Raw genomic sequence first — 71,036 nt, 5'->3', positions numbered from 1 at the left:
GAGAAGTAGAATATAGACAGCTGGAAGAAGGGTACAAGTGCAAGTGGGGCCAATACTGAAGGGAAGAATGAAAGCAGAGAGACATTTATAACTTCACTGCATCATAAATCTTACAGAATATGGGGGGGTGGGGAACAGTTCTCCTAAAAGATTCATCTTCGCAGTGGAATAAAAAATTGCTGTCTCCCATTTACACTAACTTTTCATGTGTCCACATAATCTGTTCCCCTTTTCATCTCACCAGTTCTTCATTGCTTTCCCATCCCTTTCTTCCTCACACTCGATTCACCCCTATCTAGTACCTAACATCACCTAATCCTAACAGAGACATAAGGGGCACTTCCTCCTCTTGTGAACCTTCTTTAATGTGAAGGAAGCTTCCTGAAGCTGTGACTTCAATGGGAGTATCTTTAAAATCTTTATTTTGGGGAGGAGATGAAGTCATGCTTTTTAGGTGAAGTTCCAACAGCACTGCAAGGAAGAGGGGATACTCACAGATGAAATACTTGTGCTGATAATTGTAAGGCATGAACTTCTTCTTCTTTTTTCCAAGCTGAAAAATGAGAAGACATTGTAATGGGCCAGTTGGAGACCTGAGACCCTTCATAAGGTATTTCTTCTTCCTGTCTAATGAACACATCGAGAACTACCTCTTAATCTCTCTAATTCAACCCCTCTTCTTGAAAAGCAGGTGCTGACATTCCAAAGCAATGGAGAGAAGCAGACTTCATTTCAAGCCTCTGTATCCAGATATCAATGTTATGCCGAGATCAGAACAGAGCCATTTTTTATGAGAGTTCCAAAACGCATGGCAGGATACAAAAATGCTCAAAAATCACAAAAATTCTCACAAGTCATTTGAATTCTGTAGGGGGAGTTTCCAGTGATGGTAATGAAAGTGCAATCTAACCAATTCCACGCATTCACCACAGAGTGCTGAGGCTATCGGTGCTCAGGGAGGAACAGATTATTAACATGAAAACTAAGACAAGAAACTTGATGGCTCCCAAATGCAGGATGTGTTTGCTGTGAAAGCTACATCTGAATTTCTGTATCAGGTGAGATAGGATGCAGGCAGCCCAAATTTTTGAGTAATAGAGGAGATAGTGGCCAGAAATGACACAAGCATTTGGATGCTATCCTAAAATGACTGCAAGAACAAAGTAGTAAATACACTATAAAGACATCTGCCTTTTAGTTTTGTTGAATATTTGCCTTCAAGTACATGAAACTGTGAAGAGATTAAATATTTACAAAAAGAACAAGTTTATTTCCTCACAGTGTATTTTTTCACTATTTGTACAAAAGGGTTCTTAACATCATCTGCAAATTTTGTGCTTATGATTCTTAAAAAGGACAAAATAATAAGGTGGTAAAGCAAACTATTTTCAGAGCTCCCCTATTACTGAGGAAAAAAACTTGAACACCTCAAAGACGTCTTCACTGGATCAAAACTGAAACAAAACAAATGAACTGGACAAAATGAAACCACTGAAATCCATTTTGCCCATCCAGTGTGCCTGACTCTTTTCTGTTAAAAAGCAGCAAGACATGAGAACTAATTTCCTACATTTTCACTGCCATCAAACCCAGTCTGGCACAGCCAGCCCTATCTAGATGCTCATGCTAATATATAGCCATGAGAGAGCTTTTGGAAGACCACTGACAAAAATCCTTCCCAGTTGCAGCTAACAGTTTTCTGTGAATAATTATTTTGTATAAACTCCCTTTACAGGAGTCTTTCCGAGACAGCAAAGCTGGAATTTTCCACATGCCTTGGAAAGCTGTAATTTCTTTGCTTATTACCAGCTAAAGGAGAGTGAGACGTTATTTTAAGAGGCTGGTTATCTAGCAAAGAGGCCATTTCGTCACCCCATGAGTAAACAGAATTGCCAGGGAAAGAAAAGGCAGAAGAGACCTTGCCTATCCTGATGGTATCAGAAATCATAAGGGTGCAGGGAGGGTCTGTTCATGGTTTTTATTTTTATGAAAGCCATAACATTTGTGATTAAGAGAAATTATCTCTTAGGGCTACACATGTGTTTTGTGCATAGCACCTATACTGGCCCTGAAGGATTTAGGCGCCAAACAGCTCCCACAGCCAAAAGGACCCAGAAGGAACATCTGACTCACTATCTACAGGATCACTAAGAACATCTAACACTAATGCAAGTGGACTGACTCATTCTTTGGACTGCCTTCAAGGTGCTTACCCTGCTCTTCTAGCAACACAGAGAACTTAAAACAGTGATTTAAAGACTTTGCTTCTCAGGAGCTGGTGCCTAAGCATCATAATAACCAGTCAGTACATAAGACTCTCAGACCTTGGAACACTTTCGAAATTACCCTGAGTTTATGCAGAAAGGCATAAGCTGGGTTATTATTATATCTCACTCTATAGCTTTTGGTCTTTAAAATCTTTGCTTCTCCAGCCATCCCCATGCTCACCTCCACGGAGAGTTTCTTTCCCAAGCTGAAGAGGAGAGGGTGCATGTTGAGGTCAGGGTCTTTGCGGAAGCAGTTGGGTTTGGCATGGTGCTGGTTGTGCAGGTGATTCCACCAGCTGGCTGGTAACCCCTGCAGGAAAAGTTGAAGACCAGGGATTCAAACTAGAACAATATCAACAATTACATCACTATTTACCCACTTATTATTAATGGCTGCACTACACTTCCCTCACAGGTGATATTGCCTGAATGTAGGGACACTCCCATTCATGGCTTAGTCCAGATTAACTCCAGAGAGTATTCCCACCATGAGGCAATTACCTTCAGAACATTTATCACAAGGATCTGCAGGAGGCGATTCCATTTAGGCTTCCGGAAGACAGAGAAGTGCCCCAGATCATGTTGGAACCAGCCCATCTGGATCTGGAAGACAAAAGGATCACTGAGGAAACAGAATCATAGTGGCATTGCATTAATTTGCCTTGGGAGTCTCCGTAACTTCATAGTAAGAGTGCATCTTCCTTCTGGTTTGGGGAAGAGACACTACCTGCTGTCCTACGTGCTCAATGCTGAGAACTTCCAGGCTACTGTCCACTAAAGCTGCTCAATGCCAGATTCTGATTTTATTGCAGCAGCTAAAGGGAAAGCAGCAAAGCATCATTACAATTCATTTGACTGTTACAACACGGAAGTCTTTTGCTCCCATCGCAAATATAATATAATTTCCAAGTAACCAGCTAGAAAGTGTAAGAATTTCCAAATCCATAGCGTCATTGCGTTTCATATTCCCATGGAAATGCAAGAATGCTCTTTGAGGAATATCTGCCTTAGCAGATATTGGGCAAACAGAACAGATTATTTAAAAAATTAGTTACTTTACACTTCTTCCATGGATGTCTGAACAAACCTAAGGTTTCAGTGCTACTAAGAAAATCTTGCTTTCTTCCTCCCCTCACCCTCCAACTTCTCCCACCTAAGGGCCACAAAGTCCTGTTCCCTCCTTCCCTACACCAACCCTGACATGTATTGTGCCCTTCCACGATTCAGTTTCCTAAACCAGCAGAAAACTATTCAGGGCTAGTGAGTGTAATTGGCTCATAAAGGAGCCAACAAACACCAGAGCCATCAGTCAGTAAACAGAAGGAGCATGGAGCCAAAAGTCGAGCTGAGAATGAAATATTCCCTCTTTTGCTGGGGTAAGTGATTAGATCAGCTCATCCCATCTTGTGAAACTGCCAGCTCCACAACACCCCACCAAACCCCAGTGAGCAGCTTGTCAGCAAAACTAGATTTGCTGGAGGCAGCAAAAATTGTAATGTAGAATATGCTTGTTGTCTTCAGTCAGATCACAGGATCTAAGAAGAGGGAGCAAAGCAATGACTGGGATATGAACATTTCGTTAATCCTCTCCATCTGGAAGAACCAAACATGTCTGCAGTGTTGAACAGCTGTCAGCAGTTTACCTGAGCAATGGTGAAGAACGCAATGCCAACCAGGAAGGGCACTAAGGATATCCCAAAGTACCAGACCACGAGCCAGGATGCAGCATCCAGTACCAGCAAGTGAAGGAAAATCAGGAAGAAAAAGAGGTAATTTGGCCTCAGAAGTCCCATCTTCTCAATAGTGCAGCGCAGCTCACGAAAATCCTCTAAAAGTGATTTCTGTTGGTAAAGTAAGTATTAATGCACTATGTACTTTGAAAATGTTAACATAGCAGACCCAGGAATCCCAAAGTAGCCATGGAAGCCAGAGGATATATTCTATCAGACGGGTCTCTGTGCAAAAATGTGCATGAGATCAACAGATCTTGGGTTTGCTTTCACACTGGAAAATAAGTTGTTGACAGGCTCTGTTACTGAGACATCACAGTGGGAAGAACTGAGCAGAATTTGGGACTCTGGGGCTCATTCCTCACACCCAGGGGTGGATTTAGCGATTCTGGGACAGTGCATGTTTCCATGCATGACTACTGCCAGCTGCCTCCCCACCACCCAGCCTATAGCACAGTGTCAGGCATGCTGCTTCAGAAATTATTTCTGCTAGCTCTTTTATTTTCCTTCTCCTCCCATACTGAACCCCAAGCCATTCCCAAAGCTGGATTCTAGGACACTCACTTTTTTATTAGACTCAAAGCTGGGTTGATCCGGTGCCAACTCCCCAATCAGCAGAGATTTCAAGTATTTTTTCACCAGAGACTTATCATTGTGAAATGCTACAAAGGCATCCTAAGAAACACAGAAAGGAAGGGGGTAAGAAAGGGTATGTGACTAAACACCAAACGCTGAGCCTCTCCTTCTCCCAGGTCTTTGTTATAATACGTAATCCAGTTTCCTTTGTCCATTTTTGTCCCTTTGGCTGCTGCTGTAGTTCTTTACCATCAACTGGAGCTTGGCCCAAGGAAGCTGGAGAAGTTTCAAGAAACTAGATTTCATAAAAGTACTGGGGCGAGGCTGGTAATAAACATGAAAGTGTTTGATGAAAAACTCTTTGCGGAGGGAAACATGCTCTTTCATCTGCTTGTTTCAGCACAGTCCTTCCCTAGAAGGCTCCAGCCAGCAGCCCTGCCCTATGGATGGAACCCAGGAGCAGGAAAACATGTCAATGAATGAGGTGTGTCTTTGCCAGGCGTAGCATGATGTTAAATCCTGTCTTTATTACACTAGGGCCATAGGAAATACATGCTGAAGCTCCATACACATAGCATGGCTAACTGGGTATCTCTTACAGTTCCCTGTAGGTTTTCAAACTGATTGATGGTTTGGGGAACTGGGTAACACTAGTGACACAAATGGGTCTGTCCAAGAACCATTTGAAATACCAGTTTCAAAATCAAATATAAACTACGGAAAAAAGGATGTAATTCCAGATAAACCAAAACTCTTCTTTAGCTCATGTCCTCAGTGAATTTTCCAGAAGAAAGGTAAAGAGGCTGACTGTACACTTTTGTCTTCCAGAAAGAGCAGATATAACAAAATCCTCGGTGTCTAAGCAGCCAGGTACTTGCTGATTTTGACTCTGAAAATCAATGTGGGTGATCATGACACAAAAAAATTCTGCGTGTGTCTGGTCAGGATTAAGTCCCTGGAAGAGGACAGAGGACTTCCCTTGTGCAGTCTGACATTCCTCTGGAGTCTCTTGTTCAGAGACAGTCTGCCTCTGAGTACTTCAGTCTAGAAGTCAGAGCAAGGTGACTTTTTGGACAGATGAGCTTTCTACAGATATCTAGTGGCCCTTTGTCACAGTGACAAGTGAGTAACTCTGTCCAGACCCAGAGGACTGGGGAAACCTTTCCATTATGATTCTGTGCCCCTCATCCTACATTTTTTTATACATTTTTATGTAGCTCCTTCTTGCCAGGAATTCTAAAACTGAGTCAAGCTGTAAGTATCTATACTGCAGCTTAGAAACAGGAGCCAGAATCCTTTCAAGCAGAATGTCCTAACCACAATATCAGTACGACAGCTTCTTACCACAGGAACACAAGCCTTTCAGTCCTGCAACGTGTCCTTTCTCCTCCCTGCTCTTAGGCTGTGATTACCATCTTATGAGAGATTATCTTTAAGGACTAGCATTTGCAACACATGTAACCCCCAACATTTGACATTAACGTAATGTTCTGCAATGTATGTTGTCTATATTTACAAAGTAATCCACACAGAGGAAGAAAATTCTCACTCTATATATATAATTATGAGCTCTAGAGGAAGGTAATTCTCACCATATATACACAGTTATGATTTCTAGAGTAGTCAAGAATACTTGGAAAAAAATCTTGGATCCAGGCTTTAGGCAAAGTCATGCACCAGACAATCTTTTGAGACACCTCCCAGTCCTGCTTTTCTGTAAAAGTATTTCTCAGAATATATGAACACAGCTGCATTTTAAAAGCAAAAAGAATGATAAAGATTGGCAGAATAAAAATCGAGAGCAAGACAGAAGAATGTCATTACGATGCAACATCAATCCACAGTGTACCCACAATCTTTACTGCAGGTAGTTCTGGTCCTTCTGTCTTCTAAGGGATGTAGTACAACTATACGTAGCAAAAAAGAAAAGATGAATAGAGTTCTGGAACAGCTTTCATACATGAAGACTGCCTTGGAAAAGAGGTAACAAGTTAAAAAGTTTTAAAAGCCCATAAGTAGCATTGAGAAAATGATGGAAAATTTATTCACTATCTTTATAACACAATAATGAAATTAGCAGGAAGTAGGTTTAAAATGTACAAAAGTAATAACGAGGAAAAACAGATTTTAATATTATTGTAATAATAAATACAAGTAAGATCTAAGGTCATTCTTTAAACTCATTCATACCAGACAAATTCACTGCGGTTAAAGCCCTTGTGTGTCTATAACGCATAATAATCTAAATGCGAGTCCTTACACTGGTGGCTGCAGAAGCTGGGAGGACATAGCTTGGGGACAAATCATTCCATGCATTCTGTATTCCTTGACTCCTTTTGTAAAAGTCCAGCAATAGAAACTGCAGGAGATGGTCACAGGGATCTCTGGGCTCGCTTGGCATGGCTGGTCTTAACGTTCTTAAGAGTGGCAGCCTCAAGGTTTGTCTCTACTGATGCAGTAAGGTCATTACAGCATGGCACAAAACATCATCTGAAAGGGTTGTGTTGATTTAAAATTGGCACACTCATCTCCAAGTAAAAACGCAGTTTTCATTTAAAAAAAAAAAAATACTTTTAGCGTGCCCAAATCCTCTTTAGAGAAGACTACAGGGAATTAGCACGCACAGAAGGTTTACTGGAACAGAATTACGGGGAAGATAGCAGGTTGGTGAGAGAGCTGGCAGTGGTTGCTGCGCAGGATTGGTGTCCCTTCTTCAGTTAGCTCTTGGTGCGGCACTGTTTGCAATCTCGCCTCATGTCATGCAGGTACTGCATAATGGACACACAACCCTCTCTTTAAAACAGGGCTGTACCTGCCAGTCAGTGAGCTAAAGAAGAAAACCAACAAGACTCAGAAGCCCCCTTTTTCTTCATCTGAGAACACTAGGTACTTTTCTGCCTCAGTTTCAAGCAGGGTGAAAGGAATGAAATGTGAAAAATAACTGATCTGATCCACTTTGGGCCATGAGTTAGGAAGTGCTATCCCATTTTACGAACTTAAACCTGAGGAATAAGGCAGGCTAAGCAACTTCCCTGAGGTCAGAAAGTCTTGTCGTGACAAGAATTAAATCTGGGTCTCACACATCACAAGTTTATGCCATAATCCTGGTCATGTTTCTAATGCGCATATTTCTGACCATTCAGAAATTCAGTATCTACTTTCAGCAAATAGTCTGTGAAATCTGCTTAGAATTTATTATTTCTGTCAACAAGCAACAAATTATTTTAGAGAAATCGTCTAAATCAAAGAATTTTGCAGGAATCTCTGGAAAATCTATTTTCAGATCGTGATTATTTGTAGAATTTTTCCTAATCTTCTGCAGCCAAATGTCATTCTGCTGCTTTCTCAGTCATTTTTTCTGTATTTTATTTCTCCCCGCCCCCCTTTGAAATAGCCTCTTTGCTCAAGACTCTCTTCTCCTCCACTTACCTGTACAAAATAGTGTCACATCCTTGAGTACCCCCTTCTCTTGCTTCACTGCCCTCAAAATTGCTTTATGTTTGGATATTACCTCCTCCTTATCTATCTACCCGTGCTCTAGCTTTGATTATCATTTGCTTATCACTGGTCACATCCGTGTGACCCTGAAAGAGCAGCCTTTAACGTAAAAATTCACCCTGAGCATAATGCTTCCTACCCTCTTGTCTTTCTCACTGCTACAACAGAGACACTTTTCAGGCATCTGGAAGACAGCTTGCCTGATCATACCTAGTGGCGAGACAACCTGCACGGATACCGCTTTGTTTACAGTAGGGTGTAGTAAACCTAGACAGAGCTTTACAATTTGCATAGCAGGTAACTCTGACCTTGAAGGTAAACACAAGGGCATTTTTACAGATGGCACAGACATGTCCATTGCATTATTTGACCCAGCACAGTGCCAACTACCACGAGCACTCTCCACTGGAGTCCTACCATGTCATCCTGCCCTGACAATAGGACCACCTTCCTCCACAATCCTCCTAGATCTTACCGTAGCATCTTGCCCAGCATAGTGGCTAAGAACTCGGCTGCCTCCAGGGTGTTGTTTGGAAAACTTGCTGACATCATAAACCTTCCTGTCGATCACCAGCCATTGCTCCCGACCTTGACCACGGCCATTGTGGATTCTGATCTCTTCCCAAGTGAAAAGCTGTAGGAAGGCTGAAACAGGTCGCGTCTCCTTCTCGGTGGAGCCAGTCTGTGGAGCCATCTGTACTGGCAGATGCGCAGTCAGCACTGAGATTCACTAGTCTAAGCTTTGCAGCAGTGTGTCCAGGCAGAGGGTGGACTATCTCAGCCTGCCCGTTATAAAGTCCCACTCAAAGCCACTCCCTGTGCTTCTAGGGTTGGTTGGCTCCCCTTGCCCAAACACACCCTTCCATAGCTCCCTCCTCTTCCACATTCACACCAGACACTTTGACACACCCTTGAATAAAAGCCCTGTTCCTTCTTGTCTTTTCTGAGTTGCCTTTGGAAGGTCTGATTATGCATGAGAACTGTAGGCTACTTCACTGAACACAAACATGCACAAATAGAAAGACTTAGGAAGATTATCTGTTATTCAGTTACATGGGATGGCAAAATGACAGAAAGAACTGTTAAGTGAGGACCTTCATAGAGCATTAGGAACTGGATAAGGTAAGCTGTTAACTTGCTTCCATACTGCTGAGTCAATATGGGGGTTAGCCAGAGGAGAAATCTGAGGAAGGCTGTGGACAGCTCTTCTGCAGCAAATATTCAGTGACCTTCTTAGAAAACTGAAGCACTGTCAGCATCCTGTCATCCTTTAATCAGTCACTAGTGTCAGGAAATCCTGCATTTACCATAGAGTGGAGCTTCACAAAGTCATACAGCGCCAAAATGTAAAGCTGTAAAGGAGCTTGTGTGGACAGCCAAAAGCTGCTATTAAATATATTTGCTAACATCTCTGATTCAACTGAAATTCCTGCCTTCAAGGCAGAGAGCCAACTTTTACAGTAGCGTAGTGGAAACAGCAGAATGCTCCAAGGTCTGCAATCTCTCCACAAGATATCTCTTAACGGTCTCATCACTACCCAAAACCAAGGTTGTCCTTGGTCTTTGGAATTTTCCTTGTTGACCCTGGCACGCTGAATTCATGTGTCTTCCTTAACTAAAAGCATTGTTGATAAAAATACCACCAGATCAGAGTAAAGAAAGAACACATTAAGAAAACATTAACTCCTGTCAATTTAGCTTGCACACTGACAATACTTTGCATACAGTTGTTTTCAGAGTTTCCTGTGTATACTCCAGTCATTCAATCATCTCATTGTCCAAGTCATTCATTCATAAGTCAACAACAGACGTTAAAAGATTCTGCGGTTGAGAATAATAATAACAACAGCAACTGTTAACACCAAGTTTAGCCGTAGATTAGGAGTTTCTAAAACTATGTTTAACGGCACTGTTTACATAATTAACCTTATGTAAATATTAGTCTTGTAGAGCCAAAGTCTAAATATCTCTGATGTTCAGAGAGGATCTGCTATGCAGTTAAGAGGTAAGAGTTCTCAGTTGTAATAAATAGCAAAGAGAAGGCAATGCCATGTTTCCTATGAAGTCACATCAGTTTTGCAGGTGACCCAGAAAAAAGTAAGCCCGCACATATGAAATATTGCCCTACTTGAGATTTAGGATTCTCTTAATCTTGATTTTTTTTTTTAATCCAAAATTTCTAGCCTTAGGAGCTTTTGAGGAAGGTACAAGCAGTAGGCAGATATAGTATAGTCTGTCCTCATTAGGTTTCCATCCTATCCCTTCATAATGCAATACTGAGTTAAATTCCAAATCGAGAGTTTTCCACCTTACCCCAAACTTTTTATTTATGTTTATAAATGTGTTATGTTTATAAGCACAAATACTGTCTACAACGATGCTCAGTCCCTGCCTGAAACCTAACAAGTTCTAGGTCTCAACTATCTCTTGTGACAATGACTTTCAGACAATTCACATATTATGATTCAACGAAAAGCGGTTGTTGTGATGAGCTCCCCATTCTGAGAAGGACTGAAAAAACTCAGCTGAAGTTGCAGATTTCAGGAAGGACGGAAAGATAAGAAAGCCAAATGATGTTCTTGACCAAGGTCCCTCAGCAGGGTGAGATGAAATTGTGGCTGCATTCCCTGTCTCCCAAGCAGATGGCATGCAGGAAGCCTAGGCAAGAGCTGATCTGATATGCCTCTGCACCAGGAGAAAGGCACCATTTAAATTACACAGAATAACTTTATTTTGAAGAGTTTGTCCTTAAGGGACTCTGGGATGGAGGTTACAAGGGTATTTGCGATATAAGTGACCATGAAGCTTCTCAGCTTACAATTATCTTTTTAGCAAACTCTGTTCAAGTCTCAGACTGCAAACACGGTGGCAAATGTGAAGTCTTGGGTTTTGTCTTCCTTCTGTTTCCTAGTGAATTAACAGTAGCTCAAAACCAGCTGGATAGAGACAGCTGAAATCTCACACAGCAGACACCTGCCTTGCCCTCAGCCCTGCATGGAGCGGGCAGTCTTTCTCGCTGACACAGAACTGTAAGTTATGCAATTCTAATTCTTTGAATCGTGTGGCATCTTGCAAATTAATCAGTCAAGCCCAAAACAACTGTTTAAAGTTCCTGACATGTGGCAATGGCTGAACCACCCTAGGTGAAAGAGATATGTGTCTATCACTATTCATTAGAAGGCAGTGATAAAAGAATGGGAGGAATAACGTCTACTGTGCTGTCATGTTGCATTTTGTAACCCTTTACCTTGCTCTAAATAAGTCAAGAGTGTTCACGCTAATGATGTGTTCATGTTCTAGTATGGAATATGTGGAGAGTCTTACATAAATCGTATTCAGTACTTGAGGTGGTGGTAATAAAATATGCAATAGTCGTTGCAAATTTCTGCATATGTGGGTTTTTTTATATACATGCAAAAAATTTCAAGTGACTTCATAGGTGGCTGAAAGTACAAAAAAGCCCTTCCCATTGCCTTGCTTTCAGACTTGGAAATGTAGCAGCTGCCTGAAAAGAAATAGATAAAAATGTGGGTTTGGATTCTGGTCTACACGGAGCTGGAGAATACAGAGCCAGGAACATATTGCAGTGAACAAATACAGGATGTCTCTGCCTATACACACGGCCAGTCGTCGTGACTTTCCCTGTTAGCACACACCGCGGGTGCCAGTATCCACCAAACCACTGGTGTTACTTAGGCGAATTAAGTTTGGGAACTCCAAGATAATCTAAGTCCTCCATATTAACAGTGTGCATAGTATTTCATGTCTGAATTTATTTAGCATCAGATCCCATCCAGAGGGTCCTGTAATGCCTACCGATACTGCATTACATTAAAGAGCCTCAAACAAGTCCTTTCCCAATCTGAAGGCAGAAGCTGGCTCTGTTTGTATTATCCAGGTCACCAAACAAACTTCAGAGTTGCACGGAAAAGCCCAGATAGAGAGTGAAAGCCACAATAGCCATGCTCACCCAGAGAAACTATTGAGAAATTAGTTGAAGATAATTTACACCATACTCAGTGTTCTGCAACAACTACCCACACACCTGCCAAAATCTTATGTCATATGTATCTGGGAGCTATACGTGCACAGAGATATTCTACACTGCTGCTTTTGTGACTAAGAACCTCCTTGCACAGGCACTTGACATAGTTTTCCAGACTTCCAGAAAGCCAGAACGTGGCTGCTGAACTGGCGGTTATTGCATCAACATTTTTATCCAGTATTACATAAATGTTTGCCATTTACACTTAATCCACTGGAGATAAACTGGCACAGAGTGGCTCAGAAAAGAATCTAGTACTAAGACACATGGAAGCATCTCGTTTCTAAGAAAATCTCTTGTTCCAGAGAAGTCCTCTAAGTCCTGAGTAATTTTGTCATACAGAATGCCACCTATGGTTCTTTTGACCACCTTTTCTACGAAAACAAAATTTTGCATGGAGCCTGTCACACGTGCTGTGAGAATCCCTACCAAGTGAGGTTCCTGGGCAAGACTGGATAAAGAACGTCTACTTTACGAGCTCTACAGGCTCTCCCAGGAGAACTTAGATATAAGACAGCCAGCCAGCTGTGGGATGTACATGTCTGTCTTCACTATGAGAGTGGTGAGGCACTGGAACAGGTTGCCCAGAGAAGCTGTGGATGCCTCATCCCTGGGCGTGTTCAAGGCCAGGTTGGATGGGGCTTTGAGCAACCTGGTCCAGTGGAAGGTGTCCCTGACCATGGCAGGGGGTTGGAACTAGTTGACCTTTAAGGTCCTTTCCAATCCAAACCATTCTATGTCTCCAGGGTTAGATGTCAACAGCACAGAGAGTTTGAGAAGTGTGACCTTGGAGGTAAGCATCTGCAATTACAGTTGCACTTATCTACAAAGGCAGACCTGAGTCTGTCTGCCCTGCCCTGGCTGGTCTGAAGCCATGCTGGAACAGCACCTTGCCTTTGCGGAGGGCTCATGGATGCTCTGCCCTAAAGTGGCTCTGACCTCTGCCAGGGAGCTGACCTGCACCCATCTGCTCCCACTCCTGTAGGCAGAGCCTGTGTTCCTTCACGGATTTCATGCACCCTCATTCAAGACTCTTCTGTGACTAGGACATCTCTCTTTCCAAACACAGCAAGGAAACAGAAATGGTTAAAAATTTTTTATCTCCAGCACAAAACTTAATTGGGAATCCATAATTGAGGACCGAGGCTACATTCTGAAACATCTCCTGGATCTTTCCAAAAGACAGGAACTTTGCAGACTGAAAAATTTTGTTCTGAAGAAATGTTTTGGAGGAAAAAAAATCCAGTAATTACTTGCTTGATAAGAACACTAAAAGATGCCATGTCAGTCAGGAGGAGAAAAGGACCAGGTTTTCCTTTTTTTAGTATATTCTGAATTAATGACACACCACCTTGCATCTCAGATGGGGCTACTTTTCAGGAACATCATGTACTTTCAGAAATGGGAAGAGAAACCAAAAGCAAGACCAAGCTTTTTTTTTTTCTTTGTAAGGCACAGAGCCAAGTTTGCAATGGAGGCCCTCTTCCCTTCACTGCCTTGGGGGGTTTAGGTTGCTCGGATATTCAAAGTTTTGATTAACTTTGTTTCATTCCCTAATCCAGATATCAGTAGTAAGCTAACACATGGGGTTTTTTCCTCTGTGAAAGCAATCTTTATAACCTTTGCAAAAGAGAAGAAAACACCTGTGAAATACTACCATTTGGATGGTGGCAAACTTTGCTTTCACTCCTAGCTTTGGATTGCATTTTATGGGTAAACAATAAAAAAACAAGACAGATGCCATGTTAATTATAATGAAGTGTAAAATTAAGTTCTGTAAAAAGCACTGTGAACCTTCTCATCTAAAACTCCCCATGGAACAAGAAGTTGGATTAAGACACTGGACTATATTATAGAAATTTTTTGTACGTCTGAGTAAGTTACTGAAACCCCTATACAGAAGAAGCTGCAATGCTGCACAGTGAAGCTGTAAAACTTGACACGATTTGCTATTGCAATTCTGATGACACCTTCTCATACACACATCATCTGTAATTACACACCCCAAATTCTTTTTAAACAGGGCCGATATTAATCTCTTCAGCAATCACCATGTACTTTTCTGTTTTGTGTATCTCATTTAACCTGCAATTCCTATGAAATATACCCTTCACATCCTCCAACATCATGGAATTCAGAACCCCAGGGGCTCTGCAATTCCTATGAAATATACCCTTCACATCCTCCATCATCACGGAATTCAGAACCCCAGGGGCTCTTCTGTGGCTTTAAGATCTAAATTCAGCTGATCTAAAGTTGTAAATTCTAAATTTAACAGCTGTTAAAAAGCCCCTCTCTCAAGCACACGGGTAGCATTATATACTGCTACAAAGAAGAAATAAGAAATAGCATGATTCAAGCTAAAATTGTTAAATGCCTGGAACAAACCCACTTTGTTTTCCTACTGTCATGTATTTGGGGTTGGTTTTTTCAGACTAGTCAGCATTTTTAGAGCATTTTCTGTGCTCAGTGCAGAGCACCCACTGGTTACAGACACGCTTCTGAATGCTCTGGCTATCTGAAATCGTGCATCCACAAAAGAAAAACTCTACAAAAGGTGATTATGCTTGAAAGTTTTTTTAATAGATGACTTGTGCAACACCAATTAGGAACAATGTGGCATAAGCAAGGATTAAAACACCCACGGTGGTTCCACAGCCTACACACAGAGCCCCTTCTTCCTTCTGTCCTTCCTGCAGGTCTTGGGCCACCTTCCAACTTCTGCAACATATGAGGCAGGGATCCTGCAACAACTTGCCTCCTGCACTATTCAACCATAACTCAATTGTCTGGCCTTCACCACCTGCCTCCTACACCGCCCTTCCTCAGAGACATATTGCAGTGTATATTCTTAGCAGGGCAGCACATGCATTTTGACTCAAATATGTGCATCAACCTTAAACTTCTACATCCTACCCCTTCCACAAGGAGGCCAGTCATATTTTTCATTTATATGGCTGAAGAAGCTTTTGCTACTTGCTTTAATTTTTTTTTGCAAAGTTTAATTTTTCTTGACACTTTAGCAATTCCTACTTGCAATTCCACGACTTTTTCCCTATTCTTTGCATTCCCAATCTGCCTCACAGATAGTTCCTTATCAATCCAAAATGCTCTCCTCCATTTGTTTCTCCCCTCTTTGCTAGGGACGTAAGTCCCATAAAGTTTTTATACTCTAAGACTCCTCTATACTCAGGTCAGAGCTCCTTTTTCTAGCTGACTGTAAATGATTAGTTTATTTCATTTTTCAAACTTAACCAAAAAAACAAAAAAAGAAAAACAGAAAGGAAACAACCCAAGGGCTAATGTTCTAATTATCAGTAGTTGTGCAAGCCTCCAAAAAGCATGTATTCTATAACCCCTGGAAAAGTTCTGACATGTTATAAACCAGCTAAATTAGCTTAAATCAGTAAACAAACAAATTGGTGCCAGCACAATAGTACAATAATGCAGTGCTCTTAAATAAAAGCAGCAAAGGCTCAAGTCCAGTGTAGCTAAGCTGGGGCACGTAGCTCTGATGTAGGTGCACATAACCTAACTGCCAGTTCTTTTACCTCTGGTGGCAGATCATAACTTTTAGCCACAAGCTACTCTACCACTTCAGACAAAAACGGATTGAATTCTGGACCCATTTCTAAGTATTCTTTGGTACATGGCAAACTTGCAAGGGCAGAGGTCTAGCATGTTCAGGACCCAGGGACCCTAGACTGCAGCAATACAAACCACTTGGTATTTTTCTGTTGCATTTGTTTCGCTTTGAAATTTTTTCGTAAGAACTATGATTGTCTAATGAGGGAAATTGGCTGCACCTTTCTGAAAACAAGGGAAGCATGCAGAACTGCTTTCAGATGCAGGTGAGCAGTGTGTTTATATGCCTGACAGGGCTGACGTAGCTCAGCACAGGTCAAGAGTTGCCTGCAAGGAGACTCCAGCTGGAGTTTGGTTCCAAGAACAACTTGTTAAAAGTACAAAAATATTTAAGAGAAGGAATTGCCAATGCAGAGTGCTTTCATCTGACCCCTGCATGGCCTCACAGGTCTTCAACAGCAAGCTAGTCTTGATAGTGGCTCATTTCAAGGGACAGAGGATACTCCAGATCTGTATGTGAATGTCTGGTTGATAAAGGAAAATGGTCAAACAGCAGAAAAATATTAAAGCATCAGGCAAATACCCACAATCCTTGTAAGCAACCTTGTAACTCTCCAGTTTGGAATTAATGCATGGAAGTTACACCCCATTCCTGTCCTATTTCTAGAGTTCCTTGTGTTTGTTCCTGAGTTCTTCTTGACTATAGCTTTTCTCTGTTGAGAGAGTTTTTAGGCGATGTCAAATTGATTATCGTTCTGGACGTGTCTCCAACAACTATAGTGAAATTCTGTTTGAATTTTGAAAACCATATGGCATCCTAGCTCTGTGAGAGACTTCCTCCTAGAATGAGTATCAGGAGCTTTCATATCTGGCAATCAAACGTATTATTGGGCAGGCACTGTCTAGGCAATCTAGTGACTGTGCTTCAGACCATCAGGTACTCCCTTCTGCAGGAGCAGGGTCTGTCCAATGTCAATCTATTTCCACTTTCTCTATCCAGGTTTCCCATAAAGTATATAGTGTCCTGGGGTAGCATGCCACATTCAGTAAACATAACTGCGCATACCTCGTCATCCCTGGAGGAACTAAGGCTTCATCGCTCCCCTAAAATTTGGGGGGGCATGGAGTAGGTGTATGGCTTTTAAAATTCATATATGGGACATGCAGGTCTGTCTTACAACAAGAAGTTCAGCTGCTATCTATTTTAATCAAGAAGGCATTATGTTAGATCCCATTTTAACTCTGAGACTAGAACATCCATCTGTCAGGTAGTCAACTTCCAAGTACAGTTAATTCTACAGCAAATGGTCTGAGCCAGCATGAGTCTTATTCATGCTTCAAAAGCATGAGTAAGAGTTTTAGCCCCCACCCCCCCACCCCCCCCAAGTTAGCCTTTGAGGACTGAGGCATTGCCAAGGCAATCCTGCTTTCCTCCCATATTACAGGAAGTCCCAACTCCTTCTACTCCTGGGCCAGACATCATCCTGGTTCTCTCTGACAAGTTCTTCATTGACAGGTACAACAGGCTGGAGTACACCATGGCTTCACTTCCTCCAGTACAAGAATCTTGAACAAACTAAGACAGAAGAGAATCCCGATGAGTCCTATTGCTCTGATATGACTTTGGCAATTTTGCATATTCTCTCTTCTTTATTTTCAGGAAAAAAATTTCCACATGTTCTGCCTCTAGTCTTGCATCTGATGACACAAAGTTTAGGAAGCTATCCTAGACTACCCCTGCTTTGACATGTTCTGCCTCACAGCAGTTACGGGTGGCGACTACCTTTGTTAAAGTTGTTGTTCTGTCAGAAGAAAAGTTTTCTTCAAGAATTAGAAGTTGTCGAATATCTGTTCTGGAATCTGAATCAGATTCCAGCAGGCCTTTTCTCCATATTTATTCCTCTGTTTCAGTAACTTTGGAATATTTGCTCAAGACAGAAATATTTGTAGCTTTCTGGTTTCAGATGAAGTCACTTGTTTCTGATCTTCATCTTGAATGAGGGGAGAAGAGGGAATAGAATAAAGAGAACCTCAAAATGACCAAGACATAACCTGAGATCATTGGCAGCACCTTCATTCGCCTTCTTTTCGTTTACTTGGGCAGCATCCAGCATTTATTATTTCATCTTGTTCCTTTTCATTACTGATTGTGAGATGATCCTGGAAAGGTATTCAGACTCACTTGTTAGGACATTTGCATCTTTTCTTGCCAGAAGAAGTTCTCATTCTATCTGGCTATGTAGCTGAATGATTGTTTTACAAGCGCTCATGTTAATTCCGAAAGGCCTATTATGCAGAAGGTGACCTAATTATGATAGTACTGCCTGTAGGACTGCCCTGATCTCTTTCTGAGTCAAAGCAAACAACAGCTACGTTTAAAAGGAACCATCTTCTAGAAAATTAAGTTATTCTTGAATGTTAATATTTCCCTTAGCGGACGATCTATCACTGCTCCTGCTATATCAAACATTGGGCTAATTAACCTAGGTACTAAGAATTTGCACCTTCTGTATAGCTTGAACTGGTATTGATTCACATTTCAGCTACTGAGTATTTCTTTATCAGTGACAGACTGAAGTACTCTCTGCTATAAAATTTCTCATTTTATGATCAAGTCACTGCCTCTTCTTTTATTGCACTCAGGGAGCTCCAACAATTTTATTCTTCTACAACAAGGAACTTGCCTAAGGCTTTAGGTTTTCCTGCATCTCTGTCCTATATCCTGTTCAGCTCTTCAACAGTGTTTTTGTATTGCAGCCACCACACCTGAATAAAATATCCTGATAGCAGACGCATCCATGTAGAACATAGGAACTCTTCTCTATTCCAATCCCTTTTTAGCCTTTGTATGTACAGGTCTTTTTTTAGGCATTTCAGAAAGCATCATTCAGCTGGGAGCTCATGTACAACAGACAACATACAACGACTTCCATGTCTTTTTCTGTTCTGTTCTCCTACTTATCTCAGGGATAATTAGGAAGGGCCAGAAAAGCAAACTTGATTAGATTTCTCAGCAGTGGCTGGTTCTCCTTGAATTGAGTTTAAGATACCCATTGGAATGGGTCTGTTCTTATTATTCTATCTTTTAGGAGAAACAGAATATTGTATTTCAGTAACGAGCCATGGAGACAAGATTCTGCATGGGAACACTCCAACTAGGCAGGGTCACTTCATTTATCTCCATGTGCTTTTTAGCGGACTCTGTGTCTGTCACTGAGGGCAAAATCTTGCTCCCTTTTCTGCAGCTTAAGCCAGTGTGAGGGAAGCAGCAGGTAATAAAATGAAACACGGGAGGGCCTGACAAAAGTTTTCTCTACAAAGATAATTAAGCTTTGGAAGACATTGCCCAGAAAGCCTGCAGGATCTCTGCCCCTGCAGGTTTTCAGGACTCAGCTGAAAAAAGCCCTAAGCAAACTTGCCTGAATTCAGTATTTACACTGCTTTGAGCATGAGGTCAGGATATATGACCCTGATACGATATATGATATATAAACATATGATGTCCCTTTTAAGATGAACAATCCTATGATTCAGAGGTCCCGGGGCCCTGTTGTCTGCCCGGAAAGACACTGCCTTTGGCATCCATACAGGACATATTTGGGCTGTCCAGAGATCACCTTCAGTAGCTGTAGGAGTTAGCAGTACCTCTTATACACCAAGAAACATGTATCAGTGAAAACCAATTTCTTCCCAGAGAACTGAGTTCTGGCAGTAATGGTCATCTAAACTTAGCAGTTTAATACGATGTGAGGCATCTAATCGGAACTAGTTGTGTGTGTTCTTCCTACAGAGCCTGAAGAGCAGCAAGCATCTCCAGAGGCAATTCACTGTATTTCTCTTAGATTTTTAATTAAAAAAGCATTTGGAATGGCCCCCTTTACCTCCAATGGTTGTAAAGGGACCCAAAATACTTCATTTTTTAGATAGTTATAACTCGGAAGAGATTAATTCTAACCTAAGCATAGAACAACTTTTACAATGTTCTCACAAGGCTGCTAGATGAGCCTTGCATGATTCCACTTCCTCTCTCCAAAGCCTTAGTAGAAAGGGGAAGGAGATGGAAAAAAGGACAGGCTTGGCAGTAGAGGCGAAACAGTAAGAAACCCATCCTCTAGCAGACCCAGAAAGGAGTTCCAAAATGGAATGAGCATCACAAAAAATATTCTCCTAAAAGCCTTCTCTTTTTACAGGGGAAGCATCAGGCTATGTGCTTCTGCTCACATGCTCTGCTATCAAGTAGGTTTTTGAGCACTGGACAAGTTACAAATCTACTTAAAACCAACTAGAGCTGTGTGAAGCACTTCTCTTTCTATTTTTAATGGCACAAACATTCGACCTCCTTTTTATGCGTTAACAGCAACAAGCTATCATTCAAGACACAGTGACCATGGTACAGAGGATGCAGAGACGTAGTTTCTTGGGGTGGATGACTCAGTGAAGAAATCTGCTTGCAAACAAGCAAGGAAACTGCATTTGCTCTAGAAAACTGACTTGCCAGTGCACTTTTTGTAAGCATGCAGGACTGCCCCTCCAAAAAAATAAATAACAAATGTGTATATACATATACATATATACATATATATATATAAAAAAAAAAAAAAAATCACCAAACTGGCAAGAGTCCAAATGATTAGCTGCAAAAATCAAAAAGCCAAGCTAGTTCTTGTGACCAAAGACAAGGTAGACTACTGTGGATCAGTCAGACATTCAGAATCGGCCCAACAGCTTCCTCTATATTAGTGATTCCACTTCACCTTTCTTTGCCTCTGGGGATCAAATGTTGGTTTGCATTCAACATGTGAGACATTTTCCAGTTTTCCCACCTCAACAAGACCTGAAAGACTTTGTCGTTGACTAGCAAGCATCACGCATTTGCTACCATTGCACTGCAGAACCTGTGAAACAAAGCCTCCAGCAAGCAAAATGGAAGGAAAATTTTCACCATGACTGAGTATGTCTCCTCAGTGTTCCTAGAACATCTACTGGAGGTGTCAGACACATGTAAACTTGATGTTCTAAGGACTCTTTTGTCCTTAAACAAGCATTCCAGTGGTTAAAATTTCACTGTTAGATGATATTTTATTTATTGTGGTATATTTATAGGCCAATTTTCCCAAAAAAAAAAAAAGCATTGTGTCATTTGATCCTCGAACTCCACAAAACTGCTACTTCTCACAGAAACAAACTATTTTGTCTAAAGGACATCATCATAATCAGCCTCTCCTATAAACAGTCAACAGTGCATTATTTTTTATTGCTGTTTCAAAACTTTCTTTGTAGAAATTCCTCACCATTTTCCAAACACTTAATATTAGTCTCTGTAGCAGATGTAAATCACACAGAAACCACATTCATGCCAATGAACTCTATTCCAGTATAATGTAATCCTCTTTCTCCACCCATCAGTAGTGTTGCATTAATACATTAGTCTTCTACACCTGACCTGTTAAAAAATCTCTTTATATTCCTTATAAAAGAACCTATCTTGGAAGCAACAAATCATCCTGTTTCCGAGCGGCTCAGCTGCATCCATTTTCTATCCCTTATGGACCTACAATCACCTTCATTTCTCCTTCTTTTCTAAAGATGAAGAAATGTCCATAAACAACACAGTTCACCTCTTGAGGAATTCAAGATAATGGAAGCAAACGCACACATGGGTTGGGCAAGAATTGCAATTCCAGATCATTAACAAGTTAAAACGAGTGGATGTTGGGAAGGGGAAAGCTACAGCATTTTCCTCTTCCAGTTGGCTTAACTGTTTTAACTTCACCTTAACATTTTTATAATTCCAGCTACTCCATTGCTGAAAATGTTCCTCCCTGATCTGAAAAAAGTAATTTATTCTGGGCTGGTGCCACCTCTTTGTCCAATGATACTCCACTTAATGGGACAATCTTCAAAGCTTTATGAACCTCAGACTGCAGTTTTTAAGACCCCATGCAAATGCCTGATGAGTTTGTTCTCCTTTGAACGCTTTTGGGGACTATAGCCTCTCCCAACATCCAAATCCCATGGAGAGGCTGAAGACTAACAGGCTTCGCCTTGCGCGTAAATGTTCTGTCTTCATCCCTAAATAAGCTTTGCTACAGTGCCAGGGGGGTTTTAAACAATTATCCTGTTAATGAAATCTCTCTTTACACCATGTAATGCAAATACTTCATTGCCTAACCTGCCACAACTGTGGCAGAAAAAGAGCATGTAAGTACAGGATATGTGAATGCAACACACAAAGCTTCAGAACTACCATCTTGGTAGTCACTTGGCTTTGAACAATTACCAACAGCAGAAGATTAATGAGTGTCCCCTACCTCATGATCTGATCCACCGCAGAGCTCTTCACAGAGAATGAATTTTTATGTTTATTAAATCTGTACTAGATATTTAGCATACTTTTCATTTCCTAGTGTTTAGGCTGAACTAAAATAAAGACCCAAAAGCAAAAGGTCCAAAGAGCTATTTCTGCTTACAGGCAAAGGTTATTTTAAGACAGTCTTACAGATTACAGAGGGTGAGATGGGGATATAATGCTTTGGTTAGTGAGTTTTAGGAGTTCCATTCTCACATCAGCCAAAAGTTGCTTTGAGCTGTGCATTAATTTCATATTTACTTCCTTTAAGTGAACAGAAAAGTAGGACAATAGGAAGACCAGAGCCTTTGAACACTCATGCTTCAGTTCCCGGGGGTTTGGATGTCCTCCCTCCCTTCTGATGCCTGACTGCCACCCTGTGGCTATTTCACAATGTTCAGGTTCCGTCTTTTAAGGCTGAACTGTGAAGCCAAAGGGCTTCCACTAAATAGCAAATTCAGGGCCAGCGTTATTCCAAAAAGGTGTATCTTAATGCACGTTCAGAGAACCCGAAAGGGGTTTTGGACTTGCATTTTAATATTGTTGCAAGATTTCAGTATTAGAAGTCTCAGGGTAATCTGCCACTGTAGACTATAAACAGCCCAGAGTAATCACAGAAACTGAAGCAGCTGTCATACAGCTTATTTCTCCTCTTGAGCTGTCATACGCCTGGAGAACTTCTAGCAAACTCAGCATATGCTGATCTGCTTATGTTGATTCAGATCCCCTTTCGGTCTTACCCTTTAGGACTGTGAATCAGCTCATATGTGTTATTTTTCCTGGTTAGTCAGGCAATTGGTTTATCGTATTGTGGATGTGTCCTCTCTATTGTGGCACAGAAAACACAAGAGTCTCCAAAGTCTTAGGCACTAAAGTGGAACTTAGACACATTATTCTCTTCAAAACTGTTAACTTGAGATCATCCTAGCCCAGGGGCAGCTCAAATTTATTTGAATTTTCAAAATTAAACATCCAGATAATGAATGTTCTGACTCTGGGCATTCAAAAAAAAAAGCCACTTGCTGGGCAACACCAAGCACTTCAACACTGCTGTACGGCCCACTTGACCTACAAGCAGTATTTCTTCTACTTACCTCATTTGCCACAATCTGTCTGGTACGTATTTTCAAAGCTTCATGAACTGAGCTGAAGTCTAGCTGTCTTCCTTCAAAACATGTTGGAAGGACTTGCACTTTTATAGTATCTTCATGACTACAGCACTAGCGTCCAGCAACCAGAGCAGCTTAGGCTGCTCCCCCTTTTATCAGAGATGATTGAAAACCTGTCCTGACAAAAGAGGAAGAGTATCTTTCTTGCCTGTTGAAACCATTCTACTTGCATGTCCTAATTAAAGGTTCACCGGGCCACAGAAAGAGAGGAGTGAACTTTCTTCTCAAACCTGGCAATTACGGCCAAAACGTGACATGATAGCATTCTTGCTACTAGGACAGTATGTGTGGCTTTATCCAAGGGACAAAAATCAGAGTTGTGGACCTTGAGTTGACAAGGAGATGGAGAGGGAGATGGACTGTCTCTAGAGGATTCCTGAAGACTTCCTTGTCTTCAGTATTTTCGCTTGCACAGCTTAGGCAGCTCCCCACTTTTCCAGCGTTCTCTGTACGTATGAAGAGCCCAGCCTGGGGGATCAGAGCTCCTTATGGAGCTGAGACGTTGAATAGCTCTCCTGACTAGCATAATGAGACTTCTGGCCCTTTGTGGCTTAGGGTCAACACTCCAAGGTCAGAGGGAGCTTTTGACAGTGCCACTGAAGTTTCATCTGAGAGCTGATAGCCTGTTGAATTTAAGTCCTTACAGAACAGCTCTTGATTTCACCAAACACACGTACCTTCCTACACATAAAGTAATGCAACTTCCAGAACTCAGAGGCAGATCTTTTCTTCCTTTCCTCCTCATTCTGGAGGAAGAACGGGTGTATGGTTTTGCTTTGGTAGGACTAATTTTGATTACCTGTTTATACCGCATACTCCACACAAGCTGATTACCCTTCCTCCAAAATACAAATGCTGAGGTTTACGACAGTTCTCTCTCTGCAGCTGTGGACAAGCATTTGTTCCACGTCTTAGAGTGCAGACCCTGGTACAGACATATTTTACTCTGATGACAACAAGAATTGGTAAGATAAGGAATTTTATTATTAGACTTTCCTCCATCAACAGTTCTAATAATAAGAGGGAAAGAAATGGAGCAGGAAAAAACAAGGTGAGAGTAACTAAGGCCCGTTTTCTTCATGGTCTTTATCAACAGGTATCAACAATTTCATGATTATATTATTATTTCCATTACAATTTTATTCTGTGCTTAACAACACTCTTGGCCTGGGAAGATGCATTTCTTCCATTCCCTCACAAGCTATCCTCTTTTTGGATGTTGATCAGAAAAAGCACCGTATCTTCCTCAAAATCAACCCATCCCTTCTGGAGACTAAGCCGCCTGTCATGGAGGTAACAGGGTGATGGAGCCATCTTCACTAGTGCTATGCCAGGTACTATATCCTGATTTGGCATCTGTAATGTTGGTGTAGTAAATGAAAAGACACCAGGAAATGCAGTAAGGCTAATTCACATTCCAATAAATCACACAGTATATGCACTCTTGGGGTGTGTTTTGAAGGCACATCAGCCAATAGAGAAAGACCAGCAATGTACTGGCTGACGTGTGCCTATGGGTATGCAGCCCACTGACTTCTGCTGACTGAAAAGTTAAACGCATTTGAACAGTACCCCAACCCCTAACACTTTTACAATTTCATTAAATTTGCCTGCAGCTCAGACAGGAACACCTCGTGCTCCATGGGCCAGAAGTCATGAGTTCTCTCTGCTTAACAGATCACTCATCAGTTCAGAGGTTCAAAAAAGAGCGAAGCTTCAGGTCACCACAGACCAATTACCCTTTTGCTTCCTTAGCCACCCTTGTAGGGATCCCGAGTATGGACATGCCACATTTCTGTCTCTTCTGACTTCCAGTAAGAGGTTCAATAACACTCAGAAGTATGGCACTGTGGAAACCACTTGCAGAGACCCCATGGGAGGTTACAAATGGGCAAATAACCCAGAGGCCTTCACCACAGAAGAGATGTGGAGGGCAGCATTCCCACAGAGTATGGCATGCTGAGCTCTCACGTCTACGTGCCTGGGGAATCACCTCCACTTTCCCGTTTCTCTACCTCAATTAGGACTCAAATTAGATCTTTTTCCTCATGCCTATTCCTGCAGAACTGCTGTCTGCACCTTCTCTGCCTCACCCACATATATACAAATTGGTTTGGGCTCTCACGTGCTCCCCACTGCCCCTTGGTTTGGGCACTTCCATTGCCATTGTTAATTACATAGAGGTATTTGAAAATACTTTACCTACACAATTCCTTATTGCTTCCACATTTCACTAACTCCCATGTTCTTTGATTTCACGTCTCAACTTTCTTACTACATTCATAACCATCTCACAAAAGCCTATGCTAGATAAGAGACTTCCCTCCTATATACTCAGGAAATGAAGAATCAGCAGACAGAAAGGAATCTGTTCCCAGTCCCAAAGCTGCCTCCAGCTTGGTGGAACACAACCTCCTCTATTCAGCTTTTCCCCACAACTCAGCACCAGAGAAGAGGAATGAAAGAAGCACAAGAAGAATTGAGAACACATCTTTTACAAAATCGTATTAATCACATTCATCGATGGAATTACGCCACGCCACCTCCCCACCTCTGGCTTAGCCAGCTCGCTCTCCTCAGTGCAGTATCTTCATGGTGACCACTACAGGAGGCAACAAGGGTGGGAAATTCCTCTGTAAGGATCCGCTGCTGCTTATTTATGTAGATAGGCATCAAGCCAGAGCTCCCCTGAATCTTTCAAAGAGCTGCCAAGAGAGAACCACATTTCCTTAGAAACAAGGCAATGAAATACAGCGTCCAGGGAACAGAGGCTTGTGAGAAGAACTCCCATCTATAGATTAAGCAAAGGAGATCATAGAACCATAGAATGGTTTGGGTTGGACAGGACCTTTAAAGGCTATTTAGTCCAACCCTCCTGCAATGAGCAGGGACATCTTCAACTAGATCAGGTTGCTCAGAGATGTTCAGATGCAAGGCAGCGTAGACTACAGCTCCATGGAAAGATGAAGAAGAACCAAACCACTAGGGATACATCAGACAAAGACTGGAAGTCTAAAGTAAACAATTAGAAAGCAAACAAAAGGAGCAAGCATGGCGGAAGAGAGCCACATGACTTTTCAATGGAATAAGAAATATCTGGCAGGCAAGGAGTGGAAGAAAGGAAGAAAAAAAGAATGAATGAATGAATGACACTTCAAACTCATCTTTATGCAAACACCTCTTTCCCTGGAGCATACTCTGAGACAGAGGTGCCAGACCTGGCATCCTACCGACCTCTGACTCTCAGAGCTGAAGAAAAGGAGCTCTCCATTAGGTTGTTCCTACTGACACTTTCTGTCTGCTGCTACTGAAACCAGCTGAAGTTTTCCAATCCCTTTCATAGTCATCTATACGATCAACAGTTATTCACAGAACTTCTGTGATCCAAGCTGGCTGCTCCTCCCCTTCCCATATCCCTTGCTTGTTCACTCCGTAATACTGGAAAACCCTTCACTTAGGGAATGCAGCAGGTTGATACATACTGCACTATGTCCGCAAAGGCGGTGAGCAATGGCTTGCACTGGTACTCAATACCGTGTTTGGCACACAGGGACTTCACCAAAGGGGCCACCTTCCAGTAGTTGTGTCGAGGCATTGTAGGAAAAAGGCTGTGGAAAAAGAACATGGTGATTCAATGGCATCCACCATCACCCACAGAATTCCTGCCCCTCTTCTGTGCCTAAGCCTGGGAGTGCCTCAACCTCCCCTTGTGCCCATAGCCATTAGTGCTCTGTAGTGGTCCCCCTCATGTCACTTCCGTCAGTATCTGTACTAACCAGGAGGCTGGTAATTCTCACTCCTGTGCCATGCTGCTCATATCTGAAGTGGTGCTGGTGCTCACTGGTGCTCCAAAAAGTTTCTTGGGAGTTCCGATTCCACCCCCATATAAAGAACACAAAATTTACCCACATTATCTTTTGTTCTTGTATTAGCTGATAGAGAGACAGGGACCTTGTAGGCACTTCAGACCTAGTCTAACTAGCACTCCTTGAAATTCCCTCACATCCCCAATCCATGTTTCAACTCACTGGTGCTCGATTTGGAAGTTCAGATGTCCGCTAAACCAGTCATTGAATAAAGACTGATGAACATTACAGGTTGCCTGGAGCTGAGAGAAAAAACAGTAACATTTAAGTGTTGTTTTAGGAATGCCCCTTCTCTTACATGTGCCAAACACAACAGTAAGCAGGTACAAGTTCCTCATCATCACATGCCTTCTGGCTAAATACAGCAACTCCAAGAGCTATCTCCAGTCAACACGAGATGGCCATGCTGTATATATGATTGTTAGGGACATAATTTAGGAGAACAGACTTGACTTCCCCAGTGAGATAAGCCATAACAACCATGACTTTCACCTCCCTCACTTAAAAAAAAGTGTAATGGCTTCAGAACTAAAAGAAGACAGAGCACAAAAGAAAGATCTGCATCCTTCATGCACAGAAAGCTCTCTATCTGAAGAGCATTGTAGTATCTCTAATTATTTTCCTTGAGGCATCTGTGCTCAGCATCTGAAGCCTCCATCCCACTTCCACACCTTCTTTCTTTGCACTAATCACTCACTTCACACAGTGAGGACAAGCTGCTTACATTCTCCTCTCTCAGTTCCCATCACTTCTGCGATCAGCTCTCTTGGGCGCTGCATACCCAGAACTACAATTTCTCACCTTCAAAGTCACAGGTCTCTGGAAAGAAGGTCTTACCTGGGTAGAGAACCAGTCCACATTCTTATCATAATCGATGTGCATCGGGATATGATTCATTTGTGTAATCCAGACAAACCAGTTACTCTCTATAAACCTGTGCATACAAATACACACAAAACCATTACTGACCTCACACCTATGCCATAACAAGTCAGTACAAAACACATCTACACATGCAAGCTAGTTGTTGCTTGATAAAATGAACACCGGGAACCCCAAACAGATGTTTGGGGTTCAGCAAATCAGACCTACCCACACCTTCTACCTTCTACACAGACACCTTCTACCTTCTAAAGACACATGCCTGACAGACAACAACCAAAAGGAGACAGAAGAATAGGGAGCCGATGAGAAAGACAACCAGGAGGCTGAAGAAAACTGACACGAAGGATCGATAGGAACTGCGTAAAGAAAATGGAGGAATTCTAAGTTGAATGATACCTGACTAACAGATGAAGCCCCAGGATACCCTTCACCCCCATTAAGGGCAAGTAGGTGAGAAAGAATCGGATGTAGAAGGTCAGCATCCAGGCCAGGTCCTGTGGTATAGTGAACAGATGAAACTTGGTTAATGAAGAGGAAGAATTACTGGCTTCCGAAGTTACCATCCACTCTATGTGGCACTCCCTGTAAAACCTCCCATAATATCTTCTACTGAGAGATTTTTCCTCCCCAGCCCCATCACAAAGCAATCTGACAGACGGCCACTCCCCAGCCATTCCTGTGCTCAGGAATTATCCTGGCCCAGCACAGAGGAAACACTAGAGGACATGCTCTAAAGCATCACATTTTCCTCTGGATCTAAACAGAAAGCAAGCAGTGAGAAAACCAAAAACCTAGTCAATTAAAAGAATAGAGCTCTGGTCTACCTCCATCTCATCCTTTTTTGTTCCTCTTCACATTTCTTGCAATCTCTTATTTCCCTCACGCTCATTTTCTCCTGACTGTCCCACCTCCCAGGCAAGAATAAAACAGCAAGATGCCTTGTCTCTAACCCCCACATGTCAGAGAAGAGACATCTTTTTTCTGCATTTTTTTCTAAAGCCTCTAAAAAACATGCTATTCCTCAAAGTCCTAGATTTTCCTCTAACAACCAATCTCCCTAACAACTCTGAAAGTCTGCTACACATCCCCTATTCCACTTCACACTGAACTGTGAGGATTCAGTTTTAGGCTACCTGAAAGCTACCTGATTTTTAATATATCATTTGGCAAAATGGAGGCGCACTGAATCCTCCTCCACCACCACCCCCCGGTTTCTGCTACTTTTCCCCGTTTTCTGTGCCCATAAGTTTTTATTGTATTGGTTTGGGAAAACAAAAAAGAGTGGTCAGAATGACCACTTCTACCTTAAACTAGGCTCTTATGCTACCTGAAGGACAAGTTCTGTATGAACATCAACTCTGCAGAAGGAGGAACGCTTCCAGACACTCACACACCCCAGACGGAGCCAGAGAACATCTTTTCTTACCCAATGGTGAATGGATCTTTTACAGAGGAGAAGGGCTGGGTGGAAGGTACCCTCTCTCCCCCAGCAAACATTATTTCCCAGATCCTATATCCACACCCCTTGCCACAGAGATACACAGCTCAGAGATCCTCCCAGTAACTTCTTGCACTGAAAGGTATCCATGAAACAAGGAGAAGTCACTATTGGCAAAGTGGAGCTGACTTACCACCCACTGTTTCCGCTGTACCACGAAGTAGAATATGTACCACTGGAAGTAAAGAGGCACCAGAGCTGGGGGACCAACTAGAGTGGAGAAATAGATTGCAGAGACATTAACTGTGCCCTTTTATCCCAGCGAGATGGACTGGAAAGGGAAGGGGTTGAGTGAATGCTGCCCATACAGCTGCAAAAGGGTAGGGTTACTCACTGATGAAGAAGTACTTGTGCTGGTGGTTGTAAGGCATGAATTTCTTCTTTTGTGCACCAAGCTGTTAAAATAAGCGAATTACTCAGGCCATGAAGACAGCTAGACATCTGTGCATACACTCCTACCTACGCTTTCAAAGAAATGCATACTTAGATACCTCCTAACCTTGGAAAGAGATGTCCTATCAAACCATGCCAGCATCCGCCATGCTATTGGCTTCATCATCCCCTGGAACTTCAGTCTGTGACTGCTAGGATAAGTTTTCTTCCCTGCCTTGGATGCGCAAGAGGCTGGGTAGTCCCTCACACCACAGACAGCAAAGTGCACTGGAAGCTCTTTCCCTACAGAGGGCACGGTTGCCTAACAACACTTAAACCGAAAACCACATGATGCACCAAGAACAGCTTGCTGCCCATATAGAGCTTCAGAAAAAAAGAAAAACCTATGATACTATTAACAAAGGTGACAGTGTGTAGAACTCCCACCTACTTGCAATTAGCAAATCCAAAGCAGAGAAATGAGCATCTAGACATTAAACTGTGTCCACAGGAACAGGGGTGAATGATTATCCTCCCTCCGAGACTGCTAATCTTTCAGTTTTCACTGTATAAACATAACAGATCACATCACTGACATCCTTGAGGAACTCCATTATATCCCTGTACATGTACAAACCAATTCCGAATAGCAGCCCTCCCTTAATTTCAATGCAAATCGGAGCATTTAAGCCAGGTGACACTATGAATTTATGTAACTATTTTTTTAAAGGACCAGCAAATGCTAAAGCCATTCACTTAATTGTGTTCAAAAAACGGGTAGATGTGGCACTTCGGGACATGGTTTAGTCTAGTCTACCCTTGATTGATTTAGTGTGGACTTGGTAGTGTAGGTTGGCGGTTGGACTGGATGATCTTGGAGGTCTTTTCCAGCCTAAACGATTCTATGATTCTAATTTCAGAGTTGTACCAGAAATAAAGTTGGACTCCAGAAAGGACCCGGTCTGACACCCACTGTCAGACTGAGGCCACTAAAACAGCTTCTCTGATCACTAATTTTAAGAGTTTCAGATAGTCCTTGCTTGTCATCTGCTGCTTCGTTTCCCCAAACACTACAATTAGTCAAAGCTGATCTTGGTAAAGAGAACAGCTTGCAATCTTATCTTCATACAACTGCAAGTCCCTCATCAGAGAAATACGAACTTGTAATTGTGACAAATAATTCATTCGTATTTTAAAACACAGCAAAAATAACTTCTATTGAAATTTTAAGAATATAAAAATCTCAGAGTATTGAAGTATTACTAAGGAATATTAGGGACTAGTGGAAGGCAAAGCAGTATATAAAACAGCAGGTCAACTCAACCCATTTTCTGGATGTACTTCTCATTTTACACAAGCAGTTTTGGTGGGTTTTTTTAAACCTTCAGAATAAATTTGGAAAAAATTCAACGCATAGGAAGATTGTATTAGGGAAAAAAACTAAAAAAAAAAAAAAAAACCCCAACAGTTGCAACATTAAGTATATGGAAGCTAGTGATGCGTCAGGATCTTTTTTTCTTCTTGTGTTTCAAAGGCCATTAATGCCAAGCTGCACCTTCTCCACACTTCTGAAAAACTGAGACAGCTCATTGACCAAACCAACTGGTCACTAGCCTCCAAGCTCTCTGCAGCTTTCCAGATTTGAAACCTAATGCTGTAACCTCCCAGCCTTCACCAGGTCTCACCTCTACAGGGAGTGTTTTTCCCAAAGCAAAAAATAAGGGGTGCATGTTAACGTCGGGGTCCTTTCGGAAGCAGTTGGGTTTAGCATGATGTTGGAAGTGGAGGTGATTCCACCAGCTGGCTGGTGCTCCCTGCAGGAAGGGGTGAGAAGAGAGTGCTGTAAAGAAGTTTTATCTTCTGCCCTTAGTCCTCCCACCCCAATAGTTTCTTGCACTTGCTTTCTTCTTATACTGAGATTGGTTTTGACTGCAGAGCTTCCCAGGCAAGGCTCTAGCAGCCCCTCTCAGCACTGAATGCCCACCTTCAGATGGCCAATCACGAACTTGTGCACCCAGTGGTTCCATCTGGACTTGCTGAAGACTGAAAGGTGTCCAAAATCATGCTGGAGCCAGCCAGCCTGGGCCTGGAATTAAAAAAAAAAAAAAACCAAAACCAAAACCCCATGCTGCTTGGGAAAAAGAAGAGTCAGGAGTCCCTGCATCAGCAAAGGGCTTTCTCTTCTTCCACTCCCACACTCCTTGCAACACACCCCTGGATAGCGAGAGCATTTCCACTACTAAGACCCAATCCAAACAATTCTCTTTTACTATATACCAGTGCAATCCAGACTTTGCCTAATGACTTTTAGTCCCAGATAGCTGTTTTCATGAAGAAGGAAAAAAATCATGGAAAAAAAAAAAAAAAGTCATGGAGCTCAGAAACAGCATTTATTCTCTTACAAAACTGCACTGAAATCAGCAACAAAGTCTCCTTTAAGGAGCAGCTTGCTGCTGCCTCCTCCGAGTACTTGTAATTCCAAGGGGATCAGCTGGCCACCGGAGACATAGCTGGGGCTTTGAGAGCCGCTCTGCCCTCTCCTCTAACTCGCTGCAAGTTCCCATGGGAACATGGTGGCTTGGCCCCTGCACAGTGCCTTGGAGTTCTGGCACAAGGGACCGCAGAAGTGCGGCATGGCTCTCATTGTATGGAGAAGGCTGGGAATAAGGAGGGCTTTGACGAACGACGGGAAGGAAAAAGCAGGGCAAAGCCTGCTCTACCAAAGCAGCATGTCGTGGCACTGTAATTTTGCCCCTTCGGTGGAACCCAGGGAGAAGCAGAATTTTAGGAAGTCCACAAAGATAAGATTTCTCCTGCGCTTATGGCGATGAGAACCTAAGTCTCAAAGGATTGGCTTTTGGTGTTCCTGGGGCTTCTTTTTGCCTAGCTGCTTACCTGGACAGTGCCTAGAAGCACTGCAGAGACGAGGAAAGGCACTGTGGATGCTCCAAAATACCAGATGGTGAGCCAGGCTGCAACATCCAACACCAAGATGTGACAGAGGTACAGGATGAAAAAGGTGCGGTTGGGGTTGAGAAGTCCCATCTTCTCGACGGTTGCACGGAGTTCACGGAAATCTTCTACCAGCTTTTTCTGTGGGGAGACCCAAGAGTATCTGCTGGTCTGAAAGTAACTCAGGAACCCAAAGAGGAGCTCGGTTTCCCCTCTCAAGGAGCTACTGTGGCAATGGGGAAAAGCTGAGGGTCAGCTGGAGACAAATCTTCACTAAGACTACTAATAATGACATGAAGTCAAGGCGAAGCTTCAGACCAACACAGTGATTCTAGGAGATACTATCACTTCACGTACAGGGAGTTCTGGCTGCCAGTAAGAGATGTTAAATAGCACAATTTCAACCCAAATACCAAGTTTTTGAGATACTTACATTCTTGCTGGGCTCAAAGCTGGGTTGATCTGGTGCCAGTTCCCCGATTAAGAGTGGGCTCATGTACTTTCTCACTAGTGCCTTATCAAGATGAAATGCTATGAAAGGATCCTGAAATACAGATATAGGAACAGGATGAGAAAAACAACCACTCAGGTGGCAGCAAAAGAAATGTATTTCATGTTACCCTGGACTCGGCAGAAAGCAAGCCAACTAATGGAGGTGGCTGAACCAGATTTTACTGCCACAAAGCTTACTGCTTTCTTCACACCATGATTATTTGAAGCTGAATTCTCTGTATCATTTTCTGGATGCTGTTAAGTGTAGGTCACCAAGAAATATGGGCTCACTCCTCTCTTACTTCTGAATCTGAAGATTTCGTATCCTGTTGAACCTCAAGATATATCATCTCAAGCACATACTCCTCTGGCTCTATTTTGTCTTTAGTTCCACCTTATTTTTCCTCAGGCCCCATATCCCGAAATGAAAGTCTGACTAGGGAGAAAGGCAAGATGTTAGCACAAAAACTGAATCAGCTCGCTGAACTGGGAAAAATAATGGGACAAGCAGGACACAGACAGGTGATGGCAGCTTCTGGTGACCCACACCAATCTCTCAGAAGCCCCACGTTGCTCCACACATGCTTCCTTGGCAATCTCCAATGCCCACCCTGCCACATCTTCCTAGAAAATTTTTGTTTTCTTGCTACCTGCCTCCTGTTCCTCACCAGGTTCCCCTCCACATTTCTGAAGAGTCCCATAAAAAGGCCTTTTTTTTTTTTTTTTTCCTCCTCCTTACCATTCAAAAGATCCCGGTTAGAGAAATCAGCTACTTTTATCATTTAAATGTAATGTCAATCTCCATGACAACCAGGCAGCCCAGCTGAAAAAAATCACTAGTGATTGTTATCACTATTCTATCACTATACTTAAGACTACAAATCCCCTGAGCACACATGGCATTTTGACATCTACTTCCTACTGAAGATCTCCCATTTACCTCCTTTTGCACATTTCTCTCCCTGTCTCCAAATTAGCATATACTTTACCATCTTCCTCAGCCTAAGGATGCTTTTTCTTTTCTGAGACAATATTTGCCCACTGCGCATCAGTTTGGAAGCTTCCTGCACCATGCATTGTTCAGCACCGCCACTACTAGCTCATCATTGCATGCTTTTAAAATAAAATTAGCTTTTTAAAAGACCTCTAGCCAAGAAAGGGGTTAAAAAACCAGCTGATGTTGCCAGCTCGGGGTTAGCCCCTGTACTTCAGATGTAGCATCCTCTCTGCTCAGGCTTAGGTGAAAAAAGGAGGGAAAGAGAAGAGGGGAATGTACATTTGCATTTTCTCATTGGAAGAGGAAATAAAAAAATAGGAGGAGTATGTAGGCAGATCAGAGGAGGATGGCACCACACGTTTAGACCAATCCTTTCCACGGAGGCTGTAAAACCTGGCAGTGCAATCCTAACAGGAGGTTAAGGGACCCCCAACTGCACCCTCCAGAAATCAGAGCGCTCTAGCGGCATTCAGCAAACTAAAAGCATTCTTTCTTTACTTTCCTTTTTCTTCTTGTTTGTTTTGTTTTTGAGGAGCCTGATTCTTTTCATTTCCAGGAGAAAACTATTGGAAAAATTCGGATTTACTTGGCTCGGGTTCCTGAGCGGTCAGCGGTTCTGTTGCACCCAGCAGTGACACAGAGGAAAACGCCTAAAGAATGCAGTTGGCTGCAATTTGCCCATCTAACCGTGTTCAGCCCTACGCGCTGGCCACTGTGACCGACCCATTTCGGATCACACAATGCACACGGGGCTTCGAAAATGCGTGTGCACATCCCGCCCTCGCGAAGTGTGTGCAAACTGAAGTGTGTGCAAATTGAAGCGTGTGCAAATAAACGTATTACCTTCGGCTTTACGTTATAGGCATATGATGAAGTGAAGGAAAGCACTAGATCACAAGTTCCATCCGTTCAGGTCAGGGACAAAACCGGACTGAAACATAGTCCACTAAAAACACCCTCGAGGTAGCTTCAACATCCCGTGCCTGCCCTTGGGTCTAAATATTTACATTTGGAGAAATGCATTTTCTTTTGTGAAAGACATAAGTGGACGAAGGAAGGACACACACTGACAAAATTACCCCACGCCCTGCTGCCAATTCGAACGTTCACTCCGCTTTGCAATAGTCCCTGGCATTCAGACATGAAAGATTTTTTTTTTTTAAAAAAAAAAGACTGAACTACGACGCTCAGTAATATTTTGCACCAGTGCCACCTCTTGGAAACTGGGTGCTGGGTTTTTAAAGTTTGAGGAGGCCGAATGCATTCGTATACTTGCGAAAAGTAAGTCTACCCGTGCACACACCGGTGCCGCTACCAACACCTGGGGTGTTTCTGTTCGGTTCCGTCCTGTGGCTGGGCACGCGTAGCAAAAGGAGCATTCTTATTTAGAGTCCTATTCGGTTCCGTCCTGCGGCTGGGCACGCGTAGCAAAAGGAGCATTCTTATTTAGAGTCCTATTCGGTTCCGTCCTGTGGCTGGGCACGCGTAGCAAAAGGAGCATTCTTATTTAGAATCCTAGAATCGTTGAGGTTGGAAAAGACCTTTAAGATCATCCAGTCCAACCATTCACCTAACACTGCCAAGTCCACACTGCGTGCGTGCAAAAATTATTGGGTTTTCCCCCCAGATTTACGGCCGGGTGCGGACGCCCTATTTTAGTTATCCCTTCAGAAATGGTACCTTGCAAAAGCAGCCGCCCAGGCGCCAGGACTAGCGTGCGTGCGGGACGTATCGCCGCACAGGCGAGCTAAGGGTGCCCCCGGTTCGCCATTACCGCGCACCTGGCGCCCCCTCAGCGAGCCCGGTGCTCGCCCCTGCCCCGCCGCCGTGCCTGTCCCGCAGCACGGGGGGCCGGCAGGACCCCCCTGCCCCGCCGCCGTGCCTGTCCCGCAGCACGGGGGGCCGGCAGGACGCCCCTGCCCCTGCCCCTGCCCCGAGCACCGCTGCTGCCTCCCCCCCCCGCGCTGCCCCGCAGCAGCCCGGCCGCGGCCCCTCACCGTGGCGTCCTGCCCGGCGTAGTGGCTGATGACCCGCGAGCCCCCCGGGTGCCTGCGGGAGAAGTGGCTGATGTCGTACACCTTCCTCTCGATCACCAGCCAGCGCTCCAGCGGCGCCGGCCCCTGGCCGCTGCGCTGCCCGATCTCCTCCCAGGTGAAGCGCCGCAGAGCCCGGCCCGCCTCCGACTCCTCCATGCTTGGGTTCGGCTCCCTTCGGTTCGGTTCGGCTCCCTTCGCCTCGGTTCGGCTCCCTTCGCCTCGGTTAGGTTCGGCTCCCTTCGCCTCGGTTCGGCTCCCTTTGACTCCCTTCAGCTCCCTTCGGTTCGGTTCGGCTCCCTTCGGCTCCGGCCGGACCCTCCCCGCCCGTCTCCCCCCGCTTCCCAACCTCCTCTCGCAAACCGGCCCGCTAGCCCGCCCCCCATTGGCTCGCCGCGCCCTCCGGCCCCGCCTCCCCTCGATTCCCCCGCTCCCATTGGGCGCCGCTCGCCCCGTGCCCGCCCCCCGGGCAGCGCTGGCTGCGGGGCCGCGGCTGCGGGCGGCCCCGGGGAGCCCCGAGGCTGCGGCGGCCGGAGGTGGCGGCGGCGCAGCGGCAGGCGTGGGGGCCGGTGATGGGAATCAGGGGAGGGGGGGAAACTTCGGGCCCCCGCAGCAGGGCGGGGGGGGCACCTCCAGGCTGCAATAAATCGAGGGCTGGTGCAGCCGTAGGCACAGGACATCGCTTTGAACGTGTTTGAGGCCACCCTATAGCCCTCATCAGAGAATCATAGAATCGTTGAGGTTGGAAAAGACCTCCAAGATCATCCAGTCCAACCACCAACCTACACTACCAAGTCCACACTAAACTAATTAAGGGTAGACTAGGCTAAACCATGTCCCAAAGTGCCACCTCTGCACGTTTTTTGAACCCCTCCAGGGATGGGGACTCCCCCACCTCTCTGGGCAGCCTCTTCCAATGCTTTTTCATCTTGGCTTGCTCAAGAAGTAGCTCGTTACAAGATGCATTCCTAAAGGTGTCGATGCTGGTGCCAGAGCTATTTAAATGCCTTCACTTCCCACCAGGGAAATGGGATAAATGCACCTTTATATAGTTCTGCTGGTTGTATCAAACTGGGGGGGAACAGTTGATGGGCTGGAGGGCAAGAAAGATGGGCAGGCTGACAAGAACGTCACGGAGTTCAGCATGAGCAAGTGCCCGTCCTCCGAGGAGGGAAAAAACATGGGAAAGGAATCAGCATATCAAGTGGCTGGTCCTACATGACTTGCTAGTTGGCACGGACAGAGGCTTGGTGGTCAATGTTAGATGCCGGGTGACGACACAGCCTGGAAAAATACATAAGGAACCAGAGACAGGATTTGGAGAAAGCAGAAAAGACCAAGGACCCAAGCCATCAACAGAGGAGCGATGCGTAGGCTCTGCAGTGCAAGTCATTGCTTCTTTTTAGACCACTTTTACAACCTCACTTCTGGGCTGAGGATGCCTCCTCTTCCCTGCCCTTGGTTTTCTTTCCCCTTTTCCCATTTCCCCTTTCCCCTTTCTATTGCAAATCTCTCCTGCTTTTCCAGCTGTCCTGCCTCTCCCTTTCAGCTGCCATGGCCTCTTCTGTTCCTACGGCCACGTTTGGCTGCTGCTGCCTGGATGCGCTGCCGGAGGGAGGAACAGCGTCACCGGAGGCGTATCACAGACTATGCCTGCGTGGTGGTGGTCTGCGGGTGATTCTTCATGCAATGGACTACTGAATAACGACAGAAGAGCGAATGATGCTAGAACAGACAGATGTGTGGGACTTCATACATATACATTACAAATGTACATTAAAATGCCTGGTTCCACATTCAGCTCCCTTCTTGCTTCCCCTAGTAGCAACAGTCTTCTCTCTGAACTCTCATTACCCATTCCGAATGTCTTTGTTTTCATTCACACCTTCCAATCTGACCTAGTTACAGCAATTCCAGTTGAATGTAACCATAGAAACAAAGACCCACCAGACTGCATCCCTTCTTGCTCTGAACATCACCTGATTCCTGCATCGCATCTTTCTAGCTTGGTAATCTATGCCTGCAAAACGCTGGATCGAACATCTTTTTTTTTCCCTCCCTTTAGCAATGCCACAGCTAATGCATCGAGTAAGGCATCCCTGCTTCTACACATTTGCACTGTTGTCCATGAAAGAAAAGGTTCTATCCTGGCCTCAGCAAAAATGAAGTTGCTTTGTATGTTGACTGCTGACCATCTCACAAACATAACCATAAAAGACATTAATAAATGTTTAGCATCTTTTTAAATTGAACCATTATATTCAGAACGGTGCAGTAATTATTTCAATTTCTGTTCTTTCTGTTTATCTATTGCACAAAAGAATGGTATTGTCCTAAATTTAATCGATATTTTCAGTTTGACTTTTCATCATGAAGATGGGGGGGGCACTGATCAGTTATCTTTTTCCTACACACCACATTAAAAAAAAACCCAGTCTATCTTCCTACACAAGTTAAACCTTTGGAAACTTGTTTCAAGGGATCTCAACAATAGCCAAAAAGCACCGCTGAGCTTGCTAACTGTAGTCTTGTTCCCCTCATACGGCTTCTCTGATTTCAGCAGGACCAGAAGCTATAAGGGATGTTAACACCTTATTAACAGATTTTCCCAGACAAATTATACAACAGTCCTTGGAATTACCTTCAAAGCTTCTTCTGACTTGAAATCTGTGGCTCCGTTTCTTTTCCCCTCAGTAGATGATTCAGCCCAAGATAAGACGTCAGGGAGGCTACTTGAATCATCCAGCTCTAAGCAATGAAGGTTTTCGTGTCCTGCTACAAGCTGCCAGTTGTCAACAGCGGTTGGTTCTCCTGCACTTGCCATACGCAGGATCTCAATGGGTCTCACAGAGGGAAGAATGAGATCTTTGTAATAAAGACAGCAAGGGAAAACCGCCTGCCAGTATACACTCACTAGCATCCTTCATCCCGCTGCGACTGTTGGCATTAGCAGGGAGTCAATCTTTGCTGGAAGACAATTAACTGGGTAAAACCAGAGCTGGCCACCCTGCTCTTCCAACGGCATTTCTTCTTTTCAGCGTTCCGACTCCTTGTTTCACCTCCACTACTCCCATCTCCATTTCTCCTTACTGTCATGGTCTAGCTGTGACCCAGCTTCCTAGGCTACCAAGGATCACCGAAAATCCGAGGGGAGGTAAGAGATGCTCCTTGATTCAGTTTTCTGACCTAGCTGCCATTCATTCTTAACAGCCTAGATGAGTGGAGATCACCAAAAGTCAGAGAAAATATGTTAAAGCTCTTTATGTGACTGCCAGGATCTGGCTGTAACCTACTTGCAAATACTTAAGTGACCTGGGTGATGAGGGATCACTAAGTACCCAGGCATCTGGTGACAAACCAGTAATATAGAGAAATAGAGGAGATGGACTGAAAGGATGGCTGCCTTTATTTTACCATCTTGAAGCAGGCGAAAATGGAGTAATGGATGGTAGGGTCTGAACCCATAGAAAATAGGAGATTTTAAAGGAAAACTAACAAATGCTGAAAAACAGTTTAAAATAGCAAAGTCTTAACAAGAAGAATCAGTTCTTGGCTTTTGTTGAGCTTAAGAAAAGCTAAAGGTGCAGGGCACGAGGAAATTGCGGCGTGATGATTTACAAGATTCAGGCCATCGCCAGTGCAATTAAACCAGCTACAGTGATGAAGCAAATGCAGGAGGAAACCACCAATTTTAGCATCATACTCCTCACAGAGAAGAGCTTGAAACTCTTGACAGCTCACTGTAACACCACTCCCACACACAGCTTAGGATCCACAGGTACATTGGAAGGATTAGCGTAACACCAGAAAAAGGGGTGGATAATAAAAATATTTCCTTTATTCTTGTCAACTGTTGCATGATTGGGAATGAGCTGTAATAGTTGAATAATTTGGACTAGACAAGTTAGTATTATACCTGCAAGTATTTGTTTGGATAGCTAACACTTTATACCAACAATAAATTCTTGGGTTTGCATATAAACAGTGTTTCTTCAGCCCATATTAACTGCATGGAGTATTTGCTCCGGTACTCTGCCTTAACAACTGACTGTTAAAATTTAGACGCAAAAATGATACATGACAGCAGGAAAGAATGAATATATTATAGGGCGGACAACCAGACGAAGATTGTGATTTGGGAGAAGTTTACATCTTGCCAGAAAAAGCAACCAGGAATCGCTATACATAAGGGATGGATTGCCAAGATAAAAATAAGTGTATTTTTTGTCCTCCAGAAGATGTAAATTAAGATTAGTAACTGCGGGAGTAAGGCGGTAATTCTTTAGAGTTTTTGACATTTGAAAGCAGAATCTGAGTAAAGGGAAAAGGACGGAATGTGATGATAACAGGAGAACATCCGTAGGATGGACTTTTCATTACAAATTATTACAAATGAGACTATACTGACAAGGCAGGGTTAAGAACAGAACATTTCTCTCCTTATTCTTGGCCTGCCGGGTACTTGCAATGTCTGCTGCTTTCTCTGCTAAACAAGTGTGGTTATGTACTCTGCTTCCTTGGCATCCGGACCCGTTTGTGCCCTGACCCTGATAATCCCACACGGCCAACCCAAGATCCACTGCAGAATGTGCAGCCCATGCCAGCGATGGGAGTACAATGGGAATTTCTGTTTGTTGGTTGGTTGGTTGCCTTGTAAAGTTAGTCAGCTCTCAGCCACTGTCCCATGACTAGAAAAAGTGTCGCCAACTCGAGATGCTAGAATATGTCGGAATAAAAAAATACCAAGCACATCTTTGACAGCATTTTGTCTTCGTTTTAAATGTATCAACTTAATTAGCCAACTCTAGTAGCACATGATCGTGAGCTATGTAACAGAGCAGAGGAAGCAAAATGACTAATACTATACAGAATATCTGAAAAAAATTCTATGGAAAACTATGCTTTTCAATAGGTATTTTTCCGATTAAAGTTACACTCAAATGCAATGGAAATATAAAGAAGATTTAACAGTGACTCTAAGACATTCACGTGTCTTTCTTCTCACAGATTTTTAGAGCTGAGGGAGGTCAGGGGGATTTTAATGGTCTAATGTTCTATATATAAGGATAATGTTCTCTATATATAAGGAAGAGAAAATAATTTATTTAGCACAGTAAGCAGCATTTGATTAAAACATGTGCTTCAGAAAAGCATGTAGCCTTGACTTGAAGATAATGCATTAATATTCTTAGCATATATTCTGCTTAACTATTAAAATTTTGAGCCTTAAAAGTTTAATTTGTCTGGTTTTGACTTAAAAAATATTTATTGGGTTTTGTTTTACAGGTCTCTCCTAGACTAAAAATCAATTGGTTCTGGTATTTCCACTCTACAGGGGTACCTCCACTCCAATAAGCAAGTAATTTCGTGATTTTTTTTTTTTTTTGGTATCCTAAAAAATTGCAGATAGACTCAGAACATGTTAATCAACGGTGGAAAATCTTAGGGCGGGGTGTTCCTTGCACTTCAACATTGCGTATTGTATACCCATGTTTCATCCTGAAACTCCCACACCCCCAGTCTTCATGCAACTGTAACTAAACACCCACGTTAACAAATACATTTACACAAACAACATTTTGTCCAGTAAGGAATCTCAAGGACCCAGATGGCAATAAAATGGTTCTACCAGGACTGATGTGGAAACACAGCAGGACTCCAACGGTGGTAAGAGACTGCCAAGTTTGGTATGAAACTATCACTCTCCTTTCTAATTATTATTTATTAATTTCATATTTTAATACCTAAAAGCCTTGGTCACAGCCCTGTTTTACTAAGTGCTGTATAAATACCTGCTCTTAAAAACTTTCTTGGTGGCTGGCAGACGAACAAAAGGCAATGAGGAGACAGTAGAGTCAGATGGATTAGTAAGGGACATTTAAACTCTGAACTGGGAGCACTATCACCCAGAAACAGTATTATTAACAAGCCAACCTTCCTGAGGGCTTCATATTGACCTAAGAACAACATAGTGTAAGATGCCTAAATGGGTTTGAAAATGGAAGCACTATTCCCAAGCTACTTTCCAGACAGAAAGGAGTTTGAGATATTTTATTGTAGCCTGGGATCCCATTTTAAAATATTAACGTGAGAAAAAAGGTCTTTCTTTTCTCTTGATAAAGGCAAATGGAGCTTTCCTCATGGGTACACCTAAGTTTCGAGATGCTCAAATAAGGTGCAGTTTCTTGAAGATAATGCATTAATATTCTTAGCATATATTCTGCTTAACTATTAAAAATTTGAGCCTTAAAAGTTTAATTTGTCTGGTTTTGACTTAAAAAATATTTATTTGGGTTTGTTTTACAGGTCTCTCCTAGATTAAAAATCAATATATATTGACTTAAAAAATATTTTTGGGGGTTTGTTTTACAGGTCTCTCCTAGACTAAAAATCAATTGGTTCTGGTATTTCCACTCTACAGGGGTACTTCCACTCCAATAAGCAAGTAATTTTGTGATTTTTTTTTTTTTTTTTTTTGGTATCTTCTTTAGAAGAGCCATGATATCCTCATGGAACTGATTATTACATTTCTTTCTTCAGGGGAAGAATACTCCATCCTGAAAGCCCAAGCCAAGGATCCAGTCTTCATCCAGTGAAATACACAGTAATTATTGCTTACCTTTGGATAAATTGCTGCTCATTACTTCAGTGCCTTGGGTGTCTTTCTGCTTGAATCAGCTCCCTTTGGTGCAGAATCATATATCTTGATGACATGCAGAACCACATCATCCTCCATGCACCCATCTGTTGTGTACAGTGATGGACATGGAGGTTTTCCCCTCAGAGCCATTAACTGATTGCTTCTCAAACACTAGAAATTTGTTTCAGGGGAGAGACAGAAAGAAGGAAGAGTTTGGGCCTGCCCTTAAGGGAAGGAGGAGAAGTTTACTTTTGTTATTAAAGTGATGCTGCAACAGCATCCCTACCTAACGGTTGGGTTCCCTCACCTCAGGCTCCATGCTCCAGCACCCCTTTCCCCAGCCCAGTCAGGATGTCATTTAGTTGTTTCCCACTACGTTTGGATTTATTGTTCACCCATCTCAACCCAAGTTCAGAGCTCCTCAGCCTTTCCTTCTAGCGAAAGGGAGGGAAAGCCTGGTGTCCTTTCTCTCCTGACATGTATTTTTCCTTGGCAGAGTAACCAAAAGTAGCTAAAAGTCTAAAGATGCAGCTGAAGCTGATCTTCACTCTGTTTTTCTCCCAATATCCTCAGTTCCCACTTTCTGCCTTTACCCTTCACATCCCTGCTCCATGTCCCTCCCATGCACGCCTTGCTCACTGCTCTCTCCCGCCGCCTCCTTTTCCCACCACCTGCCATGGAGCCATCCGGCCTTACCCAATGGCCAGTGATGGGTCTCATGCTTTCTAAACTCGGGAAAAAGGAGGATTTTCCCCACATCCATGAGGACTACTGCACAGCTGCAGTGCATTTCCATGTGCCGGTGTCAGGCTGGGTGCTGCCATCAAAGTCATCCTCCAGGAATTAATGGAGACTCTAATCCTTTCTAAAAGGCAGATTAAAAGAATCTTATCTGATCTTACCAACTTCTACATAAAACTCGATAAAGGGATGAGATGACAAACACAAAAATTGTGATTTCTACTACATTTTTAAAACGCTTCCCTCAGGGTCTTGGTTTCCTTTACATTAACAGATCAATGCATGACACAGTGTAAAGATACCTGAACTATAAATTTGTGCTGCTTTTTCCCCATTCCAGACTAACGCAGCAAGATGTCTTTCACTTGCTTATTACCTTAGGTATTTCTACATTACCCTGAAGAGCAGGCATACCCCTTCTGTGTGTGCCCCCTACAAAAACTCTTCCGCTTTGCACTTCTCTATATCCCCTTTTCCATGCTTTCTTTCCTGTCGTGTTTCTCACCTTTCTACCCGCCCCGTCTCATGACTACCCGATTAAACTCAGGGCTTTTAGGTCCCTTACACAAGCTCTTTGTGCCACTAAAGCTACACCATGCAGCAAAGGCAGCCTTTCACCTACTTGGCCACAGAAGAGAGTCTGTTCTCCTCTCATTGCCGTGGCTGGTTTGTGCCCCAGGAGCCAAACGAAACCTAGAACAAGTGCCGCGTAAAGCCTTGACAGGCTGTGCTGCAAGAAGATGATAGGTTTTTTGATAGGCACCTTTCAATGACTCGTCATTAAGTTATTACACAATTGTCTATGTGAAATATCCACCTGAGGAATTCTGTGTGCAGACTTTACGTCTATGCCCATCTAACAGGTACAAGAGCCGATTCCAAAATATACCCACCTCCTTACCAGTTCATTTCTCAGGAGGGAGGGCATGCTCAGGCAAATATACCATTCCAGCCCAGCGCTTGCATATGTGGCCAGCCCTGCATAGATTATCCACTGCTTAAAGTTATCAGCTCTGAAGTATGAACTTCCGTGGACTGACCGCTAAAGTTTTTTGTATACAAAATAATGACCGATTTCAATAACACTAATACATTCCTTTCGTGGAGCAGTCACCTGATGGACTACGACTGTCAGATAATACTGTGAGTTACCAATAATATGTATCTTTATCTCTACTAGTCAAAAGAAGTCATGGCTTTGAATCACGTTTTGGACATAGAGGACACAACCTTCAGTTAGGACACTGAACAAGGAAAAATATTTCATGAATTTGCAAATTAAATTCCTTTCAAAAAATCTGGCTTTGTACTGGATCCCTCCTACTGTCTAACAGTAAAGTATCATTAGTGAAGCTTGAAGAAATATACCCTAAGATAATAAATTGTAGTATGTTTTCTTATTCCTTTTTCCATGTTGCCCAGTGGCCCTCTCCATCTTCTTAGACATCTCTATGTTCTTCAGCTTTGCAATCTTCTATATAGAATTAGAATGTAAAATAGTTTGCAAAGGACCTCTGGAGGGCTACAGTACAACCTCCTGACTCAAAGCAGAGCTACTGTCCCTCTCAGCACAGTCACTGGATTGAGAGAACCAGATCTTCAGCTGCTATTAACAGGAAAGTCATTAAGATTCACCAATTTGTAGTTGTACGAGATTTTACTCTGCAGAAGCAACAGAGTGAGTGATGCTGCTGGGTCTTTGTTCTGAACTGCTACCAGAAGTGGCAATGTTGAAGTAATTCACATAATCCAACAGATATGCTATAAGTTACAGCTAAAAAGCAGTAATAGATCTTTATATGCAATGATTTTCAAACTGAGGTCTGCAGGCTGCTTGGAGTCCGTGAACCACTGCGTAGGGGTTCCACAAAGATGACTGGGAAAGATCTATAGCGCATAAGTTTAAATCCACTAAACATGGATCTCTCACTGGGAAATCTTTAGGGGATAACAAATCAAAGCAGCAATTTATTGCCGTGTGGAGCTAGTCAATACAGATTTGACAGCCAGCCTGATTTCCCTTGGCATTTTCTTCTACACGTGGAATCCCAGAGCTGAAAGCAGCGCTCTCCTCTTTCTCCTCCACCAGACCAGCACAATGACTGACACCAGTACTACAGTATTTCTTAACAAACAAAGCTTAGAAGACCCTGACTTTCATAGTTAGAATCCTTGCTTCAGAGCTGCAGCCTGAAAATTCAAATAATGCATAGCAAAATGACACTATACGTAGAAGCAGAGAAGCAGAGTATCAATAGATACATCATGCAACAGGATCAAAGAAAAAATAAAGGCGTCTCAGAATTGCACCTAAATTAAACATATTCTGCCATGTTATCTACCTTCTGTTCACCTTCCTTGATTGTGCTTTCTTATAAAAAGGTCTACAGAATGCAAAAGGCGGAGAAGTGATGATCTGGGTAAAAAAAAAAAGGGCAGGGATGTATGTTCATGACAAGGGCCCATGCCTTTCATTGCTGCTAAGGGTTTATGTTTTTTTAGATATAATTTCTCACTTCATTGCATTTGGAGTTAAGTAAAACTTTACCACTAAATTCCTGTGTACTCTGTCAGGTGGTCTTACATACGCTTGTCTTTCAGGACGCGGTAATTGGTATAGAAGTCATTACTGCACCGCTCAGTCAATGCGGCTGCTCAACATTTCACATCACCAAGCCCCAAACCCTCCAGACTGAACAGATAAATGATTTGCTGGCAAGGTTTCTTCCTATAAACCGACATGGATTCATTTTGCTTATAGGATGATTTTGCGAAGGATGGTGCACAAAGAAAGCCAAGACAGGCTTATATGCAAATTATTTTTTTTAGCTGAATCCACAATTTATGGCATGCATGGACCTCAAAGCTATTTTAGGGGGAAAAAAAAAAAAAAACAAAAAACCCAACCCAAAACAAAATAACCAAACAAATCAAACCAAACCAAACCAAAAAACCCATGACCAAAACAAGGAGAGAAAGAGAGGAAAAAAGAGAGAAGGAAAACCATCTTCCCGATGCCCAGCCCAGGAACAGAAGCAATGGGGTCTTCCAGACAATTGTCCTCTTCAGGACATCCTCTCCAGTGGAACAGGGACTCCACAGCGCAGTTTTCCAACAGTAACAATACAGTTTTTATCAAAACCCACTTAAACTCGTTACCGGTTGCTCCTGCCTGAGATGATGTTAGCAGTGGCTGGAGTACACGCGATGAGGTGCAGGAGTTGCACGCTCTATGCGCACGTAATGCTTTGTGCATGTACATTGCTGAGTAATATTCATTGGACATGTAAATTATTTCTGTACTGTGTTATCCAGTAGGCTGTAAAGTTACAAACTAAAAGCTACAAGGCAAAGAGTAAAAAAAATAGGTTAAGAAAGGATGATTCACTTACCCGTGGTAATCAATTTTTAGGAGAAAGCAGACATAACAGACAGAACAACCCATCAGAACGCATCTGTGCAAGGCCCTGAGGATAAGGGCTCTTGAGTACCCCAGTAAAAGCACCACGACAGCAGCCTCCAGGTGCGTGGTTACAAGGGAAAGGCAGGCTAGAGAGGGAACACCCTTAGCACTACAAAGGTTAAAGCATCCAACATGTTATGCAGACACGCCTACAGGATTAAAATCCTGAAATTCAAAGAACTCAGCACAGAAAGCATCCTGGTAAAACTTGCCCACATCGCAAGCAAGGAGATTCAGGTCCACCTTAATGTAGTGTCTTGCTGACATTTATTATTAATCCTTGTCAGAGGTCTATTTTGAACCAAACTAAATAAAAACTAGCAAGTCTTAGGAAAGCATTCCTTTCATTTCTGACTTTCGTCACCCCACACCACAGGAAAAGACTGTTTAATAGGCTGAAGTCCTTGTGCAGCAATAAGACCAGGCAGAAACAGAAGAAACCGATAGCATGCCTTGGCACGAAGGCAGCACAAAGTCATCCTCGCTGGTATGGAAGCGATGCACATTCTTTCACTTCAGTCTCCATTCCTACTGCCTGTGTAGGGAGCATGGGTAGAGAAAAGGAGAGGAGCACGAATTTTTTAGATATTCACTGCTGTCAGCTCCTTCAGGCTAATAGCAGCAGGGAAAAACAGAGCACCCTTGTTTGTGCCTGCTCTAAACTATGGCTGGGGCTGGACAGAAGCGCAACAGCAGCAGGACTGGAGGCACATCTTGCTTTCACCGAAGGAGGTGGTCTCTTGTCCTATGCTATCCTTCGGCAACAAGATACCGTAATTGGCTGGAGAGCGAATAAGCATCGTGAATTAAAACATTGGCTGGTTGACCATGTGGGCTGCTTCCCCTGCTTTTCCAGACCAGGTCAGAACACAGTGCTATAAGATGAGACAAATAAATGTCTGAGACACAAGAAGCCAGCGTTGCTCCAATCCTCAGATCTGATCATGCAACAGAATGCTGTAACTTAGGGAGTGCAGTCTGTACCCTAAAACGTTTGTATATGAAATCTGCTTAGGAACAGCCAGTGCCTCTACAGAAAGGATTAATAAGCCTTCCATTTATTAATGCAAAACGGTCACAAGAAAAGGTATCGCTCACCAGGAAAGCTGTGGGTCACGGCTGCCTTGCCCTGGAGAGTGGCCAGCCACCTTCAGACGTGAGAAAGACAGCAGTGCAAAAGCTCTTCCGTTGGTTTTGCCCTTGCACCGCCACACCTTGCGTTAATTATTTTATTATGAAGTGCCCTACAGCAAAGAAAAGATGGCACTGTCCCACCTGTTCGTAAAAGCATCGCCCTGAGCAGGTCTCTGGCTGAGCCTGCTGTCGAGCAGCTCGCTCCGTGACAAAGGGGAAGTGTTAAGCCTGACAGCCATTGAGTCGGTAATTCAGCACGACAAAACAGAGCAAAAACTGGCGCTAATTTCAGGCAGAACACCGCAATCTCCTTTCTAAGCCCCGCGCTAGGAAGTAAGGTGAAAATCTCGGGAAGGAAAAAAGGGAGAGGGGAAGAGGGGGGGCGAGGGGAAGGTGGGGGGAGCTTTTTAAGGCAGGAGCCAAAATCCCGAGGAAAAGAAAATGCGAAAGAGGCGAAGAGGGGATGCCCGCAGCTCCCGTCCCACGGCCCCCCCGGCCGGGCTGGCCGGCAGCCGGCTTCTCCCTTCGCAAGATCGCGCAGGGCCAATGGCAGGGAGCGGCTCGGCGGCGGGAGGCCCGGGATTGGTGCAGGAGCTCTGCTGATCCCTGTGGAAACCTCACCGGTACTGAATGGAGGAGGATGCTGGGGGGGGGAGGATGCTGGGAGCGGGGGGAGGATGCTGGGGGGGGGGGGGGGGAAGGATGCTGGGAGCAGGGGGAGGATGCTGGGGGGGAGGATGCTGGGCGGGTGGCAGGGGGTGGAAGGGGCCGAGCTTGCCACAAACCCGGGCTATGTGCGAGGAAAAAGTGCATCAGTACGGGGGAAAAACCAGGCTAGGGGGCACTTCCGAGCAAGCGACGGGGAGGAGAGGTTGCAAGGGACAGGCAGCGAGGGAGACAAAGAGAAGGGAGGACATGAGCGAAGGCAAAGGGAGAGGACAGGGGATCAGCTGAGTTAAATCCCGCAAGAAACGCTCTTCCCCTCCGGCGCATCCCTGCGAAGCGCAGGGACGGGTCCCCCCCCGCTCCTTTTGGCAAGAAGACAAAGAAGCCAGCGGCCCCATGGGGAAAGGGGGCGAGAAAGGAGGGGAGTCGGGGGAGCCGGAGGCGCAGATCCGCTTCTACACCTGGGAGGAGATCCAGAAGCACAACCTGAGGACCGACAAGTGGCTGGTGATAGAGCGAAAGGTTTATAATGTCACCCAGTGGGCAAACAGACACCCGGGGGGCCAACGCGTGATCAGCCACTGCGCCGGCGAAGATGCCACGGTAAGGACCCGCGCAGGGACAGCCACGCTGCTGCCTCCCGGCTCCCACCAGCAGCCTCTGCCAGGTCGTTGCCTTCCCGCTGTTCCTGAGGAGCGAGCCAGCTTGTGTGCAGCCAGCGCTCGGCTCTCCTCTCCCCAGCTCCCTGCGCACCCAGCGCGGGCTCTTCCGCTGCTTTTAGCTGCGAGCGAAAAGCTTGGTCCAAATTGATGCAACTCCTTGGCCATCAACCCCCCCCCCCCCCCTTGAGCCGGGGCGATTGGCAGCAGCTGGAAGATTGGTTGGTAGGGATGGCTGGGCTCTGCTTAAGTCCTGCTGTTTTGTCTTTGTGTCTTGTTTGTGCCGTGCCTGGAGCTCTGAATTCATGAGCAAAGTGTCCCAAGTCTTCCCCTCTTCGGTGTGTCGCTGGTGACATGCAGAGTCACAGCAGCCAAGCACAAGAAAGGGTTAACGAGAGGCCAGTCTGGGTTTCAAAGTTGCTTCTGTGAGGAGGGTGAGCTTGAGGCTTTAAAACAAGGAGCTTTTTAGCTTTTTTTTTTTTTTTTTTTTCCCCAGGAGAGAATTCTCTCGAGAATTTAGTTACAGGTTTCTACAGAAAAAGGAAAAAAAAAAAAAACCAAACTGTTTGCTGCTGCTACAGCTGCTCCTGCACTTCATAGCTGGTTTCAGCTACCTCTCATGTTTCAGCAACTTTAAAAAAAAAAAAAAAAACAACCCCGAAGAAAAACCAACCAAACAAAAAAAATCCCTTGAAAAAAGAACAAATTGCCTCAGAGATTGTTGTCTGCAGTTTCCCTCAAAGCCACCTTCTTCAGAAGTGCATCCAGAGAGCATGTTCTCCCCCCAGGGCATTAGTCCATAGTTAATAAAATTTAAACTGCCTCAGAGCTTTTCCGAATATGTGCATGGTAAGCAGCAGGAGAATCCAAGCTGTAACATTAACTGTTCGTCTCCCACAGCTCTTAACACCTTAGCAAGACGGAGGCTCTGTGTGTGGCAGAATTAATTGGCAATAATCACTAAAACTTTCCTTTCCTTCAGGCTCCATTTGCCTGTGGTCTGTGGTTATTTTCCATTCTTTTCCTTGAAGCACTGAGATGCGTTTTGGTGTTCCTGTCCCCTTCCAACAAATCCTCTGAATGAATAGCTTTCTCCATCAAAAAGATGGGCCAGGTTTTGCTTTCAGCTGTTTAAACACAGGCCTGCTGAAACCAGAGGAGTTTGACTCCTATCCCCAAGAATTTAACTCCAGTATCTCCACTAGAAAGCAAAAAGCATCTGCTGTTGCAATTGTCTCGAATCTTTTCAGGGGAGACTGAAACACAGGTTTGTGATTCTACTACTGCTGGTCCTCCTCCCACCTCCCCGGGGTACACTGCATCCCGCTGTGCTCGGAGCACGGTCCATGAAGGCATGGCCGTAGGAATGCTCTGAAATTGTTCATCACCGCTCTAGGCACTAAAGCAGAATTGGCATCTGGTTTCCAGCTTCCCTGTGGTGAGCAACAGTTTACTGCCGCAAAATAGCTCTCTCGTTCAGGGTGAGAAAGCCTTAGCCTTGACCCTGTCAAGGTTTAACTAACAAGTTTCATTCCGTGTTGCAAGATGTCACAAGTGGAAGAGTTTAGGAGGAGGAAAAAGCAATGATAAAAATTCAGTTTAACATGCTTACATTCCTAGTGCTTACATGGCTCCCATCTTTCTCAGATTCTCCTTAGCACCCCATGTAGTTAGGACGTCCAGTCCCGCAAACATGCACCAGAGGAACCTCAGCATCTTCTCCATTTATCTTGGACCAATCCTCTAGAGGATTATGTGTATCCACCATGTAGAGGACCAGTCCTCTAGAGGATTATGTGTGTCCACCATGTAGAGGACCAGTCCTCTAGAGGATTATGTGTGTCCACCATGTAGAGGACCAGTCCTCTAGAGGATTATGTGTGTCCACCATGTAGAGGACCAGTCCTCTAGAGGAGCCTCTAGATGATCATGCCTGCTGACAGACCCACTGAATGCCACATCTATGTCGGGCCACTCTAAAGATGCCCTGCTTGGTGATGTGTCAGCTAATTCATCTCAGGATGCTCACAAGACAGCTAACTGAGAAGCTTCCATGACAGCTGTTACGTTCAGCATGCTCAGCTCATGCCAGTCAGGTTAGGAGCACCCAGGCTAGCTTACACTCCAATTTCCCCTACAGGTATTAACAACACTGAGCATTCATTCATTTTTAGGCCATACTTTAACGTGCTGAGACAGCATACTAGTCTGGGACAACCTGTTCTGGTATCACATCATGCACAGTTGCCTTCAGAAAATGAAGGCAAGAGTATGCAAGGGCACCTTGCAGTCTCTCTGTTTCAGAGATGTTCAAGGATGTGAAAGAACATCCTTGTACTGACTATACTAAGCACTTCAAATGCTCAGGTACAGTTCATACCTCAATAATATGAAGCTTTTTTCACCAAAAGCAGCTGGAGTAACTCTCACTTGGCCACTTCCCATAAGACACTTCAGCTTATTTGGCCAGTAGACCACAAAGTTGGGGGGTCAGGTGTAAATATCACACGGTACTTCCCAGAGACTCTCTTTTGCCTTTTGCTTTTTATCTCCTCTAGTACAGAACTGAGGACAATTCCAAAATTCAGGTAGTATCTTACATTTGGGACCTATTAGTAAAGGAGATGCATGAGATATAGCTAATAAAAAAGCAAACCTTCTGTCACTGCAGCTTTCTGTCTGATGATGGTAAGAGTATTCAGGAGATGTTATGCTATACTGAAAAAGCTCATTCTCTACATATGCCAGTGACATGTATGTGTATTACTTCTCAGTGAAGGTAAAACTTTCCTGCTGCCAGTATTTTCTTCATGGCAGAGGCTTGCGATAGCAGTGAAGTGGAAGACAGGTAGTGTCGCTGTGAGCGACAACTGTGTTTTGACATGCATGATTGCATTTCTGACCAGTTCCAGCCTTTCCTTTTCATCCCATCCAGAAAGAAGTGAGGCTATTAAGTTCAGAGGTGGAGGAGAACTCTCCCTGGAAAAGTGATGACAGAGCATTTATAAGCATGTTTAGAAAACAGATAGGCTACTGGCAGGGAAGCCCCAGGTAGACAAAAACACCTTCTAGGTGGTCAGGCAGAAGCTGCTCCTCTGAGTCACCCCCCAATTAACACAACCCAAATCAGCGAGCTCTCCAGCACGGTGATCAGGTGGTACCCAGTCAGACCTCCAAAGAGGGGGTTTTTCCCATTAGTTTAAATAATATTGAGTCAATGGTCTTTAATGCTTCTTATGTGTTCACCCTCTCCCTCTTTCCCCTTCTTCCCCTTTTTTCACCCCAAATTGCAAAACCTTGCAGCAGGTACAGTCAGCTATTCACCTCCCCACTCATTCTGCTCTTCCCTCATCTTTCACATCACCTGCAAATTGTACCAGGGAAGGAAGCTAGCAACCAGACTTAACATTTCAGTGACACATTTATGGGTCCAAGAGCTGAAAATGCTACAATAACTGAAGCACTAGTAAAAAAGGCTTAAGGCTGGTCTGCTACCAGTTGTAACCTCGGGCGAGTCAGTCCTTTAGTGTATCGTCCCCTCTGTAGAAGGGAGAGGACAGTATTTCTTAACCTCAGCTGGGCTGTGAGGATAACACCAGAGAGGATGAAGTGTGCATAAATTATTGCAAAGCAATTGAAAAGTAAGTAGAGGAGGGAGGTGGTGATTCAGGACAAGTATTTCTTTGCATGGGAAACTCCAAACTGCCTGCAGCACAGGGCTGTAGTAACAGCTTTGCTGACCCTAGAGTTTTACCTTCATTTTGGCACCACTAAAGTAACACCAGCGGCTAACCCAGTGCAGTCAAAAAGCACTGGTCTCACTCATGCTGGGGTAAGTTTTGCCAGTGATGCGGTTTTCATGAGTCCACCTGGGCAATTTGATCCGAACTTCCCCCTGTGGTAACAGGAATCACTTTGTCCCTGACATTGGTTACAAAAGGGAGTAGTTTGGGCACTTCGGTACTGGCGTGAAAGCTGAGCTGAGAGTAACTGGGAAATTCTGGTGCTTTACAGAAGCAGCGCACCTCAGTTTCATTTCTGGCATTTTGATCTACCTCCCCCATTGATATGACTTTTTTTTCCCTCCTCCTTACTTCTTCCCCCATAGCCTGTGGCATTTTATGGCTTTTATAATCTTTAAATCGTTCCACAGAGTTTTATTTCTCTCCTGCACCTGCAGCTAGCTGGCCTCTCCCCCCGCCCCGCCAATGCTACATCTCTAACTTCTCATACATCATTTCTTTAACTTCAAGTTAAATGGCTCAGGTCAGCTTTCACACTCCCTCCTTCTATGCCTCCCACAGCAAAACTTCTATGGTCAGAATATTATTTTGAAGCTCAATCCAAAGTCTTGGAATCAGGTGAAAGTTTCTATTGATTTTGGTGGACTTTGTGACCCAGATTGTTGGCTGGTATTTTTGAACACCAGAGATAGACTTTTGATGGAGCTCAACTCCCAGAAGGGTCAGCTGGACACAGTGAGCACTTTCCAGCCTGCCCTTTATGTTTGGAGCCAGAAGTGAGATTTTAGTTGGTTCCTACTATTGTTAGGCAATGGGACAAAAGTGGAAAGGCTAAAGCATGGTACTCCTGACTTCTATTTTTTACTGTTTTTTCTGTACCAGTCTTAGCACTTCATGTAGTTACATCTTTACAGCTCACCTAGGTGATTTTCTAGAGTTAACTCCAGTTCTGTGCAGCAAGAAAAGGGCAAGGACAAAGCAAGAGTTTCTGACTTTTGTTAACTTTCTGTTCCTACTGCTATCTGCGTGGTTAAAATTCAAGCAATGCCAGGTGACAGGAGGGGTGTGCAAGATCTTACAACTAGCAGCAGATGCATCATGCTCCCATCAGGTATCTGCAGAACATAGGTAGACAAAACGTGTGGAAAGGGGAGGGAGTACAGAAAAAGAAGAGCCAGGCAAACTCAAGAATGCCAGGATGAAAAAGACTCTACAAACAAGGCATTGTCCTTCCATACTAGAAGTTGTCTGGAAAATATGTAAGAAAAATATTATTCCAGCTGGGCTTCCTGCTTTCCCAGCCTCAGGAGTATATGGGATAGGATTTATTTCACAAGTTTCGTCCCTCAATTAGATTGTGCTGCTGAAACTTAACAAGGTATTTATGTCTATTATCACGTTTGAGAGACACCAGTAAAACATACCCAACGTTCAAGGCATGTAGTGAATAGAAAATATGCAAGCAGTCTCACAAAAGATTAATGGGCCTCTTATAGGGACAAGCAGCCATATACCACAGCACAGTAGAAATGACAAGAAGTCTTATCACATGTATTGATAACTATCAGTTCTTCAAGACTGTTAAACGCCATAGCATATTTCAGAGTAATTAATAAAGTTGCTTTTTGGTGTAAGTGCTTTTTTGAATGGGGTCTTAGCCAGTGTGAAGTTTGATAGCAAGCACTTTAAAGCAATTGCTTAAAGTTCTGGTATACAAGTTTTTGATTCCTTTCTAAGACATTTTACTTGGACTTGCATGGAGATAGGATTGCCTATATATCTAGAATATGGTTGTAGAATAAAGAAGAGTTAAGGTAGCATTTAGTTACTCATCTTACAGAACAAAAAGAGAAAGGCAGTCTCCAAAATGAAGAGTCACCACTTTTTACTCGGCTGTGTTAGTGCTGGGATCTACAGGTCTGGCCAGAACATCCAGTACTATTTTTTGTATCTGCAGTCATGTCCAGGTTCAGTCACCACAGTCACCCCCTCTCTTGAATTGCCTCCAGGCAGCCGACTTTCAAAGGGTATTTATATCCTAGTGCGGATTTGCACAAATTCCCCTCTGCCTACCTTCTAAGGGAGTTAACAGGATTTAGGTATTTAGTTGCTTAGAAAAAATTTCTTGAGGTGCCTTTCACCATATGTCTGGATAGCATCCCAGATCTCACCATTTACTTCCTATTAGATAAGCAAATTCATCAGCCTCTAGTAGAAGTACTGCACCGAACAGTGATCACGGAGACGGAAGTTAGTCTAGCACCCTTCTTTCATGGTAACATGGGGGGACAACTGCAGAGAACAGTGCTGGAGGTGGACAGGAATGACACAATGAGTAGAAAGCAACACCTTACTCCTGGATCTCACACAGTTACTCGTATTTCCGCTGCAGGATGCATTCCAGGCCTTCCACATCAATCCCACCTTGGTGCAAAAGTTTCTCAAGCCATTACTTATTGGAGAGCTTTCTCCAGGAGAACCTAGCCAGGACCGAGATAAAAACGTGAGTATTTGTTTCTGAGCTGGGGTTTATGATGGGTATATTCCACCATTTTTTTTCCTCTTGGGATGTCCTCCAGGTCAGAGGCAGGCAGATTATAAAGGTTTCTTCACTACAGGCAGCTCCAGAGAGGGAGAAAAGTGCTCAGCGACTGAACATCTCCACGTAGCAACGTGCACATCCCAGTATAGATTAAAATGTGTGTGGGCAGGAGGCGACACATTCCGACTGGCTGTACAAGCCTTTCCTTTCCCATAGAGCCACCGACAGCTGATTTCCAGCAGCCCATTCCAGGTGCCCGGGGTGGATTGATCCCATACTGAAGGGAAATGGGAACTGAGGCATGTGGACTGGGAAATGTGCACCAGCTCTTGTGACTGGTGTCTCTTCTGCTATTTCTTCCCTGGTGATGAAGCTTTAAAACACGTCGTCGCTTGCCTGTTACCAGGGAAGGAGAGGAGTGGGCAAAGAAGTCTGAAAAGACTTCCAAACAAGTTGCTCACCACCTCAACAAGACTTGACTCTCTTTCACTCTTTGCTCTGCAGCTCCCTTTCACAGATAAACTCCCAGGGAAATACCTCTTTGAGACTCAAACTGGCTGATCCTGCTGAGCCCAGTACCAGCAAAGCTCTGGAGAGCAGCCATGTTTGTGGCACGAGCAGTAGGTACCTATGGGTGAGGTGAACCAGACGCCTCATTTTGGTGGCTGTGCCTAAGGAGCACCAACCCAGCAAGTACCTTTTCTACCCACTGCACATCCTCAGGGCAGCTCTGTGTCCCTCCCAGACAGTCCGTTCATTCATTATTCAGGCACAGTGCCTGGCATGACTAGCTCAGAAACTCAATCCTGTCCCGTTGTTTGTGACTGGCCATGATTATGATATATCTGTATCACTCACAATAGAAGAGATGACGCTAACCCATATTAACCTGGGAATGCTCTTCATGAATGATTGCGCAGTAGCTGACCCACATATTAAATAGACGATGGGTGCTCTGATATTGGGTGCTCATCATCTGAGCTCTGGAATTATGCATAAGTAATAGGACTGAATTATCTCCTTCTTCAGCTACCTCTTTACCATTTGTAAAGCTCATTCAGACGAGAGTCATCAGCTGATGTAACTCTCAACAGAGCCAGGTAGTGCCGCTGATTCACAGCAGCAGCTTGAATTACTCTCCTAGCTGAAGGTCCAAAATGTCAGGACGTGGGCTCAGACCAGCCAGGATGTTTATTCATAGGAAAGTGCTACGAAAAGCTATAATACAGTGTGAATATGGAGGCAGGTCCTTCCTTACTTCTGGAGGAGCCAACCAATGCAAGACACAACCAGGGTCCTTAGTATGGAACTTGGCCTTCCTTCCTCAGACACATTCAGACTTACTTATAAGCTGCATACTGTGTCCTGCATGTCTATTTTGCAGTCCCAGCTGGTGGAGGACTTCCGGACCCTGAGGAAGACAGCAGAGGACATGAACTTGTTCAGAGCAAATCCTTTGTTCTTCTCTCTTTACTTGGGCCATATTATTGCAATGGAAGTTTTGGCTTGGTTAATGGTTTCATACTTCGGTACTGGCTGGATCACAACTCTCATCCTCGCCTGCATCCTTACAACTTCCCAGGTGAGAAGTAGTAGGCACAGAGCACACTGGCTACGCAAATCACTCAGGATAAGGCCAGCATGTGCTGAACTTTTCATATTAGCTTAATTACCAGTGCAAAACATTCATACCAGCGAAAAATATTCACCACATAACTGCCACTGTGGAGCCACCCCTACCCACTGCTGATTGTGGCTCACATATTTTCCTCACCTCTTTGGCCTTTGCTTCCACATGTTGGTGGACTTGGTAGTGTTAGGTTTACAGTTGGACTCAATGATCTTAAGGGTCTTTTGCAACCTGAATGAGTCTATGATTCTATGTTCCCCTCCAGAATGAAAACAGAGATCTTCACTTTCTCACTTCAATTAATTCCCCCTCTTCCTCACACTCACATCTTGCCTTCTATCTCCATTTCCTTTTGTGCTTAACTTTGATTTCAAACAGCTTTCTAACTACTTTATTTCCCTTCATCCCAGGCCCAGGCAGGGTGGCTGCAACATGATTTTGGACACCTCTCTGTCTTTAAGAAGTCTTCCTGGAACCACATCGTCCACAAGTTTGTCATTGGACACCTGAAGGTAAAGGACATTATGGACCCAGGGCACTGCGGAAACAGCTGCAGTCACTTTGACTATGTCAAGTAGGAAACTGCAGCTCTAAGCCTTTCTACAGTGAGCAGATGCACAGAGGAGAAGTTAGTGACTGTTGCACATGGAGCAGTTGTGCAGAAGAGATAAGAGCGTAACCATAGCTGTTAGAGAACACAGTAGTTCCACAAGCTTCAGTGCAACTGCACCAATTTATAGCAGCTGAGGACAAAGCTTATTAAATGGCACAACCCCCTATTTTAACATCATATTTTTGCCATGCCTTCCACCTCCTTCACACTAAGGTATAGTATTTCTCAAATGTCCCATCCTGCTACATCCCATCCATTCAAAGATGCATTCAGAACTTCTAGGCAAGGTCCAGTGCAGTCCAGGCATTTCACCATCCACCTGCAGTAGGAACTTCTAGGGGGTAGGACATAGCTTTGCCCATTCTCCCAAACCTACTTTGTCTTGTCTGGTCCCTCACAGGCACAGGCAATAGAGGGAAAACAGTATAATAATCAATAAGGCAGCAAGGGGGTTTAGTGGTGGACTTGGTAGCGTTAGGTTAATGGTTTGACTCGATGATCTAAGGGTCTTTTCCAACCTAAATGATGCTATGATTCCATGATTCTGCTGCTAATAACAGCTTCACATGTGGGAAGACATGATGGCATGCAACTCGCTCAAAGTATATTTACTCCCTGTTCTTTCAATATGGATGATCCTTAGTGAGGGCAAACCGCCCCTCTGAAACCAGCAGTCCCATAGCAACTGGCAGCTCAGCCACTTACTGCTTCTTGCTATTTCAAAAGCAAGTAACAGTTTGGCCATAATCAGAGTTGCACTGTTCCAGTTTATATAAATGAATGGGTAATCCTACCATTAGAGGAACTGTACTTTTCCATGGATTAACTCCGTATTCTTGTACCTGCCCAGGGTGCCTCTGCAAACTGGTGGAACCATCGTCACTTCCAACACCATGCCAAGCCCAACATATTCAAGAAGGACCCAGATGTGAACATGCTGCATATTTTTGTCCTCGGAGATACACAGCCTGTTGAGGTAAGGCAAAGTGGGTAAAATGGGGAAAACCATTGTCCTAAAGGGCTTCAGAGAATGCTTGTGCAAAACCAAGAGTTGGCTAGTATTGGTAGACATGACTTACACAGTCAAGACTTCCAGGAATGCTAAAAAAGGAAATGTTTCATCCAGGCATTTAATCTGTCTATGTTGTCTGACAGGAGTTTAGCCATCACACCCTCCGAAACCTTGGGCTGAAGAGCAAGACTGACTGTATAATTCCCTATCCATTTCCTATATTGACCACAGGAAAATGTGTTTTGGGGTAGCTTGGGAAAAGCAATCGAGATAGGACTGGAAAGAGAGCAGAAAGTTATTAAAGAAAACTTCATCCTGCTGGCTTGAAATATCAACATGAGGGGAAAACATGGTGTTCCTCCATCAAGAACATTTCAAAACTGGTCCTCCATTTCCACAAAAAATATCTTCCAATATTAGTCCAGCTGTGCTCCAGACAACCTGTACAAGGTCCTCTCCACTGGAGCCTTTCCCATGCAGTTGAGGGGATATTGCTTGCATAAGCAATACTTTCTTACACTAACTATGTACTGTTATGCTGCACATGAAATAACAGGCTATGTTAAGGTATTTTAATTCAATCTGTAGAGCCAAAATATTTACTGTCTATTGTATAAAAACCTACACAAAGGACATAAACCATGTACCATCCTTGGTCTTTTTTACAATGGAACAAGGATTTCTAGTTTTAAAAACAAAAAACAAACCAAAGAAAACAAACAAACAAACTTCTGCAGCCAGTATAACACAGGGGAATACAACATTAAAAAGTTAATGGTTTCTCAGCCAGCTTTTATACTACTGAGAAAGTAACTCCAGACACATGTAGGGGACGTACATGCTGGTATATGGACATGTATAGAGAATGTCTTGCACACATAGAAATTTCAAGAGGCAGAAGGGCTCTTATATATGACTGAAATGAAAGCCTTCTCCTGGGTATAAAAAAGCCAGTATCTAGAAGACGTAAATCAGTATCACGGTCTTAAATACGCAGGTAGCACCCATTGGAAAATCTTGTGCCTGATAACTGGCTTTAAAAGCAGACCGTGGTTCTACCACTTGCAGGGAAAAGTAAGAATGTAAACATTTATGACAGCAAGGAAAACTGGGTCTCCGTCCTACAAAATACCAGCATCAGTCTATCCCAATACTCTTTCACACTTCTATATAATCCTTTTCCAGATGATGCTAAGCACATGGCCTTTCAGAGCTCAGACCAGAGTCAATGATGTGGCTGATTTATTGGTGCTGCAAGACTTACCTTCATGGGGAAGTTGCTATGCTGGAAGCAAAAATGCAAGTTCACAGGAATCCAGATTCTCCATGCATTAGCTCCTTGTGTGGACACTCCTGGAGCTCAAAAAAAGACACTTCTGTATAGCTCTAGATATTTCACTAAGGAGATGAGCTTAGGAGACCAGGTGCTCTTCGTCCCCTCTTTTCACTCAAAAGAAATGGGCACCTGCAAAAATGCAACAGCCCAAGGTCCGAACCTGTGTTTGGAGAAACTTCACTGCATCTGCTCTTTGTAGGTGGACCATAGTAACACAGGAATCGGTGCAGAATAGCTCTCAATGACAGCACTCATTTCCTATCACTTCCGTGTCAAACTAGTGACATGACATTATAGATTTAAGCACGTCTGTGTGACGTGCCATAGTAACAGCTAAGTACTTTACTGCTGGTAAAGTAAGCTTTTACAAGGCCTGGCTAATGGCAGGAGTTCATGGGGGCTGATGGCTGCAGAAGTCAAAAGGGATCAATGGTTGGGACATTTTGCATGGAAGACTACCCAAGGATCATTGTCTTGCACTGGCATCCCATGTAGTGATTTACCAAAAGTCAGACTTTATGCCTATCGCATTTGTATTGGTAATGATGGAGATGCTGGCAGCTCTTAGCACAGCCACAGGCATGGCAGAAGGTGGAGAAATGCATCAAAATGGCATCAGGCTCTCAAGTAAAAAGACATTATCTGAATTTCAAGCCAGAAGACTTTAAAAAGGAATTTACACCTAGCACAATTACAAAGTCAAGATATTTAACCAAACCAAAACACTCTTTACCTTTACTGGTGTGGGAATTTAGTCAAAACTCCCCAGTCAATAAATAAAGAAGTATTGCAGAGAATCTTCTCTTACATGTGAGTATCATAATCCAAGCCTGAGCTTTCTCCTCTGTGTCCTGCAGTACGGCAAGAAGAAGTTGAAGTACCTGCCTTACAACCACCAGCACGAGTACTTCTTCCTCAGTGAGTATCTGCCCTGCACACTTCCTTTTTCCCTGAGCGCCAGTTGACCTTTCCAGCCCCTACTGCGTCAGCAGAGGAACTCCTTAAGTCTCAACTCATCCTTCCCTTCCTCAGGACCACCACCCCGTATGCAGGTCCCAAAAGCAGTTCAGTATATTCTCAATGATATCCAAGCATCTCGAACATTGCCAGCATGGTCATGTAAAGAAAGGCAAACAACTGAGACTGGGAAATAAACGTCTGTGTGAGAGGGTCCATGGAAAAAATGCATGCTGCCAGTCAATGCTCTGCCATAAGTCAAGATGAATGGGTGTGAAGCAGAGCCTCCTTTCTTCACAGAAAGGCAACCACCCCCCATCACCAGCACCTCACCTCTCTCAGCAGTGCTAGGCAGACTTTCCCTAGAAGCATTCCTAAATCACTGGCTCACTCTCATGCCACATGCCTTTCCACCCTTCTGATGGCCAAAACATTTCCCTTTGCTTTGCAGTCTTCCCGCCTCTGCTCATCCCTGTGTATTTCCAAATCCAAATCATCTCGACCATGATCAGGCGCAGGTTCTGGGCGGTGAGTGAAACATTCCCTCCATCTTTATGGGGTCCGGCTGGCTCGGAAGAAATCACACATGAGTAAGGAGGGACGCCAGTGGGCAGGGATCGCACCTTTGCTGTATTAATTACCCAGCGTCCCTACCAGCAAGGACACGTTATATGAGATAGGCAAAGCGATGCCTAATGTCTTCTCTCTTCCCCTAGGACCTAGCCTGGGCCCTCAGCTACTACATGCGCTACTTCATCACATACATCCCATTCTATGGCGTTCTGGGATCCCTGTCTCTCCTCACTTTCGTCAGGTAGGAGACAAAGGGTCTCCCCACTGCTCTCCCCTCCCTCCAGTGCCAGACAAACCAAGTCTCAGCTCTGTTCTGCCTCACAAGCCTTCCCTATTTAGGTTCTCTGCAGTCATTGACCTCACTGCGTGTTATCTTGGGTATTCCCACTGCTTCACTTACCTCTTACGTCTCCAACTCTACCTCCCCTCAGCAAAGATGGTTCTGGTGCTCAGCATCTTCCCCTGCACTTGTGATGGCTCAGCCAGGATTCTCCTTTCTTTCCTCATTCCCTGTTCTCACACATTGCCCGATCCCAACACATTTATGCGTTTTTTCCTCTTTGGTCAAGGCTGAACCCTTGCAGAGTGCCTCACATCACCCTCTTTCCAGCTTACTAGGAAGGTAATTCAGGAAGGTAATTCAGGAAGGTAATTCATAAGTGAAAGGCTCACCACTTCTCCCAGTGTGGAAGACACATGGCCTGTTTCATTAATTCATTAATTTCTGTGCTGCATGCAATAGCTGCAACTCTTCTGGCTAATACCAAAGGGTGGCATTTAGTCCCACAGTCGGCATTAGTTTTAGGAAAACATTTCATCACAGTGAAAAACATTTTCTAAAAAAATTTCATTTTTTGAGTAAAAAGGCATGGCAACAGATGTACAAAAGCCTTCATGACTTAAGTTTTCATAGTTTCAAAACACTTTGGACCTAAGGAAAACAGGAGATTCAAAAGACATGCATTTGTGTAAGTGCCCAGCCAGTCTGAAATCAAGCTGAAAAAATTATGACAACCGACCTATTATTTCCAAAACTTTCGTATTTTGATTAAGCTAAAAGTGCAAGAAGAAAGGCAAAATTGCAAATTCAGATCATCTGCTCTTTCAGAAAACAAGCCTAAAGACTAGAACAAGGATGCTTCTGGACAGCTACCTTGTCAACATACATCTAAGTCTCAGCATAGAGAAACTACTTTGGGTAAATAAAGAGAAGAAAGTGCATTTCTGTAGACTATTGCGCAGGTGCTAAAAATGCTATTATATACCACAAGCAATAAAAAAAGCTGCTCTAAAGCAATACCCAGCCCAGTGCAGTTGAGACTTGTGGTAAAGGTACTGGGAGAGCAAAGGGAAGCTGGAAGCTCCAGTGTGCTAAGCTTGACACCCAGAAAGCTAACACCAATGGGCAGGTGGATTTTGAAATTAATGTATATCCAGAAAGCAACAGGAAAGTGGAAAACAATTCTGAGAATTTCTAAATTGGGGCTTGGTTTTTTTCAAGGAGTTGGATCATCTTTCTTTACTGAAAGGCAAAAGTAGCATGAGAGATCAAGCCACTTCTGAGGAAGAGGGAGAGGGATAGCCCCATAGGATGTCCTCGGTTTTAATCATAATTGCCTTAGTCCCAGAGGTATAAAGAGGGGAAGGGCAATTCATCACAGAAGTGATTCTCTCTGGTTTCCATAGGAAGAGAGGTGTTTACTTCCGTACCTCAGAGAAATACTCTTTTTGCACGTTGTGTCTCCTGCTGCTCCCTGTAAACGCCACTCTACGCACCTCATATCCTGGGCTGCAACATAAATTGCAATACTTTATGCCTGTTTGTTTTTGAAGGTTTCTGGAGAGTCACTGGTTTGTGTGGGTCACCCAGATGAATCACATTCCAATGGAAATTGATTGTGAGAAGCACAGAGACTGGCTTAGCTCTCAGGTAACCGGGAGGGGAAAGAATACTCCTGACTCACCCCAAAACAGGTTAGAAATTTACTCAAGGAGCAGATGGGTTACTACTGTCCCCAGGTACTAGTATACAGTCTCTGTCCATGATCCCTCCAAGATGTTCTCTCCAGAGCCAGCAGTGCTGAGTCAAGACATGGAAGTCCAAACTTCTGTAATTAATTTGACAGTTAAAAGGTTATATTTTGTTCTTTCAGATTTGAGGGAGTATCAGGTTCAAGAAACATGATTTGGCTTTCCTGTGTCGTCTATTTTGGCATAGACATATGAGCAAATAGAAGAGCCCCAATGAAAATCAAGGCTGAAGAGAGAGCTCTATATATTTTTGAAGTTTATGTTTCAGCAATAAGGACTGAAATGAAAAACAGCTGCCTTCTACATCTTTTTAATGCCTGGTCAGATAAATCCACCCTGCTGAAAGGATACCTTTTATATACAGTGGTCCAAGTCCTATTCAGACCTAGAGAACAATGAGAGCAACTTTGACACTGGGCATATGAATTTGGTATAACTGAGCTGAGAGAAGAAATCATCTCATGTGTTAATTAGTATTTCTAGTTGTTAATGCGGCCTTGAAGATGAGCTTTCAAAGTCTGACAGTCAATTTCTCTCCTTTGTGCTAAAAACACTAAAGAAAAAAAAAAAGTGCTAAAAGCAGTATTCAGGAAAGCACCTAAGCATTTGTTTTAAATTAAGCATGTGAATAGATTGACTGAAGTCATGGGAGTGTTCAGATGTTCACCTTAAGCTTTTGCTTAAGCACTTTATGCAACTGGAATTTGTAGACAGAGAGGTTGGGGGGGGGGGGGGGGCAAAAGAGGGAGAGAGATGGGGGAAGAGAGAGAGAATGCGTGTATGATAGAGGGAGACAAGCCTCTTTGACACTGATGTGGTTTTACGATGCATCTTGGAGGGATGAGGACAGCGTATCTCCTATGGTTACTATGCAGAAATCACAGCTTAGTTCAGAGCATAAGAGGATTTTAAGAAAGACTACCTAATTTTACAGTCATTAATAGCAAGAGTAGCTAAGAAATATGTCCAGAATATTCAGATCTTGCACTTAAGGCAAACTGGGCAATAACTAGATGGGATGGGGAAAGCTGGCTTTCTGCATCCATGCATTTTTCCTCCCCTGTTTTTCCACCTTGGTACTGTTGTTAACCATCTGATCTTCAACGGGAAAGGCTGAGATTTTGGAGTCTAGACTCGGACTGCTATGTGACTCGTCCCCAAATGTCCACAAACTGCCTCCTTATATTGTCCCCTTTAGCATCAGTCAGCCCATGGAGACACGGTCAGCACAGTAGTTGACAGTAAGCCCTGAAGGAGGATTAAAGCTCCCCTTGCTGCAACCAGCTATCTCCACATGGCAGTCATCTGCACTCTGACAGCTCAGTAGTGCCATAAGACACGTATCAGCCCCTGCCACAGGCAACAGAAGCTTCGTTCTGATTTTAGGGTGAGACTTCAGTAATCACCGCAGCTGCTTTCTTGCCTTCACAGGTGGCAGCCACTTGCAATATCGAGCAGTCCTTTTTCAATGACTGGTTCACCGGGCACCTGAATTTTCAAATCGAGCACCAGTAAGTATGGGCACAGAATCATTTGGCCGTTACCAGGTTGTCACAACACTGGACTTGAGGCAAGGGAAAGCCTGCTAAAGGCACATGTGTGGGATGGGGCAGGATCTTTAGAGCACTACCATATGCCAAGGAAAGAGAGTCCCGGACTACTGGGGGTCTTAGTCCGCTTCTACTACAGGCATGGCATCTTTCTCTCTTGCTACCAAAATACTTCAGCTTTCACTCTCACAGTTTTCATTTGGGGTTTAATTAGGAGTCAGCGGTATGAATCTACCAGTTGCAATGGCTATGGACTCATATCCTAAGCTAACTACTCGAATTGAGTATCCATTTCAGAAATTTCCTCTCCCTGACCAAAAGCACTTCAGTGTTTTATAGCATGGGACAGCTGTGTGGGACTGTGTACACTACTGGGTACCAAGTTCCAGGAAAGATATTAAAACCAGGGCCATATGGACAGTCTGTTGCCAGTGACAACACAAAATGTAAAAGAGACAGCATTTAGGGTAAGGCTGACTGGTATGGAAGTCAGCTTAGGAAATCTCCATTGAACAGCACAGGGCAACGTGATCCCAAGTTCTTCTTTACCTGCTTCTCTGTTCCATGAGCTTCCAGAGGTGGGAAATGAATGCGTTCAGTTTTCACAAGCCTCCTTGAAACAGAAGACTGTAAAGCATGGATACTTCTCTGTGCCTCTCTTTCTTCTGTCTGCTTGTACAGCTTGAGGAGAAGGCATTAATAATTAGCCCCAATGAGGAGGCAGATAGAGATGCCCATCCCTTGGGGTTAGTCCCTAGAGTTTTCTCAGGTTTGTTTTCTCTTTCTCTATTCAAGCCTGTTTCCAACAATGCCACGGCACAATTTCTGGAAGGTGAAACCTTTGGTGAAGTCATTATGTGCCAAGTATGGAGTCCAATATGAAGAGAAGCCTCTTGGAAAAGCATTCGTAGACATCGTTGGGTAAGGTCCTTCTAGCATCATCTGCAGCCCGCAATTCACTGTTACATGAACATCCTATACTTTCTAGTACAGAGAATTCAGGACACTCTAGACCCTTCAGAAATACCATGTCGGTGCGTTGTAATCTGGTGTCACTAGGTTAATAACCTTCCTATCGCAGTCCAAGGAACACCTGCGGCAATGTTGACCCACAGCAGAAATGACACAGCTCCGCTGATTTAGTGGACTAACGCCAGGTGACGACAGACGGGAAGCTGCTTCACTACATCGGGGGGGAAGAAGCAACTGTCCCCCAGAGCAGCTTCTGCGACCAGAGCACTGCTATCAAAGTACTGAATATTTAGCATTTAGATGGGTACTAACCTGATCGAATACGGACCTTTTTTATAATACCTTTTAAAATGTTATTCTGACAGCTGATGACTCTTGCTTTCGGGAGCTGGCAGCATATCTTCAGGCTGAAAACTGAGATGAATCAAAGGGGAATGAGTCAGGTTACAGCCCGTGCTGGTTCCCATTTGAGCCCTGCCAGCAGCAAAGGGCTATTTCTTATAGACATAGTTGAAGCCTAGTCTAATAGTCCTTGTCAGGCAGACTCTGGGTTAACGTTTCTGTCTCAGTTACTCCAAGAGGAATAATTCATGACAGGGAACATGAGAAAGTATTCTGCAGGCCAGGGATATCCACTCTCAAACCATTCTAAGCAAATGCAAATGAAAGCAGATTGGCCCCAACATGCAGAAGGGCTGAAAACTGGTTCAAAACCTCCTTTGGTCCTCTTATCCAATTAGCACAGGAAAATGCATGCACCACTGAGACCCAGGGAGGGAGATACCCAGCATCCCACCATACAGAGCCCATGTCCCTACACAAGTTCTCAGAAACCATCTCAGCAATTAGAATCATAGAGTCATTTAGGTTGGAAAAGACCTTTAAGATCATCCAGTCCAACCATTAACATAACACTACCAAGTCCACCACTAAGCCAATTAAGGGGAGAGGAATAATTGATCTCATGTTTCCTGGCTTGGTGGCTGGATTATGTTTTAATGAAAGTAGAACCAGAATAGAATCATTAACATTGGAAAAGACCTCTAAGATCATCACTCCAACCATCAACCCAACACCCCCATGCCCACTACACCATGGCCCAAAGTGCCACGTCTACCCATTTTTTTTAACACCTCCAGGGATGGGGACTCCACCGCCTCTCTGGGCAGCCTCTTCCAATGCTTGACCACTCTTTCAGTAAAGAAATTTTTCCTAATATCCAAGCTAAACCTCCCTTGACACAACTTGAGGCCATTTCCTCTCATCCTATCGCTAGTTACTTGGGAGAAAAGACCAACCCCCACCTCACTACACCCTCCTTTCAGGTTGTTGTAGAGAGTGATAAAGTCTCCCCTCAGCCTCCTCTTCTCCAGGCTAAACAATCCCAGTTCCCTCAGCCGCTCCTCATAAGACTTATTCTCCAGACCCTTCACCAGCTTCATTGCCCTTCTCTGGACATGCTCCCGATAGAAGGATCATCTCCCCTAAACCATATAAAGCTACATTTCCAGCCTCCAGACTGTATTCTGTTTGTCAGAGGACTTTTGGGCCCAAACCAGCTCAGATCTGTCACGTAATATTCGCAGAGCTGATGCAGATGGGAAATTCTGCGTGAGAATTCCTGGGGGGAAGTGGGGAAACTCCTTCAGAGGTGCAACGTGGTGAGCCCCGGCAATTCTTCTCTGCTGTTTATCCAGGGCCAGAGGGACTACAGATAATACAGTGGGCATCAGGTGAAGTTCTTGCTCACCAAGTCTCAAACTGGTCTCTTTATTCTCTCTCTAAAGAGCAGAATACAGAGCTCTTCTTGCTATACCTGCTGTTCTGCAGAAAGACATTTGCTGTCCTAAGGATTCATATTCAAATTCAGTAGCAGGCGTTTTTGTAGGTACAAAACAATGGAGGGAAGATTCACAGGACAAACTTCTCTTCATTTTCTTTCCACAGGTCCCTAAAGAAATCCGGAGATCTATGGCTGGATGCTTACCTCCATAAGTGAACGTGAATCTTAATGGGGAGGTGTGAGTGACAGGGAGGGATGGGGGGGGTGCGCGGGGGGGAATCACACGTGTGTCTTTTACTCTCAGATTTCAGTCTATATCTACATGCACAGTTGGAGGGGAGTTTCCTGTCTTGTGAACTGCTACCGGTACGGGCTCAGGCAACCTGTTTAATCCAGACAGATTTACAATGTGCTTGAGAGGATGAAAAGCAATGCCAGTATTGCACAAAATGGAAGGTTGGGAGAGGATGGACAGAAGGAGTGTTTAAAAAAGGGGCATTACTATCCGACTTTGGCCTTCTCTTCACAAGATTTATCCTAATTCTACCTAAACCACACAACCTGCTAATTCAGACACATAAGACTTGTTAGGCTTCAGTGAGTACTTACAATCCAAGGACAGCCCAGTCAGCTTATGCCTCTTTCCTCTTTCCCATGTTTGTGTAAAAGAGGAGCTCAGCACAGAGTTTCAGTTTGTTATCAAGGAAAAAATAACGCAGTCCATGATGCTCATCGCAACAGGGAGCTCCGGTGGGCTGCGATGCCCGCCAGCCTTGCCTGCAGGAATCGCACCCCACAGGGACCGGCAGCTCCCGTACCATGATGGGGCTTTCAGCCCTGCCCATAGCCCGGCTGTCTTGGGCTCCCTCCTTTCTTTCTCTAATCATAGCATCACTTTAGTAAAAGCCGTGATACTGACCCTGCACAACTAATGTCTAACCACCTCTTAGCAGGGTTAATATAGCTGTATTTTTATAAGCAGCCCCTATTTCCAGGGGTCCGTGGAAGATCTTTGGGCTTAAACAGCAAAATGTCTCCTTTAGGAGAGGGTCTATTTTCTCTTTAACGAGCAACAGATCTGGCACAGCATTATGGTGGTCAGTAACTTACACAAAAGACCAAAATAAGTCACATAAGCAAAACTTACTAATTGCTCGTGAGTGCTCCAGTGTAACCACAAATGGTCTTTTCAGCAGAGCAGTTAGGCAGTGTGCTGCAAAACCACACGGCTCTGCCTGCCTGCACATGCCTGGCAGAAACCAAGCCTCTTTCTGCTTGTCAGAGACCAGGAGCAATGGCACTGTTCACCCTCCTCTTGGGAACAATCAGCAAAGAAAATGAGCTCTCCCTGCAAAAGAAGGAGCTGCCCAACCATTCAGCCTGGCTCCCGGGTCCTTCAGGGAGGCAGCTGAAAACAGAACCGAGCAGACCGTGCTGGTGATAAGAAACCTTCTGTAGAACCCTCTTGCCAGTTGTCTAAAACTCTATTTTCTGCCCAACACCTAATTACCAAAATCCATCACTGGCTTATCAGGAGATATGGTTGAACAGCTTCCAGGTGCTTTTCTAACAGGCAACCTGACCCCAAATAATTCAAGGGCTTTAGATTCAGTTGTAATACAACAGAAGAGACATACTCTTTAGTTTATGATCAAGGGCCATGGTTTCAAAAGCAGCCTCCAGTTCCAAGAGCTGTCTCGTTGCTCACTCAAAACACCCCGTAGGCATACTCTAGTTACTAGGCAATGACTTCGTTACTTATTACTCATTACTTCGCTCATACTTACTCATTACTTCGCTCAGCTCTGAAACTGGATCCTCTCTGTCAAATCCTTGCCCGATAACAGAGTCCCACAAAATCAGCAAGGTTCTTTGTGAACAAAGACAACTCCAGGACTGTGGCCAGCCACTTAGAAGAAAATAAAAAAGGGTATTCCCACTCCCCTCTTTGGAGCGTAAGATGAGATTATTTCTTTGCTTACAGACAAGAAATTCATAGGCAGGACTGCAACTTAACCTAGCCAGTAACACTTAAGGTTTGTAAAGGGCTTATTTTGGTGTTCTTGCCCACCCCTAAGCTGGCAGTCCCTGAATAGCACTATGAATGGTTAGGATGAAAAGCTACTGTCTCCAGGGTGTCTGAAGCTTGAACAGACTTTGAGCAAATTTTATAGTTGATTTCTAATAGTATAAATAACAACATCCTTCTGGATGCTGTAATTTCCCAGACAGGTAGTAATGAGCTAGCCTGGAATTGTGGCTAACATTGTTAAGCCTTAATATGTGCATCTCTTTCTGACTCCTTGAATGTACCTCACTGTCTCTGCTCCAGCAAGGATGACCACAAGCACACAGTAGCATCAGCAGTGCAGTCTTTTAAATATTCAGCTTATTTTTCTGACAGCTTGTATTTTTTTACCCTTTCAGTTCTCATTTCCAGAGCAAATATTTTCTCAATACAGATGCCTCTTCCTCCTTAGCGCTGTCCCCTCTTCTCTCTCTTACCTTTCTTCTTGGGAAACTGCTTTTTAACACCTAGAGGAACTGCAGAACGCTGATAGCTCAGCCTAGGTAAATAGTCCTGGTTTAGCAGCTTGGCTTTCCTGCTTGCCACTGCCCAGTCTACTGGAAGGCCTGGTTTTCTGCTGAAAACCCAAAGTACTGCCAACACAACAGC

The 71,036-nt window shown here is 43.9% G+C and overlaps 3 protein-coding genes and 1 long non-coding RNA gene across 4 annotated transcripts in view; 1 reads left to right on the top strand and 3 right to left on the bottom strand.

Moving 5' to 3' along the window:
* LOC104037506 (acyl-CoA (8-3)-desaturase) overlaps positions 1 to 8,765 on the bottom strand; it is an 11,767-nt gene extending 3,002 nt beyond the window's left edge. The window contains exons 1-7 of the mRNA XM_009491485.2: positions 8,547 to 8,765; positions 4,562 to 4,672; positions 3,911 to 4,108; positions 2,769 to 2,870; positions 2,449 to 2,577; positions 496 to 553; positions 1 to 55 (exon numbers count right to left, since the gene is read on the bottom strand). The exon at positions 1 to 55 is cut by the window's left edge and continues 22 nt beyond it. Coding sequence (XP_009489760.1) covers positions 1 to 55; positions 496 to 553; positions 2,449 to 2,577; positions 2,769 to 2,870; positions 3,911 to 4,108; positions 4,562 to 4,672; positions 8,547 to 8,765 — 872 coding nt within the window. The remainder of the gene's footprint in view (positions 56 to 495; positions 554 to 2,448; positions 2,578 to 2,768; positions 2,871 to 3,910; positions 4,109 to 4,561; positions 4,673 to 8,546) is intronic.
* A 15,798-nt stretch (positions 8,766 to 24,563) lies between these two features.
* On the bottom strand, positions 24,564 to 36,473 carry LOC104036418 (acyl-CoA (8-3)-desaturase). The gene is made up of 12 exons (XM_075712563.1): positions 36,279 to 36,473; positions 33,226 to 33,336; positions 32,736 to 32,933; positions 31,825 to 31,926; positions 31,526 to 31,654; positions 29,803 to 29,863; positions 29,602 to 29,678; positions 28,367 to 28,464; positions 27,923 to 28,019; positions 27,248 to 27,327; positions 26,702 to 26,827; positions 24,564 to 25,924 (listed from the first exon to the last, which is right to left on the bottom strand). Exons 1-12 carry the CDS (start codon positions 36,471 to 36,473, stop codon positions 25,873 to 25,875), a joined length of 1,326 nt encoding a protein of 441 aa, XP_075568678.1. The 3' UTR covers positions 24,564 to 25,872.
* A 6,461-nt stretch (positions 36,474 to 42,934) lies between these two features.
* Positions 42,935 to 59,046, bottom strand: LOC142593777 (uncharacterized). Its single transcript, XR_012831134.1, has 3 exons — positions 58,940 to 59,046; positions 57,247 to 57,313; positions 42,935 to 43,125 (listed from the first exon to the last, which is right to left on the bottom strand). It is a non-coding gene; the product is annotated as an uncharacterized LOC142593777 (long non-coding RNA).
* FADS2 (fatty acid desaturase 2) lies at positions 49,355 to 68,575 on the top strand. The gene is made up of 12 exons (XM_009481285.2): positions 49,355 to 49,561; positions 55,753 to 55,863; positions 57,287 to 57,484; positions 57,943 to 58,044; positions 58,996 to 59,121; positions 61,351 to 61,411; positions 61,902 to 61,978; positions 62,167 to 62,264; positions 63,857 to 63,953; positions 65,486 to 65,565; positions 66,400 to 66,525; positions 68,524 to 68,575. The coding sequence occupies exons 1-12, from the start codon at positions 49,355 to 49,357 to the stop codon at positions 68,573 to 68,575; spliced, it is 1,335 nt and encodes a 444-aa protein (XP_009479560.2).
* The last annotated feature ends 2,461 nt before the right edge of the window (positions 68,576 to 71,036 follow it).

The sequence above is a fragment of the Pelecanus crispus genome, chromosome 6 (assembly GCF_030463565.1).
Source record: "Pelecanus crispus isolate bPelCri1 chromosome 6, bPelCri1.pri, whole genome shotgun sequence".
Taxonomy (NCBI): domain Eukaryota; kingdom Metazoa; phylum Chordata; class Aves; order Pelecaniformes; family Pelecanidae; genus Pelecanus; species Pelecanus crispus.
The sequence above is the reverse complement of the archived record's forward strand: the minus strand, read 5'-3'. Positions and strand labels throughout refer to the sequence as shown.

Bases quoted from the DNA above. Each gene is read 5' to 3' on its own strand.
- FADS2 (XM_009481285.2), top strand. From the start codon at position 49,355: ATGGGGAAAGGGGGCGAGAAAGGAGGGGAGTCGGGGGAGCCGGAGGCG. The intron at 55,864-57,286 runs GTGAGTATTTGT...TCTATTTTGCAG, and splicing joins GCCAGGACCGAGATAAAAAC to TCCCAGCTGGTGGAGGACTT. The intron at 57,485-57,942 runs GTGAGAAGTAGT...CCTTCATCCCAG, and splicing joins GCATCCTTACAACTTCCCAG to GCCCAGGCAGGGTGGCTGCA.
- LOC104036418 (XM_075712563.1), bottom strand. From the start codon at position 36,473: ATGGAGGAGTCGGAGGCGGGCCGGGCTCTGCGGCGCTTCACCTGGGAG. The intron at 32,934-33,225 runs GTAAGTATCTCA...GTCTCCCCACAG, and splicing joins GCTTTGAGCCCAGCAAGAAT to AAAAAGCTGGTAGAAGATTT. The intron at 28,465-29,601 runs GTAAGTCAGCTC...ACTATACCACAG, and splicing joins TACAGCGGAAACAGTGGGTG to GACCTGGCCTGGATGCTGAC.